The sequence below is a fragment of the Triticum dicoccoides genome, chromosome 7B (assembly GCF_002162155.2).
Source record: "Triticum dicoccoides isolate Atlit2015 ecotype Zavitan chromosome 7B, WEW_v2.0, whole genome shotgun sequence".
Classification (NCBI taxonomy): domain Eukaryota; kingdom Viridiplantae; phylum Streptophyta; class Magnoliopsida; order Poales; family Poaceae; genus Triticum; species Triticum dicoccoides.
Genome location: NC_041393.1, coordinates 184,909,523 through 184,981,611, shown reverse-complemented (window position 1 = coordinate 184,981,611; position 72,089 = coordinate 184,909,523).

The following is a 72,089-nucleotide window of genomic DNA, read 5'->3' as shown; positions in this document are numbered from 1 at the left end:
TGCGTGTGCGATGAGTGACAAACATTTAATCCAGAAGAACTATTTGCAATGATGAAGAACAATAGAAACAAGCAGATAGATGAGGGTGTGTGCGATATACGGCATACAGTTCACTAGGATGAACTGTGTGTGATTAGGCAACACAATGGAAACGGTTCAACTGAACAAGACGTGTGTGATACGCGGGAAACAGGACCGTACTCAGAAATGTGTGCGAAGACCAACAATAACACAAAATTTCTGCTAATAAGCCATGTGATTTGCTCTGTCTGCAGAAGAATAACATATATATATATATATATATATATATATATATATATATATATATATATATATAACTGAAATAAACATCCAATTACATAAGTGACTATACAGATCATTCGCACACACCTTAATAAACAATTGCATGCTCCCGCCACTGCTCTGTAGGAGAAACGATCGTCTAGTCATCTACTTCTCGTGACGCTCCCGCCACTGCTCTGTGGCTCGATCCCTCGGCTAGGGCATGAAGAAGACACTTCCTCATGTCAACGATCCGCTTGGACATCTCGTAGTTTGTGTACGTGTCCTTGGCCGCGTACTTGACGTGTTGTTCATCCAGTCTCTCATGCCACACACTGTGCCAGGCGTTCTTTTCCTTCTTGCTCTCATCCTTCATCTTCATGTAGTAGGGGTCGATGATGGCCGAGGCGAGGTCAACCAGGGAGTTTAGTTTGTTGTTGTCGCTGCCCCACACCTTGTAGTGGTCCAAGATACCGGCATTTCAAGCCCGAAACCTTGAGCGCTTTTAGATCGTTGGTGGTGTCCACCGTAGCAAAATTGTAGTCGGAGCTGTTGATAAACCTGGAGAAACGCTCGCAAGGCCTTGTGGCCAGGTGGTAGTGGTAGACAAGGACGTCATGTCACACACACATTTGGGCGACGACAACCTTCTGATCGTGCCCGACACGACCGATGGTGTACTAAAGGTCGAAGCCGAACACTTGGTACATGTCCTGTGCAAGGAACTGCTCCATAGTTTGGATCAAGCTCTCCACCGACATCGGATCGTTCGTGTACACCATCGAGAGGGCCTTCCCCCTCATGTGGGTGTCCACTACGTGATGCATGGTGAACTGCCCACCATTGTCGTCGCTGTCCGCTGGAAGCGCCATTGGAGCCACGGGGATCGCCATTGGAACCGCTGGATGTCCTCTCTGTATGTGCGTCGTGGGTGTGCTTATTGTGTCGTGTGACGCAAGAGATGAAGGTAAATGGCCGCATGAATAAATGGGGGCCGGGCGGCATAGATTCTCGGCGCGGCCGCATGGCTATTTTTGCAGCGGGTAACTGCATTGTCGTGCTGCGCCCGACGCAACCGCATGCACAAGAACGTGCCTGATCGTGAGCTATCCCCAAACACTAGCAACACGCGTGGAGTGACGAGGGTAGAGCACCTGTACGGACGCAAGAGCAGAGCGCGCACGGCGGGACACAAGCCGAGCGCACCGCGGACGCCTCAACCGCAAGCAACCACATGCATAGAGCAGTTGAACATGCAGGAAATGGTTGCCTACAAGCCGGCCGACACTCGCGTTGTTGTGTAGAGAGCGGCCGTGTGCTACAACCTCCATCTTGGTCTATAGTCCCCTTTATATTATGTGCCATACTTTGCCTTCAAATTTAACTAACAAAATGTTAATGCATGTTATAAAAATTATATAATTGGAAACTATGTTCAAATACGAACCCAACTATATAATCTTTGGCGACATGCATTTGTATTTTATTAGTTAAATCCTACTTATAAACTAGGACGGGGTATAGTAGGTAATTAAATCGCAAACATTTTTTTATTAACCGTATGTGTACATGGCCTTTCGTCCTCCTCTCGCACGTCTTGTCACCCCGCTGCCGCAGTAGGCTTACAACGCAAGCTTGCGTAGCACGCGGGGGCGTTCATTTAGCGAAATGGTGGCACCAATGAATCGTCGGTGAGCCCATTCCCGCACAACCTTGCAGGTTCTCGTGCAAGCTTCCCGCCCGACTCGGTGAAATTCCCCCAAATCCCAATGCTTACCCGCCTTCTATATAAACTCTCACGGCCGCGAGTCCTGCGTCACATTTTCCCCTCCCTGTAGCTTATCTCGTCTGCTTCTCCCACAATCGCCAATGGCACCGGTCCGTCGTCATCGCTCCGCCGTCATCAGAGGACAGCTCCAGCTGGGAGGCTACACCGCAGCAGCGGTGCAGTCCCCGACGTAGTGTAGTGCGCGTGGCGTCCCTATTGGGTGTGCGTGGAACACCCACCACACGCTCCGCCGCCGCTGCCCATCGGCAGCTGTTGCCGGTCGCCGTTGCCGCCACGCCACCGTCGAAAGACAGGGCCATCGCCTGCTCCGCCACTGCAGCCCGAAGGCGGGAGGTGGTCATCATGGCCGCCCCCATTGCCAGCCACTGTGGCCATCACTCGCTCCTCCACTGTGGCCCGAAGGTGGGAGGTGGTGGTCGTGGCCGCCAGCCCATCGTTGATAGCCGGGGTCATCACCCGCTCCGCCACCGCCGCCCGAAGGCGGGAGGCGGAGGTGGATGCCCACACGTGCGTCGGCGACCTTGTGCACTACACCGAGTTCCTACGGGAGGAGGAGGAGCGCCTCGTTGAGCACACAAAGAGCCTTACCGCCGCCATGGCCGCGGCACACGCCGCCTCAGAGGCGAGAAATCAGGAGATCTATGAGGAGAACCACCACTTCGAGAGGGGTCGTCTGGAGCAGCAGAGGGCGTTCGAGGTGAGCGTCGCTAAAGGTGCAGCAACGGCAGTCACCGTATTGCAGTTGTCCAGCTCGTCGGTAGGCCCCTCCTCCTCTAGCTCTTACTGAGCGCGCTCGGCATAGGAGAGGCTGCCGGAAGTAGTACAAAGCCCCTCCATAGTAGTAGTAGTAGTAGTATTTAGGGGATATTTTGTTCAGTTCATCTGACTATAGATGTGGTGGAACTGTACAACATACTTAAAATTAGCTAATATATAAAGTAGAACTTGCTATTTCAGTACGTGGTTGGCAACAATTGGGAAAAGTTTGGTTGGTTCAGCTGTTGAGTTGAACTGCTTGTATAAAGAAGACTGCTTAATCTATGAATGAAATCTATGCTTAATTACTGAATTTTAGTTGCTAAAATTAGATACTACTAGTGATTTTTAGCTGCATATTTTGACAAATCACAGTGTTACAAGGTTGACAAATGGCAATGTTACTAGATCAACAAATGTCAATCTTTCCAGTTTGACAAATGGCAACATACCCAATATGACAGATGCAAATCTTACCAAATTGTTTGTAAGTGGTTGCTCATGGGTCATCCAAAACAACCGTTTGCATTGAAGAAATGCACAAATCCTGCTCTCACTTTTCATATGGGTGTTCTATCTAAAACGTTTGCAATCAAGAGCTGCACAAATCCTGCTCGGCACATTTTCCCTTGGCTTCCTGGGGAATCTGTCGGTTTGCATACGAGTGTTCTAACGAAAACATTTGCGATGAGTGTTTTATATTTAAAAACCATTGACATTTTTTCAAAAGAAAATCATTTTATAAGTCTGTACATTAAGAGAGAAAAATGCAAGTTCGCTCAAACCATATATTTCATTCAGTCACACTGCAAATTTATATTCATATGATCGAGATACAATATTAAACCCAAGAAAAAAAACTATTTCTGGCGGCGGTAGAGGCGTGCCACGCCGTCCTTGTCCTTGTCGTCCTTCGGGACACCGTTGTTGAAGTCTTCAAGGCTCCACGGAATGTTCTTTAGCTGTAAATCAAACATCATGTCGTCGCGCGATTAACGGGCGGGGCACGGGAGGACGACAGCTGGTGGCACTGAGAGGTAGCGGTCGACGGCGGCGTCCCATGTCGCTGAGGGGGGCGCACGCACGGGCACAGGCGCGGCGGGTGCAGCCATATGCACGGGGACTAGCGCCGCGGTGGATGGAGGGGCACACACGGGCACGGGCACGGGCGCTGGCGCTGGCATGTACACGAGCTCGCGCGAGTCCGCAGAGACCTCGCTGACTCCCGCGGCTTCGAGCTCTGCAGTACTGCTCGACGACCAGCTCGCCAATGCTACGGGGATGGTCGCTGACACGGGCGTGGGGATGGGAGCTGGGACGGGAGCGGGGGCAGCAACCGCCGCGGCCAGCTTGTTCTGGGCCAGGCCCTATTCCTCCTTATTTTCTATCTCCTCCGGCTCGGAGTCGACTTCACCAAACTTGAAGACTAGTGGCGGATGATCCTTCTGCGCCATGGCATTGGTGGAGGTCTACGGGAGGGAGGGGAATGGGAGGCGAACAGTAAGGCCGCCCGTATTAAGCACCAGCTCGGGCACCATTAATGGAGAGGAAGGCAAGCGGCCATGGGAATCAAAGGGCTCGCTTCCCAGTGAGCCTACGCAATGTACAGCTCGCATGCTTTCCGGTGAGCCTGCGCATTGGAGGACAACTTGCACGCCTCCCGTCCAGTCAAGCAGCTGTCCGCACAACACCTCCTATAGCCATTAAAACCAAGACATGTGGCATCACATGAATGGTTAACATAACACACACGATTTGAATTATATAAACGTTTGCGATGTTAGAGTGGAACCTATTTTTTTCAAAATGCCTTTGTTGGCTGTTATTCGAGTGCGCCTTCTCTAACAATGGACACGAAAAATACCACCGCAGGTCGGGTGCAATTTCATGATAGCATGCCAAGTTTCATGAATTTCAGACGAGTTTTGGATTTGCTAGAATTTAAGAACAAAGTATCTCAACATTTTGCCGAAAATCAATAGTGCCCTGGTGTTTGAAATTCATTCTCATTTCTTGCATGGGACCTAAGCATCCACCCAAGGACAAATATTTGATTATTCAACCAATTTATATGTAGTGGAGCATGTTCATGTAGTTCAAATTTGGATTATGCACATAAAATGCCTAGAAAATCCAGTTAATGTATAAAAATGTCCAAACGAACCCCGAAAAACTCCAAAATTTAACCCAACACTCCTATTGTTCTATTTCTGACACTAGAATTTTTTTAAAGCAATAAGAGGCAGCGGATATTGTTTCGTCCCCAAAGGTGGCATGTTCCCCACCGAAACCATCAGGCTTGTTGTGAGAAGCTCTAGTTTATGAGAAGCTTATACCCAAACCTGCCCCAAATGGGATAAAAATTTACCACGACATGTTTATGCCGCTCCATGATAGCATGCCAAGTTTCATGAATTCTAGACGAGTTTTGGATTTACAAGAATTTAAAAACCAGGTATCTCAATGTTTGCGGCCGAGTGACGGTGGCAGGGTGTTTGACATTCATTCCCATTTCTTGCATGGGACCTAAGCATGCAACCAAGGACACATATTTGAATTTTCAACTAATTTATATGCATTAGAGCATGTGCATGTAGTTAAAATTTGAATTATGCACATAAATGCATTGAAAACTCAATTAATGCATAAAAATGTCCAAACGAACCCGGAAAAATCCCAAAAATTGACACAACACTCATGTTGTTCGATGTTGAGACGAGATTTTTTTTGAAAGCAATAAGAGGCAATGGATATCGTTTCGTCCCCAAAGGTGGGATATTCCCAACCGAAACCATCAGGCTTGTTGTGAGAAGCTCTGGTTTGTGAGAAGCATATCCCCAAACCTGCCCCAAATGGGACAAAAAAAATTTACCATGGCGTGTTGATGTCGCTCCATGATAGCATGCCAAGTTTCATGAATTTCAGACGAGCTTTGGATTCACTAGAATTTAAAAACCATGTATCTCAATGTTTGCACCCGAGTGACGGTGGCAGGGTGTTTGACATTTATTCCCATTTCTTGCATGGGACCTAAGCATGCAAACAAGGACATATATTTGATTTTTCGACCAATTTATATGCATTAGAGCATGTGCATGTAGTTCAAATTTGAATTATGCACATAAATGCATTGAAAACTCAGTTAATGCATAAAAATGTCCAAACGAACCCCGAAAAATCCCAAAAATTGACACAACACTCATGTTGTTCTATGTTGAGACGAGAAATTTTTTGAAAGCAATAAGAGGCAATGGATATTGTTTCGTCCCCAAAGGTGGGACATTCCCTACCGAAACCATCATGCTTGTCGTGAGAAGCGCTGGTTTGTGAGAAGCATATCCCCAAACCTGCCCCAAATGGGACAAAAAATATACCACGGCATGTTGATGCCGCTCCATGATAGCATGCCAAGTTTAATGAATTTCAAATGAGTTTTGGATTTACAAGAATTTAAAAACCAGGTATCTCAATGTTTGCGACTGAGTGACGGTGGTAGAGTGTTTGACATTCATTCCCATTTCTTGCATGGGACCTCAGCATAGGACACATATTTCAATTTTCAACAAATTTATATGCATTAGACCATGTGCCTGTAGTTCAAATTTAAATTATGCACATAAATGCATTGAAAACTCAGTTAATGCATAAAAATGTCCAAATGAACCCCCAAAAATCCCAAAAATTGACACAACACTCCTGTTGTTCTATGTTGACACGAGAATTTTTTTGAAAGCAATAAGAGGCAACGAATATCGTTTCGTCCCCAAAGGTGGGATGTTCCCTATCAAAACCATCAGGCTTGTTGTGAGAAGCTCTGGTTTGTGAGAACCATATCCCCAAACCTGCCCCAAATGGGACAAAAATTTACCACGACATGTTGATGCCGCTCCATGATAGCATGCCAAGTTTCATGAATTTTAGACGAGTTTTGGATCTACTAGAATTTAAAAACCAGGTATCTCAATGTTTGCAGCCGAGCGACGGTGTCAAGGTGTTTGACATTCATTCTCATTTCTTGCATGTGACCTAAGCTTGCAACCAAGGACAAACATTTGATTTTGCAACCCGTTTTTATTTACTTGAGCATGTGCATGTAGTTAAATTTTGAATTATGCACATAAATGCCTAGAAAACTCAATTAAAGTATAAAAATGTCCAAACGATCCCCGAAAAAATCCAAAATTTAACAAGACACTCATGTTGTTCTATGTTGACACCAGGAAAGAATTGAAAGGAAGAAGAGACGACGAATATCATTTTGTCCACAAAGGTGACACATTTCCCTAACGAAACCATGAGGCTTCTTGCGAGAAGCTCTCGTTTGTGAGAAACTTATACCATAACATGCCCCAAATGGGACAATATTTTTTACCCCAGCATGTTGATGCCATTCCATGGTAGCATGCCAAGGTTCATGAATATCAGACGGGTTTTGGATTTACTAGAATTACAAAAGCAAGTACCTCAACATTTGCCGGAGAGCCACGGTGCCATTGTGTTCAAAATTCATCCCCATTTCTTGCATGGGACATAAGCATAAACCCATGGACACATATATGATTTTACAACCCATGTTGGTGCACCGTAGCATGTGCATGTGCTTTAATTTTGAATTGTGCACCTGAAATGGCTAGAAAACCAATTTAATGTATAAAATTTCCAAACGAACCCTGAATAATGCCAATTTTTTTACGGCACACATATAGTTGCATGTTCACTGCAGATAAAAGGTCTAGCAATTCAAACACCGTCCATTGCCGTTGTGACCCCATTAAGTAATTCAAATCAAGATGAAAAATCAAGTAGATCCCACACAGTTTATTATCGCCAACCATGTGAGATGCAGTACAAAATATCCTGGAGCATCATTGATGTATAGTATGCCTATGGCTTACGCGAGAAGGTGCGTCGGCTATAGCCCACAGCTGGTGTGTCAAGCACACTAGCTCGCTCCCCAAATATCATTTCACTATTCAATCGTTGTCGGTGAAAGATGGGGATGTGGACCCGTGTCGTGAGGGAAACTTCGGCGGCCCATTCCGGCGAGAGTGCGGCTGCAGCCGCCATGCGCGTGCTAACAAGGTGCATGAGCGCGGCCGCAATCTGCGACTGTGTGGCCAAGGAAGCCCAAACGTCCGCTGTTGCTTCTTAGGTGGCAGCAGCAACATCTGCCTCTGGGATAGCAACTGGCGAGAGCGGCACAGTAGATGTCCGTACCGCAGCGGCGGCCTTAGCCCTGATGGAGGCCGTCCATGACCATGTCAAGGCCGCCCACGCCCAGCTCATGGCGGTCACCGCACAAATCAAACGAAGCTTCTCCGACGATGGTCGGCAACCCACGGCTGAAGAGTTGGCAAGTGCCGAGAGCGTTCGAGCAGTCGTCTGTTCCTCAGCCGCATATCTTGCAACGACGGAGCCCGTGCAAGCCCAGATCATGGCCGCCCATGCCCAGCTCGTGGAGGCCTTTCCCAAAGAGATGGCAGACGCAGATGGCGAGATGCTTGCCGAGTATGGTGCGATGGATGCCATGGAGCCCCTTCACCAAGAGACCGTCGGGCGCGAGCTGGACATGGAGGAGGCGGCGGAGATCGATGAGCACCAGCCGTAGTAGTACTCATTATTCTGTTTAATTAAGAGCACCGGTCTTTAATTTGTTAGAGTAATGTTTAGGCCAACTAGCTCTATTTAATTGCTGAACTTGCTCGATTAAGAAGTGTGGGTGTGCTGTAGTCTCCTTTGTGTACCCAAATTACGCAATGACGTGGATGGCCAGTGTAACCAGGGAAATTGGAACCAAATTTTTTGTTGTTCAAACTCATCACACACGGGTTAAGCTTTCTGAATCGTTTGTGCTGTTCACATATCGTACATAGTTCTGAATAAGGGACCGTGTCTGATGACACTTTGCGCGCCAGTTTTTTCGCTGAATCGATTCAAAATTTTCGGCTTCCGCGGAAATATCTACCTCCCCACCCCTCCCCCTTACCAAAAGCCACATTCCCCTCTTTCCGCCTTCCTTTCCAAGTTCATACCTTCACTCCTTGCTTACAGCGCCGCCTCCTCGCCAGCGTCCCTCCTTCATGTTGCTCGGCCTCGTCTATCCAGGCAGGTAATCCACACCCGACCCCCATCCTCCTCCTCCTTCCACATCCCACATGCACCGACTGCCGGCACGACATCTTCCACCCAAATCACCGACCCCTCCACAAAACAAGTGCCACCCTAAGCCATGGTGCATGCAGTATAGCCATGAGCTCAAGGAGCATTTTGGCAGCGGAGAAGCAAATCGCGGCCGCACGCACGGGTGAGGTCACGATGGCTGCCATTCATGCCAACCCCCAGATCTTGGAGGAGCACCTTTCCATTTGCTAGCTATGCTGGCTAAGCATGCTCGATTTACCCATTGTGTGTGCTGCTCCTGCCTTTCCTTAACAAATCTAGTGAATTGTGCTATCTAATTTTACCATGCAATCTGTTGCTCCTATGTATATGTTCTATATGTCGTGCAGTGGGGTGCTCACTTATTAACTGTTTGGTTAATTAGTTGTCATCTTTAGTTAACTATTTGGTTCAATTCTGCAATGTGATGGTCCATTCTTCAGGCTGCAATTTTGTATTGTCTTCCATGTGAGAAATAAATCGAATTTATCTTCACAAAATACATGAGAAACGAATACAGTTGCTATATTTCCAAGTTGTCAAGCATGTTTGGTTTGGTTATACATTGTGCAATGTGGTGCTCAATCAACATTTGGTTCATTTGTGTTGTGATGTTTAGTTAACTGTTTGGTTCAATTTTGCAATGCGATGTTCAATAGTTGTGGGTGCATTCTGTTATTGTATACCATGTGAGAAGTAAATCAAATTTGGCTGTACTAAATACATGAGAAACAAATACAATTTCTATATTTCCAAATTGTTAAGCATGCTTGGTTTGGTTAACTGTCTAATCTTCTACTAGGAGTATGTTATATTATGCAATGTGGTGCTCAGTTAATGTTGTGCATGTGAGGAATAAATCAAATTTGGCTGCACTTAATACAAGTGCTATATTTTCTAGTTATTTATCATGCTTGGTTTGGATAAATGGGTTTTTCATGTGGCTTTAATTAATCTGATGAATCTGCAATGTGCTTATTTTTCATCAACATATTTTACTGATAGCATGCGAACCCTTACTTAACCTGTTGAGTAACTACCTTATATGTGTTGCAGGGAAACAATGGGAATCACTGAGGTTTACAATCAAGGTTAGCACGTGCATGGTCTGTTGTCTAATAGCACATTATTGTGCAATTGCAGGAACCATTCTAATATTTAGGTTTTTAACAATTTGGTCTTGCACATGTAGGTCCTGCTGTCAGAGGTTTTGACCCACTATTCGACCCTTTTTGCATATGGAGAAATGAGTTGTCCATGAATACAATCAAGTCAAAAAACCCAGAAAGATTGTTAGGATAAAGAAATTAGCAACAAAAAACAACAAGATCTTTGTCTGCACAATGAAGAAGACATCAGTTCACTACAAGATGGTACTAACTATTATACCTTTCCTTTTTTATTCCTTTTCCCCATGTCCAATATAGAGAAGATATTTATGCACATCCTTGTTTTTAGGCCTTTCCAAAGCAGTTCACTGATTATTACCTCTCAAACCATCTCTATGGTCAGCAGGCGAGGAAGGTTTTCATACAACATCCACGGTTCAATATTGAAGATTTCCTGAAGAGGACGAAGGATGGACGGTCAATCATCCACAGGCACTGGCCTAAAGTTGCAAAGACCTTCAACATGAATGAAGGCTCAATATTCGCCTTCCGCTTCAGCAGTTTTCCAGATGAGATGCATTTGTCTATGTACCATCTATGATGCTAATTTCGAAAGGTTCTAGATGTTGCATCTGGAACTTGGTGCTGGTGCAGTTGTGCAATGGGGTAGCTGAGTGCTGAACCTATATCATGTTGTACTCTAATGTATTTCAATTATGAAATCCTGCTTCCTTAATATGGAAATGAAATATATTATGTGCTTAATATGGATGTCAATTAGATTAATAAATGGATTATTAATAATAGGTCAATTAGCCTGCTAATTTGGTTTTGCTATTGTACGGTTATTGAGAAAATACCATGAGCGATGGCCTCAAGCAACGCACACAGTTTCTAGGAATAAACCGTGTTGGATCAGTGAACAATCACACACGACATTCTCTTCAAAACTGTATGCGTTAGGCCACCTTGCGCAAATGTTTACCACATAAAAAATGCGTGTGATGGACAACCTTTACCACACAGTTTCTTCTATGCACCGTGTGTGATGCATTCAATAACGCAAATGATAAATTTTTTAATATCGTGTGCGATGCAACGCTATCACAAACGATTTAACAAGTAAAATTGTGTGTGATGTACCTACGAATGGAAACTTTTTCCTTGGAGCGACTGTATGAGATGAAAATACGAACGAAAACGTTTATCGGGGACTGACTGTGTGGGATGTACTTACGACCGGAAACGATTTCGCCTATATAATTGTATTTTTTTAGCACTACTGTACGTATAACCATATTTTCTCGCTCGTCGGTCGCACACGACCTCATTTTGCCGAGCATGTGTGCTAGGAGGGTGATATGTCTCCAACGTATCTATAATTTATGAAGTATTAATGCTGTTATTTTATCATTCTTGGGTGTTTTACAATCATTTTATTGCAACTTTATATCATTTTTTGGGACTAACCTATTGACCCAGTGCCCAGTGCCAGTTGCTATTTTTTTGCTTGTTTTTTACATCACAGGAAATAAATATAAAATGGAGTCCAAACACCGCGTAACTTTTTGGAGATTTTTCTGGACCAGAAGGAACCCAATGGGCCTGAGCTGCACCTGGGGGGTGCCCTGAGGGGGGTACAACCCACCAGGGCGCTAGGGCCCCCTGGCGCGACCAGGTGGCTTGTGCCCACCTCGGTGGCCTCCGGCACCCTGTCTTTGCACTATAAATTCCCAAATATTCTGAAACCCTTCGGGTTAACCTAGATCAGAAGTTCCGCCGCCACAAGGTCTCTGTATCCGTGAAAACCAATCTAGACCCCGTTTCGGCACCCTGCCGGAGGGGGGAATCATCTCCGGTGGCCATCTTCATCATCCTGGCGGCCACCATGATGAGGAGGGAGTAGTCCACCCTCGGGGCTGAGGCTTTGTACCATTAGCTATGTGTTTGATCTCTCTCTTTCTCGTGATCTATATCATGGGCTTTGTTAATATAGTTGGATCATATGATGTTTCTCCCCTCTATACTCTTGTTATGATGAATTGAATCTTTACCCTTCAAAGTTTTGTCTTGTCGGATTGAATATTCAGAGATGAGAACACATGATATATGTCTTGCAATATGAATACTTGAGGTGACAATGGGGTATCTTATTGATTCACTTGATATGTGTTATGGCATTCAACTCGCGGATTCCTGCGGTGATATTGGGGTAATCTATGCATAGGGGTTGATGCACCTTTTTCTCCGATGGAAACTTTGGGGTCTGTTTATAGTTCTTTGTGTGGATTGAGTATTATGAATATGAATTTGCTTTGGTTTTATTCTAGTACGAACTCTAGGATAGATCAAACGGAAAAAATAGCTTTGTGTTATTTTAGTACGAACTCTTGAATAGATCGAACGGAAATAATAGCTTTGAGTTGGTTTCGTGCCCTACAAACAATTCCTATCTTTTGTTCTCCGCTAATAGGAACTTGGGAGTGATTCTTTATTGCACTTTGAGGGATTATCATATGATCCAACTATGTTAGCATTATTGAGAGGTTGCACTAGCGAAAGTATGGACCCTGGGCCTCATTTTTAAGCATTGCAATATCGTTTTTGTGCCCATTTACTATTTGCTACCTTGCTGCTTTTATTTATTCAGATTATAAAAATATATTTCTACCATCCATATTACACTTCTATCACCATCTCTTTGCCGAACTAGTGCACCTATACAATTTGCAATTGTATTGGGTGTGTTGGGGACACAAGAGATTTCTTATATTTGGTTGCATGGTCTTTGAGACAGACCATCTTCATCCTACACCTCTCACGGATTGATAAACCTTATGTCATCCACTTGAGAGAAAATTGCTACTGTCCTACAAAACTCTGCGCTTGGAGGCCCAACACGTGTCTACAAGAATAAAGTTGCGTAGTACACATCAAGCTCTTTTCTGGCGCTGTTGCCGGGGAGGTGAGGAAACCAGCACTCACACTTCGGCAACGAAGCTCTTTTCTGGCACCGTTGCCGGGGAGGAGAGTGCTTGAAGGTATATCTTTTGATATTGCAATTGAATCTTTTAGTTTCTTGTTTTATCACTAGTTTGGTTTATAAAAGAAAACTACAAAAAATAGAATTAAGGTTGCATCATATTATTGATCATCTTTATAATATCTTTCTTGAAAATGATGGTTCGGTAAATTGTGCTCAATTGATAGGAGAAGAATTTAATAAAATGATTGGCATGAATGGTGAGCATGAATGCAATGTTGTTGGTATGAACTCTTTGAATATCCATGATTCTAATTATATGCAAAACCATAAGCTTGGGGATGCTATGTTTGATGAAGATGATATTTTTAGTCCCCCAAGTTTTGGTGAGAAAATTTACTATGATGAAAGCATGCCTCCTATTTATGATGATTATGGTGATGACATGTATGCTATAAAGAATAATGATAACCATGAAACTTGTCATTATGATTTTAATTTTCAATCACATGATAGTTATTTTGTTGAATTTGCTCCCACTACTATTCATGAGAATAAATTGGCTTATGTGGAGAGTAATAAAATTTCTATGCTCATGCATCATGAAAAGAGTTCTTTATGTCATAGTTATATTGTTTAATTCATTCATGATGCTACTGAAAATTACTATGGGAGAGGAACATGTGCTTCTACATGTTGCAATAATATCAAGTTTCCTCTTTATGTGTTGAAAGTTTTGAAGTTATGCATGTTTTGCCTTCCTATGCTAGTTGATTCCTGTTCCCATGAATTATTTTCTCACAAAATCCCTATGCATAGGAAGTGGGTTAGGCTTAAATTTTCTTGCCATGTCATTCATGATGCTCTTTTTCATATTTCAATTCTTATCTTGTATGCGAGCATCATTAAAATCATCATGCCTAGCTAAAAGGCATTACAGAAAAGCGCTTGTTGGGAGACAACCCAACACTTCTACCTACTGTTTTTGTATGTTCACATGATTAGGCTACTGTAGTAATCATGTTTTATTGTGTTTGTTTCAATAAAGTGCCAAGTAAAGCCTTTGGGATCATGTTGGGTGATAGTTGATTTGATCTTGCTGAAAAACAGAAAGTCTTGCGCTCATGAAAATAGCTCTCATTTTTAGCAGAAGAGTGATTTTGAGTTGATTCTTTTTGCATAAGATTAATATACAAATTTATCACGTGGTCCAATTTTTTAGTAATTTTTGGAGTAGCAGAAGTATGGTTTGAGTACAGATTAGTACAGACTGTTCTGTTTCTGATAGATTCTGTTTTCAATGCATAGTTTGTTTGTTTCCTTGTTTCTATGGCTTATATTGCTCAATATAAATTGTGGAAATGATATGCTACCATAGGCATCGTGTGGAAACAATTATGAATCTTGTATTTGACAGTACCAAAATGGTTTGCTCTTTATCATACTAACCTATCTCACAAAGTTCGGTTAAGTTTTGTGTGATTGAAGTTTTCAAGTTTTGGGTGAGATGTCGATATGAGGAGAATACGGAGTGACAAGACCCTAAGATTGGGGATTCCCAAGGCACCCCCAAGTTAATATTCAAGGAAGATCAAAGAAACTAAGCTTGGGGATTCCCCGTATGGCATCCCCTCTTTCGTCTCCAACATTATCAGTAACCTCACTTGGAGCTATGTTTTCATTCGTCACATGATATGTGTTTTGCTTGGAGCATCAATTTATTTTTCTAGGATTTGCTTGCTGTTATTTAGAATAATTTTTTGCATCTTTTATTTCAATAAAAGCGGCAATGATAGCCTTTGCAAGTATACTTGTTTCTGTTTGAAAATAGAAAGTTTATCGATGTTGCAAAAATTCCCTAGAAAATTAAAAATATGATAAATTGTTGAAACTTTTTGCAAAATAAACTCTGATAAATTTCTATAGTGTAGTATGTTTCTCATAATTTTTCGATATAGGGAAGTATGATGAATCTTGCATTCTTTACAGACTGTACTATTTTGGCAGATTGTTGTTATGTTTGCATTGTTTGCATATGTTTGCTTGTTTAATGATACTATTTGAGGATAGGAGTATTAATATGCAGAGGCATTTAGTATGCAATGTTGAATAATAATTTTAGTGATTTTCTATAGTAGAGATTGATAAAGTTTTTGCATTGGTTTATACTAACTTATCTCACGAGTTCTTGTTGAGTTTTCTGTGGATGAAGCTTTTGAGATTTCGGAAAACCGTGATATGAGAAGAATGAAGGAGACACAAAAGATCAAGCTTGGGGATGCCCAAGGCAACCCAATATAATATTCCAAGAACTCTCAAGCATCTAAGCATGGGGATGTCCCGGTAGGCATCCCACCTTTTTCTTCAACAATTATCGGTTAGTATCGGTAGAGCCTAAGTTTTTGCTTCTTCACATGATGTGTGCTATTCTTGGAATGTCATTTTGTTTTGTTTTGCTTGCTGTTTTAATAAAATAATTAGACCTGAAATTTTTAATAAAATAGAGTCCTCAAATAGTTGCCAGGGAGGCTAAGTAAGCGACATTCACATCCCGTCAACGATGCTCTTTTCTATGGAATTTCTCTAGTGCTTCACTTATATCTTTTTGAGAACGGTGTGCTTTAGTATTTTTGAAGAAATTCTCTATTGCTTCATGTCGGTGTACTAGAGTAGGGGTACCCTAGTATCCCGAACTTGTGCACGGGTAGTTGCAGCACCCCGCGGCAAGGTTTGCCGGGCGACCGCCAAGGTCCTCCGTGGTTCCTTTGGAGCCATTCAAGAACAAAGTATTCAAGCCAAGGAGACAAGGCCCCGGCAAGAGGAGCTTGCCGGGAAGGCCAACCAAGGCATTTCGAGGAACTTGCCGCGACGCGCCACGCGTCCCGGCAAGACCCGGTGAGCGACAAGCTTCCGGACGCGACAAGACAACGGCCGCGGCAAGGCGCTTGCCGCGACAGGTTATCACTCTGCACCCGCGCTCCAGCGCATCCACCAACGTGTTGCCCTGGGGCCTTCCCAGGCGCGCGTGGCAGGAGGCTGAGCAGCCAGCGGTGCGAGGTGGCAAGCGACGCTGACAAGATTACCATCGTGGCGAACGGTGGCATCCCTGACGGTCCTTTTCTGCACTATTTGGACAACACAGACGGGCATTTAATGCCTTTGTCCCCTGCCATCAGGGTTAGGTAGGATGCACTGTGCAGGTAGCTGTACCAACCGCAACTCCTTTTCCGTTTTTGCCCTTCTCTGCGTTGCCACCTGTCGGTGACCCCTTGAGCATATAAAAGGAGGCCCATGCGCAACGTAGAGAAGGGTTCGGGAGGTTCGAAGCCAGAAACCACTGACGCTTGGTCTCGTGTGTACTGTAGCACTCAGCGCGCTCGAGCAAGAACTCAATACGATCAGACAAGCAGCAGTAGGAGTGTTATCTCTCTGGAGAGCTCCGAAGCTGGGTAAACTGCTTGTGTGCTTCGCCTCGATCTGCTCTTCGTGTGACCTCCGCCCCCCGCCGAACCGAAAGGGGCTCGGTCCGCCGGCCCCATAGGTGTTCGTGGATAAGTTTCCCCGACATCTTTGGCGCACCAGGTAGGGGGCGTCGAGGTTGTGTGAACCTGATCTGGCGATTCACACGAGCTAGATCTTCATCTTCTTCATCGACATGCCACCGAAGAAGAAAACTTCAGCGGCAGCTGCCCCGTCCACGTCACTTCCACCACCACCGGAGCAAACGGGTGGGGGAGTAGACGCCGGCGGAAGAACGGACGTCGACGAGGAAACTCACGATGCTGCCAAGTCCAAGGACAAGGCTGCATAGACCTCGGCGTCCGTACATGTACCGCACCCATCTCAGGAGGTGCAGGACCGACAACGTCATGGTATTCGCAGTACCATACGTTCGTTGGGACAAGATCGAGCTGGTGGATCTCGGGGTGCTCAAGACCAGCATGCACGCCAACGTGCTGGCACGAGCGAGGCACGGTCGCCTGGACGGGATACTGCTCCTTCTAACATAGTTAGAAGTCTGAGCATATCCCGCTGCTCGCACCGTTCGCCACTGCCGCCCACCACTCGGCAGAAGCTTTGGCGCGAGCTCAACTACTCCTGGATTACCCTCCGGCAGAAGACAAGATCGACCAATGGAGGGCCTCCATTCAGAGTCTCATTGGCTTTGCCAACGGCGACACTCCGCGGCAGCCAAGTGCATCGCGGCCGCGACAGGACTGCCAGGCACGAGCCGGTGGCGATGAAACCGGTGGGGGTGCAACCACCATGCACTCTCCACCCCGAAGGCCAAGATCGCTAACCCGTCGGATCCACCTCGACAGCGACTCCACCGCATCATCAGATCCACGAGCTTGTCGCGATCAGTGCCAAGTTCTTCATGAACGACAGCAAGAAGACGCTCGTACTCGCATTGAGCACCGAAGAGAAGCGCGACGTCAATCCGACAAGCGCGCTGGGCCCTCTGTTGACATGCATGCGCCAGGGGAACCAGGCAACTTGCCGTACGCGGTAGGTTGCCGTGCATTCACTCGTGAGCTGCGGCAAGTCCAGTGGCCCAGCACGAAGAATTTCAAGCCAGATGTACCAGAGAAGTACGACGGCAAGTCGCATCCGTCGGAGTTCCTCAGCATCTACACCATCACGGTGCAAGCTGCTGGGTGGCGGGACGACAAGATCCTCGCCAACTACTTCCCGCTGGTGCTCAAGCCCAATGTCAGATCCTGGCTCATGCACTTGCCGGACAACTCCATATCCTCCTGGGCTGACCTGTGCCATCAGTTTGTCGGCGCCTTTACAGGTGGCCACAAGCCTCATGGCCAAGAGAGCGACCTTCATCTGCTCGCCCAGAAGGAAGGAGAGCCCCTGCGCAAGTACATTCAGAGATTCAGCCGTGTACAGCACAACATCCCAGATGTCCACCCTGCCGCGGTAATCAGCGCGTTCCATCAGAACGTGCGGAACCGCAGGATGCGGGAGGAGATGGCGATGTGCAAGATCAGAGACGTCAGTGAGCTATATGCCCTGGCCGACAAGTGTGCACGTGCTGAGGAAGGGAGGAGACTCCCCGGACAGAATATAGGAGCAGGAGGATCTGGTAGCGAGGAGACTGCCCCGGCAAGGAAAAACCAGCGGCGGAACAACAGAAAGAAGAAAGGCAAAGAGGTGCTAGTCGTTGAGCAGTCCGGCAAGAAAGCCAAAGCTGGCAGCTCCGGCAAGGAGATTGCCGCGGGCACCAACCACCAGGCTGTGGCGGTCGCTGACAAGCAGGACGACACCAACAAGCAGTACTGCAAGATCCACCGCACCAAGGGCCATGACCTCCAGAGCTGCAAGAAGGTCGAGCAGCTTGTTGAGCAGCAAAAGGCTGAATACGAGCGACGCGACAAGGAGAAAGCCCAGGAAGGTGCTGGAGGAGCCAGCAAGAAACGTCCCGGCCAAGGAGGACGCCGCGGCAAAGCCAAGCAGTGGCAAGGAGACAGACCTCCCCGCGGCCGCGACAAGGATGAAGATGACGACGACGATGAAGATATGGATGAAGATGAGACCGATGAGCAGGAGTTCCAAAAAGCCACAGAGGTCCTGTGCGTTGACGGTGGTGCTTCTCTGCATACTTCACACCGCCAGCTCAAGCAGTGGGTGCGGGAAGTCAATGCAGCAGAACCACCCATCGAGTCACGCAAGCCTCTGAAATGGTCCAGCACGCCTATCATCTTTGATATTGAGGACCACCCTGATCGCATAACTACGGTCGGGTGCTTGCCGATGTTGGTTTCACCAACTATCCGCAACCTCAAGGTCACTAAGATGCTAGTTAACGGCGGGGCCGGCTTGAACCTGATCTCCTCCGCGGTACTCCAGAAGCTTCAGATCCCTGATGGCGAGCTCGAAGAGACCGGCACATTTCAAGGAATCAATCCAGGAAGGAGCAAGCCGAAGGGAAAGATCACGTTGCCAGTGACATTTGGCAGCGAGTTAAATTTCAGAAGTGAGAGGGTCACTTTTGATGTTGCTGACTTTCCATTGCCTTATAATGGAATACTCGGCCGTCCAGCACTTGCCAATTTCATGGCAGCCTCTCACTATGCATACAACATACTAAAGATGCCAGGCCCGATAAGTGTCATCTCTGTCCCTGGCGACAAGAAGGATGCTCTTATCTGCGCCGACAAGATCTACCGGGAGGCAGCAGCCGCAACAGATCGCAAGACACTTGCCGCTGAAGCTCCCAGGGCGAAGAAGAAGACCAAGTCCGGCAAGAGTTCTGATGCCCACTCCGGCAAGCGCACCTCTTCGGAGTGCTGCGCTACCGTCGAGGACGCACCATCGAGCTCCACCGACAAGTGTAAGAAGACAATGGCAGCCCCACCAGAGACCAAGAAAGTGTCCGCCAAGGAGGATGGCACTGGTGGTACCTTCACCATCAGTGCCACTCTCGACCCTAAATAGGAAAGCGCGCTTGTTGCTTTCCTGCGGGCAAACGTCGACGTGTTTGCGTGGCAACCGTCTGACATCCCCGGTGTTCCCAGGAAAGTAATCGAGCACCATCTTGCCGTCTGTCCTCATGCGCGGCCAGTCAAGCAGAAAGTCAGGAAACAGGCATTGGAGCGCCAAGAATTCGTTGCAGAAGATATCAAGAAATTGGAAGCAGCAGGCCTTGTCAGAGGAGTGCTCCATCCTACGTGGTTGGCCAATCCTGTAGTCGTGCGCAAGGCAAACGGGAAATGGAGGCTTTGTATCGACTTTACCAATGTTAATAAAGCTTGCCCCAAAGACCCATTTCCCTTGCCGCGCATCGACCAGATTGTTGACTCCACGGCTGGGTGTGACTTGCTTTCATTTCTTGATGCATATTCAGGATACCATCAGATCTTCATGGCAGAAGAGGATGAGGAGAAGACCGCATTCATCACCCCGTGTGGCACATACTGTTTCGTACGGATGCCTTTCGGTTTGAAGAATGCTGGTTCAACATTTGCAAGGGTAGTCCATGACGCTTTTGAACCGCAAATGCACAGAAATGTGGAAGCCTACATGGATGACATAGTGGTCAAGAGCAAGGACAAGGCGACTCTGATTCAAGATTTAGACAAAACCTTTGCAAATCTGCGCAAGATCAACCTCAAGCTTAACCCCGAGAAGTGCGTGTTTGGAGTCCCCTCCGGCAAGCTTCTCGGGTTCTTTGTGTCTCAACGCGGAATTGAGGCCAATCCCGACAAGATCAAGGCCATTGAGCAGATTGAAGCACCGAAGCGCGTAAAGGATGTACGAAGACTTGCCGGTTGCGTAGCTGCTCTCAACAGGTTTATCTCTAGGTCTGCCGAGCGCGCCCTGCCATTTTTCAAAATATTGAAAAAGGCGGGTCCAATGAAATGGACTCCGGAAGCGGAGGCTGCACTGCAGGACTTAAAGAGATACCTGTCCTCCACTCCAACACTTGTCGCACCTAAACCACAAGAGAAGTTGCTGCTGTATATAGCGGCAACCAATCAAGTGGTTAGTGCTGCGTTAGTAGAGGAGAGGGAGGCGGATGATGAGACAGCAACCACGGCAGATGCATCCAGCGACAAGCAAGGGACTTCATCGGCAAGCTCTGGTCCCGACAAAGATGGATCTGCGCAGGAGCATGACAAGATGCAGAAAAGAATGGTGCAGCGCCCAGTTTACTTTGTCAGTTCCCTTCCGCAGGGAGCTAGATCAAGGTACTCTGGTGTGCAGAAGTTGCTTTTTGGCCTTCTCATGGCCTCGAGAAAGCTGCGCCATTACTTCCAAGCACATGAGATCACAGTCGTCACTCGTTTTCCGCTGAAGAGGATACTGCAAAATCCCGAAGCAACAGGCAGGATCGTCGAGTGGGCACTGGAACTGTCAAGCTTTGGCCTCAAGTTTGAGAGCACTTCAACTATCCAAAGCAGAGCATTGGCAGAGTTCATAGCAGAATGGACGCCAACGCAAGATGAAGAAATTCCAGAGACGAGCATCCCCGTCAAGGAAGCAAACAAAGAGTGGCTGATGTACTTTGATGGTGCCTTCTCGCTGCAAGGCGCCAGTGCGGGCGTGCTACTTGTTGCACCCACCGGAGAGCACCTCAAGTACGTAGTCCAGATGCACTTTCCCAAGGAGCAAGCAACGAACAATACTGCAGAGTATGAAGGTTTGCTTGCCGGTCTCAGGATCGCAGCAGACCTTGGGATCAAGAAGCTCATTGTCAGGGGTGACTCACAGCTTGTCGTCCGCCAAGTGAACAAGAATTATCAGAGTCCGTTGATGGAAGCTTACGTTGATGAGGTGAGAAAGCTAGAAGAACACTTTGACGGCCTGTAGATGGAACATGTTCCAAGAGCTCAGAATGACATTGCTGATGGCCTGTCGAAGTGCGCCGCACTTAAGTTACCTGTGGAACCAGGAATCTTTGTGCTCAAGCTGACTCAACCATCTGTAACGCCATCAACTGGACAGAGCAAGAAGAGGAAGTTGATTTCTGGTGACTATTTCCCGGCAGAGCTCCCCGAAGCCGCCGCCAAGAGGGTCCCCAAAACCAACACCAAGGATGCTGAGGAACAGTCTGCTCCGACAAGCCTTAGGGTTTGTTCCGTTGAAGCAGACGCTCCCGACAAGTTTTGTTCCGGCAAGCTTGCCGGGGAACATCAAGCTCCGGCAGAGCCACAGGTTCTTGCCGTAGAAGCGGATGTTCCCACAGCAGCAGATGTGCCTTTAGTCCTTGTTGTCGAGCCGCAAGCTCCAGCATGGGCACAGCAGATTGTCCGTTTCCTTTAGATAGGAGAACTTCCCGAAGAGCAAGAAGAAGCGAAAAGAGTAGCCCGGCAGTCAAGTATGTACCAGTTTGTCGACAGCACACTGTACAGAAGAAGACTCAACGGTGTGAAATTGAAGTGTATTCACCGGGAAGATGGACAAAAGCTGTTGGCAGAGATACATGGAGGCATATGTGGTCACCACATTGGCGCAAGGGCACTTGCCGGCAAAGCGTTCCGGCAAGGATTCTTTTGGCCGACAGCCCTCCAGGATGCAACTGCACAAGTAACCAAGTGTGAAGCGTGCCAGTTCCATTCCAAGCAGATACACCAGCCAGCTCAAGCTCTCCAGACGATCCCTTTATCCTGGCCATTTTCGGTCTGGGGGCTCGACATCCTCGGCCCCTTTCCCCGAGCTGTCGGGGGCTTTGAGTACTTGTACGTTGCAATCGACAAGTTCACAAAGTGGCCGGAAGTGGAAGCGGTGAGGAAGGTGACAGCACAGTCAGCAGTCAAGTTCTTCAGGTCGATTGTTTGCCGCTTCGGGATCCCTAACAGGATCATCACCAACAATGGCACGCAATTCACGAGCCGCACCTTCATGCAGTACGTCCAAAATCTTGGCGCCAAGGTCTGCTTCGCTTCTGTTGCTCATCCGAGAAGCAACGGTCAAGCGGAGAGGGCAAATGCTGAAGTGCTGCACGGGCTCAAGATTAGAACTTTCGACAGGCTGCACAAGTGCGGAAAGAACTGGATCGAGGAGCTGCCGGTGGTTCTTTAGTCGATCAGGACGACGCCAAAGAGCCACTGGCCAGACACCTTTCGCTCTAGTCTTTGGAGCAGAGGCAGTTCTCCCCACGGAACTCGTATACGGGTCACCTCGAGTGCTCGCTTATGATGAGCTTGAGCAAGAGCAGCTGCGACAAGATGACGCGCTGCTCCTTGAGGAAGACCGTCTTCAGGCTGCTGTATGAGCTGCTCGATACCAGCAAGCTTTGTGCCGCTACCATAGCCGCAAAGTTAGTGCCAGAAGTCTCGAGGAAGGCGACCTTGTTCTTCGGCGCGTTCAGTCCGCCAAGAATTCCAACAAGTTAATGCCAAAGTGGGAAGGCCCTTATCGGGTGAAACGAGTCACTAGGCCTGGCGCTGTCCGCCTTGAGACCGAAGATGGCATTCCGATGAGCAACTCCTGGAACATTGAGCATCTTCGTAAGTTTTACCCATAGGGCGCGGTTGCCGGAACCTGTTCCGGCAACCACCTTTTGTGCAAGTCTTGCCGATGTTGCATGTAATCCTTTGTACAAAGCCGGGCGCAGACCCCGCGCATAAGTAAAGCTCATGTGCTCCGCACATCTTGTCAATTTCATGCTTTCTACTTTATATTTGCATGCATTATCTGACACTTTGTGCAGCACCACCCCCGGTAAGCAATAACGAGCTGTAAGGCTCCATATCTTTATTTTCTCTTCTTTCTTTTTCTCAAAGGAAAGGAAGGTTCCCTCGCACACAAGTTTGCCGGGGGGAATGAAGAAGATAATGGTGTGGACTAGGCATCATTCAAGGAAGTTTCGCCTTACCGGAAAGCAAACGACAGAAAAGCTAAGTTGCCAAAGTTTGAGCAATCAGTTTGAAATTTTTAAGTTATCTTCCTTTAACGACCGTGCTTTGTATGGAAAACCTGTGCACGGAGGAACCAACTCATAGCTAGTTGCGCCCTTACTTTGTTTCGAGTCCGCTCAACAACTTAAGTGAGCTGCGGCTAGTTGCGACAAGGTTTCTTGCCGGTAGCGGCACCACCAGCAGGCTGCTGACGTCCCGCACTCAGCGCTCGCGGCTCAGGTGCCTGCACTGACAAGTTCCCTAAAAGCGTAGGGCAAAAACATATAAAGGAAGGAATCAAGTAAAGGAAATAACACAGCAAATTTCCACCCAAAACAGAGTATATTACAAGATAGCTTGTCGCAGCTCTAATAGATTGTTTTCATAACATGACCAGCAGCGACAAGAAAAAGAGAAAACGGGCGGCTTAATCTACGCGATCGCCCTCAACCCTCTTGATCCCGCTCACCTTGTCCACAATGGGTGCGACAAGGGCCTTGAGCGCTTCCAGGTCAGCATCCGGCGGCAAGGACTTGAGGACGTTGGTGAAGTTGAGGCCTGGGTTGCGGAAGGCCACCTTCATCAGCACCTTCTGGAGAGCTCCTGCGCAGATCTTGCGCGACTCGTCGGCCAGCTGCTTTGGGATCTTCTCCCGGAGTCGCTGGAGGGCCGTCGCCATGCCTTTGAAGAACAAGCTGAGCTTGGCGCTGGGTTGGAGGTGCTCGTCGGAGGAGTACCCGAGATCCTCCATCCCCAGCTGCGCCAGCTCCCCGTCGATGGCGGCGGCAAGATCCACAAGACCCTCAGTCCAGTGCTCCACAGTCTCCCTGAAGGCGTCGTGGGAGGCAGCAGCATTCGCCAGCAGTGCCTCGTCGGCCTTGATCTTCTCCGACAAGGCCACCTCCCGCTCCCTGGCGTCGTCCAGCGTCTGAGTCAAAGTAGCCAACTTCAACTCGAGATCTGCATTGGAATCCTTGGCGGCGCTGAGCTCCTTGCTCCTCTCAGCGAGAAGACCTTGCAGCTCACCATGAGCGGCAGCATCCTTCTCGCGCTCATGCTTGAGCGCGGCAAGCTCCTCGCCGCTCGCCCTAAGATCGGCTTCTAGCTGCGCCACCTTCATCTCCAGCTCCTTCTTGGCGGCCTCGGCAGCTGCGGCAGCATCCTTTGCTTCCTTGAGAGCCCCGCCAATCGCTTGCTCCCGCGTGGCAAGCTCCTCCTCGTGGCTGTCAAGGTTGACCTTGCGCTGCGCCAGCTCTCCTTCCTGCGCACATAGACTTTCGGCGACAAGCTGTTGTTGCTCTTCAACCTCAGCCTTCACGAGGAGGAAGGCTTTCCGCTCCTCGAGAAGCTACTCCCGCTCCTCCGCCAGAGACCGGAGAGCTTCCTGCCTGAGACCCCGGAGCTCCTCCGCGCGCTTCTCGATATCCACTCCCGCCTTCACGACAAGTGCCTCTGAAGATGCCAGCTTGGCTTGTCGGGCGCGGTAGAGCGACAGCAGCTTCCGCAGCAGCCGCTCCTCCGCAGGCTCGTCGCTGCTACTGCTTGGCGCATCGACCAGCGCCAGCCCAGCGGAGGCGAGCACCTCTTCGTCAAAAGCTTCTCCTTCGACCGGCGCCCTGGAGCTCGACGCCCAGGGGAGCTTGATGAAGACGCCATCGCCGACCTTCAAATAGGCGCCGGGCTGGGGCTCTTTGGAGCCTGGCGCAGCGGCAGCGGTAGAGGGATCGGTGGTCGGTGCAGCGCCTGGCGCTCCTGCGGCCTCGGGGCCGTCAGTGCGATCGCCGGATTCCTCGCCAGCTTCTGCCGCAGCAGCCTTGGCGGCCTCTTCGCCGGCGGGATCATCAGCACCGGCCTCTTCTTCGGTGGCGGCGGCGGCGTCGTTGTTGCCGCGCGCGTTCTCCTCGCCGGCGGCCTCGGTTTCCATCGGCTCCGTGGCAGGTGGATCTGACGACCGAAGAGGGGAGAAAGGTCAAGCAAACACTCAAAAAGAAAATCAGAAGAAGAAGAACCCAAGGGAAGTTTTCAGGCAAAAGGGTTACCTGTGCTAGGATCTGCAGTCGTGGTCTCAACCATCGGAGGATCACTAGCGCTGTCCCTTGCCGGAGAACTACCCCTTGCAGAGAATTCTCCCTTGCCGGAGAACGCTCCCTTGTCGGGGAATCCTCCCTTGGCGGTGTAGTCGAAGCAGATGGCACTTCGGGAGCGGCCTCCGGGCCCTCCTGGTGAGGCTGCTCTGCTCCTACACAAACCAACAGACAGATATCAGCAAAAGAAGAGCGCCCATGCGCGCCTGACAGCATGAAGTAAACCATATAGTTACGTGGGGGGTTGCGCTGGGGGCTGCTTTGAGGAATGGTTGCCGGGTCCGACAAGGTGGTCTCGGACATGTCCTCTGCCGTCGTGGTGGGGTCGTCCTCGATGACAATCACCGGGGCCTTGGCTCTCTTCGCCGCTCTCTGGGCCAGGGTTCTGAAAAGGAACAGGTTCAGAGTAAAGCAAATCAGACACAAGACAAGACAACAAGAATTGAAGAACTACAAATACAGCAAGGAATCTTACTCTTCTTCTTCCTCGTCGGAGCTGAGCGCGGAGAGATCAAAGTCCGGCTCGCCTCCGGTGCAATGAGGCGGAGGAGTAGGCTCCCTTGTCCGCTTGGCAGGAGCAGTAGTGGTGGACCGGGAAGACCCAGCTCCGGTTGCCGCAGCGGCGTGAGGCGCTCCCGCGGCAACAGTGCTTGCCGCGGTAGAGCGTGTCGCGCGGCTCGGCGGCTGTTGACCCATCTGCCGCCCCGCTACGTCCGAGGCCTTGCGGAGACACCTTCTTGGTGGGGCTGGGGGCTCCGCCTGCGGCAAGCTGTCCGAAGGTTCGGGTCCGACAGGCTCTCCCTCGCCGGGCTCGCTCGGCTCAGCTTCAGGCCCGGCAAGCTCTTCCTCGCTGACGAACTCCTCTCGCTCGGCAAGGCTTGCCGCCTCTGCTGCCTCTGCCTCCTCCACGGTGAATCCAAACACGCCCGTGGCAGCGGCTGCTGCTGCCTCTTCCAGCCTGGTGGCGATGCGCTGCATCTCATCATCGGTGGTGTCGCGGGTGAGGCTCTTCTGCTCATCAGCACGGACCGGCACTTCTACCAGGCCGTCAAAGAAATCCCGCACGACGTCGTCTGCAGGCTCTTGCCAAGTCGGGACGATTCCGTGCGAGTCGCATAGCGGCGTCATTGCGCGGATGCGATCGAGCGAAGAATTGTTGCACAGCAGAACGACATCCCGCGGCAACATGAACGGATGCTGGGGATCGCGCTTGAACAGCTCCAGGAGCATCGCGTCCAGCTCCAGAATAGTGAAGTTGAAGTTGAGGCCCGGGCGCAGCCTCATGATATCCGCCGAGTTTTGGAACTCCCAGGCGGGTCTCCTCCTCTCCTGCAGGGGGGCGATGTGGCAGCGAAGAAAGTCTGCGCCAACGGCGCCTACGATGAGCCCGGCAAGCCTAAGGCGAAGGATCCGGGTGACGGCAATCTTCAGCCTATCGTCCTCCGGAGCCACGTTGCTCCAATCATTGCCGCGCACTATTGGGGCTTGGCATAGGGCAGTAAATGGCTGCGGGTTCTCCTCAACAATCCAGCACCACTCTGCTCTCCACTCCTCCCACTTGCTACGGAGCTCTCCCTCCAGATAGGCTTCCTTCTTGCCGACTCTCGAGATCCAAGCGATTCCGCCGGCAAGGGGCTCTCCTCTCTCAACCCGGGGCATAAAGAAGTGGCGGAAAAGGGCTACGTTTGGATGGACTCCGACAAAGTTTTCACATAGATGTGCGAAAACTGCCATAGTCAGAATGGCATTGGGGGTGAAGTCAAGGAGGCGGAACCCGTAGGTGTTCATGATGTCACAGAAGAATTCAGAGAAGGGCGGGCAGAGCCCGCAGTAGAAGAATAGCGGGAAGAAGGGATACCCGTTCGGAGCCAGTCTCGAAGCGGTGGCCGGGAGTACCTTCGTGCGCGGATGCGCTCGCGTCTCCGTCGACCAGAAGAGGTAGTAGTACTCCCTCAGCTCCTTTGCGTCAAGCTGAGGGGGGAAGATGGCCCGCTCCTTTCGCAGCGCCGCGAGCCGCTGCGCCTCGGCCGACTTCACGCCCTTCCCCTTGTCGGCTTTCGGAGCCATGGCAGAGGTGGTGGGGGAGATCGGCAGCGTTGGTGGAGCTGCTGGCAATGGGGGGCGGAGCGCTGCTCTTTTTCAGCTTCGGGAAGAAGGGGGGAGCGGCAGAGATTTCCGGGACTGGAGTAGCAACCGGAGAAGTGGGCAAAACTGCCCCTGTTTTCCCTGCTTATAAAGAGGGAGGGGGCGGACGTTTCGCCCTTCCGAATAAAGAAACCACCCACGATCTCTCCCACGATGCCGCATTCAACGTGTGCCGTTCGGGGAGGGCGCGGTGGATACGGAGTAAGATACGGTGTGACCCAGGCCGCGCGTGCCCGTGCCCTGCTTTGGGCCTGGCCCAACAGCGCTCGGCACCGTGTGTGGCCCAGGCCCGGGGGCTCCTGTCGGTGTACTAGAGTAGGGGTACCCTAGTATCCCGAACTTGTGCACGGGCAGTTGCAGCACCCCGCGGCAAGGCTTGCCGGGCGACCGCCAAGGTCCTCCGTGGTTCCTTTGGAGCCATTCAAGAACAAAGTATTCAAGCCAAGGAGACAAGGCCCCGGCAAGAGGAGCTTGCCGGGAAGGCCAACCAAGGCATTTCGAGGAACTTGCCGCGACGCGCCACGCGTCCCGGCAAGACCCGGTGAGCGACAAGCTTCCGGACGCGACAAGACAACGGCCGCGGCAAGGCGCTTGCCGCGGCAGGTTATCACTCTGCACCCGCGCTCCAGCGCATCCACCAACGTGTCGCCCTGGGGCCTTCCTAGGCGCGCGTGGCAGGAGGCTGAGCAGCCAGCGGTGCGAGGTGGCAAGCGACGCTGACAAGATTACCATCGTGGCGAACGGTGGCGTCCCTGACGGTCCTTTTCTGCACTGTTTGGACGACACAGACGGGCATTTAATGCCTTTGTCCCCTGCCGTCAGGGTTAGGTAGGATGCACTGTGCAGGTAGCTGTACCAACCGCAACTCCTTTTCCGTTTTTGCCCTTCTCTGCGTTGCCACCTGTCGGTGACCCCTTGAGCATATAAAGGAGGCCCATGCGCAACGTAGAGAAGGGTTCGGGAGGTTCGAAGCCAGAAACCACTGACGCTCGGTCTCGTGTGTACTGTAGCACTCAGCGCGCTCGAGCAAGAACTCAATACGACCAGACAAGCAGCAGTAGGAGTGTTATCTCTCCGGAGAGCTCCGAAGCTGGGTAAACTGCTCGTGTGCTTCGCCTCGATCTGCTCTTCATGCGACCTCCGCCCCCCGCCGAACCAAAAGGGGCTCGGTCCGCCGGCCCCATAGGTGTTCGTGGATCAGTTTCCCCGACACTTCACTTAAATTAATTTGAGAGAAAGAAATATTATGCTCATGATCTTCAATTATATATTTTTGGAGTAGCTTGTCATTTACTCTTATGCTTCACTTCTATCCTATGAGTAAATTGTTGAATAAATTGAATATCATGAAGTTAAAATCATATCATGCTTAGTGGTAGCTTCACATTGGGTTTAGAAACTGAAAGCTTTTGAAGCTTGATAATCACAATATTGGTCATACAAGAAATTTACGAATAATTAGTATAAGGAAGAGAACTTTCACATGCAAATACACTATCATGGAAATCTTTTGTGATTGTGAGCCCCCATCAAAATATTATATGCCAAATTGTTGATGTTGGACAAGGAAGACAACATAATGATTTATGTTTGCTCATATTCACATAGAAGTCATATTGTCATAGATCCTTCAACATGTGGTGCTTTCCCCCCATCTTTGCTAGCCAAAAATTCCGCACCAAGTAGAGATACTACTTGTGCATCCAAAAACCCTTAAACCCAAATCTTATTTTCAAGAGTCCACCATACCTACCTAAGGATTGAGCAAGATCCTTCAAGTAAGTTGTCATCGGTGCAATAATGCAATAAAAATTGCTTCTAAAAGTGTGAGATAATTTAGTGTAAGAGAAAATTGAGCGTTGTACGAACTTGGACGACAAAGAATAAAAGCGACAGACTACATAATAAAGGTTGCCATCTTATGGGGCAAGACAATGTGACATTCTTTTGCACTAAGGGATTTAGCATACAAACAAATAAGCGCATGGCAAACTCTGCTTCCCTCTGCGAAGGGCCTATCTTTTACTTTTCAGTATTTAATTTTATGCAAAGAGTCAAAGTTTTTTCTCTCTATTCCTTTTTATTTTTCTCCTTTGTCAAGCATCATGTGGTGAGGAAAGATCTAGGCACATATGTCCAGTTAAATATGGGTAGCATGAGTTATTATTGTTGACATCACCCAAAGGTGAATACGTTGGGAGGCGAAGTTATAAGCCTATCTTTCTATGTGTCTGATTTAAACGTTTTGCTCATGTGTATGTGGTTAGTGTTAGCAATCATAGAAGACTATATGATGGTTGAGTATGTGGAGCTCTTACTTAAACTTTGTTGAATAAGTTGAATTGCAATTGCTTGGTGACTAAGAACATATGTTGTTGGGTTTCAAGAGAGTTCACTATCTAAACCTTAACATGTGAATTGGTTGCCACTATAACATGAGAAGTTTTATAAGAAAGAATTGATGTTATGATGCTAGGAAAAGTGATTGAAATTATCATTGATAAAACTTATGCACTTTGCTAGCATTCACACTTCATAAATTATTTCTTTTATCATTTACCTACTCGAGGACGAGTAGGAATTAAGCTTGGGGATGCTGATACTTCTCCAATGTATTTATAATTTATGAAGTATTCATGCTGTTATTTTATCATTCTTGGGTGTTTTACAATCATTTTGTAGCAACTTTATATCATTTTTTGGGACTACCTATTGACCTAGTGCCCAGTGCCAGCTTCTGTTTTTTGCTTGTTTTTTACATCGCAGGAAATCAATATCAAATGGAGTCCAAACACCGTGTAACTTTTTGGAGATTTTTTTTGGACCAGAAGGAAACCCAATGGGCCTGAGCTGCACCTAGGGGTGCCCTGAGGGGGGCACAACCCACTAGAGCGTGCCAGGCCCCCCTGGCGCACCCAGGTGGGTTGTGCCCACCTTGGTGGCCTCCTGCACCCCCTCTTTGCACTATAAATTCTCAAATATTCTGAAACCCTTCGGGTTAACCTAGATCAGAAGTTCCACTGCCGCAAGGTCTCTGTATCCATGAAAACCAATCCAGACCTCGTTCCGGCACCCTAACAGAGGGGGGAATCATCTCTGGTGGCCATCTTCATCATCCCAGCGTCCACCACAATGAGGAGGGAGTAGTCCACCCTCAGGGCTGAGGGTTTGTACCAGTAGCTATGTGTTTGATCTCTCTCTCTCTCTCGTGATCTATATCATGGGCTTTGTTAATATAGTCGAATCATATGATGTTTCTCCCCTCTATACTCTTGTTATGATGAATTGAATCTTTACCCTTCAAAGTTTTGTCTTGTCAGATTGAATATTCAGATATTAGAACACATGATATATGTTTGCAATATGAATACTTGAGGTGACAATGAGGTATCTTATTGATTCACTTGATATGTGTTATGGCATTCAACTCACAGATTCCCATGGTGATATTGGGGTAATCTATGCATAGGGGTTGATGCATGTTTTGCTCTGACAGAAACTTTGGGGTCTGTTTATAGTTCTTTGCGTGGATTGAGTATTATGAATATGAATTTGCTTTGGTGTTATTCTAGTACGAACTCTAGGATAGATCGAATGGAAAAAAAGCTTTGCGTTATTTTAGTACGAACTCTTGAATAGATCAAACGGAAAGAATAGCTTTGAGTTGGTTTCGTGCCCTACAAACAATTTCTATCTTTTGTTCTCAGCTAATAGGAACTCGGGACTGATTCTTTATTGCACTTTGAGGGATAATCATATGATCCAACTATGTTAGCATTGTTGAGAGGTTGCACTAGCGAAAGTACGGAGCCTGGGCCTCATTTCTAAGCATTGCAATACCGTTTTCGTGCCTGTTTACTATTTGATGCCTTGTTGTTTTTATTTATTCAGATTATAAAAATATATTTCTACCATCCATATTAAATTTTTATCAACATCTATTGGCCAAACTAGTGCACCTATATAATTTGCCATTGTATTGGGTGTGTTGGGGACACAAGAGCTTTCTTGTATTTGGTTGCAGGGTCGTTTGACAGAGACCATCTTCATCCTACACCTCTCACAGATTGATAAACCTTAGGTCATCCACTTGATGGAAAATTGCTACTGTCCTACAAAACTCCGCGCTTGGAGGCCCAACACGTGTCTACAAGAATAAAGTTGCATAGTAGACATCAGAGGGCATATCCTCGACGGTTTATGGGTCGTGTGGGAAGGACCCGCCTATCACAGTCACTCACTAGGTGGCGGTTCAGAACACCGTCGCGGAAAGGGGTTAAAAACCATTTGTATAGCACCTTGCTGTACTAGTGTGCGAATACGCAGAAGCTATACTGTCAGGCATACGATATGGGTCTAGTAGATATGACATCTAGTGGGTCCCGCATAATACTCGAGAACTCTTTGGGAGCAATGCAGCCATTTATCCACCGAGCAAGCCACCACTCCACGCCGTTCGCACGCCCTACTCGTCCCCGTCTTTTACCTTACAGCAGTTCGCTCCCAGTCGTCCCGTCCTTTCACATTACACCAGTTCAACTTCTCCTAACCCACCTCCAAAATCCATGGCCTCCCAAATCTCCATGATCGCCGTTGAGTACCAGGTTAAACCATCACCGACGATGAGTTCATCATCATCTACACCCGTAGATCCGTGACAGTGGAAGCATGCCTTGCTAGCTTCCTACGTATGTTCAAAAGTTCAAAGGATGAATGGGTCGCTAGGCTTGATGTAGAGTACACCACAGTCCTAGAAAGCGAGAATCTTCTAAGGAGAAGAAGAAGCCCGCCATGATCCAGGTTTGCGTACATAACATGTGCTTGGATTACCACATATGCCATGCTGACGTTAGGTGCCAAGAATTCGAGTTCTTCCTGAAGGACAAAAGAGTGAAATTCGTTACTGTTGACTTTACGAATGACAAGAGAGTCCTGGGTCGGATAGGCCTCATTGTAGGCCAGCCCTTTGATCTCTAGAAGGCAAGCCTGGTGTCCTCTTCTTAGCCTTTAATGCTGACCCTAGCAGCAGCCATGATTGATCCTTTGTATGCTCAATTGAAGAAACCTCACCCGGAGTTTCATCGTGCATGGGAGTCAAAGACAATAGATGAAGATCACATCATGTGCGTAGCAACGGATGCCTACCTTTGTTTAAGTATCTACATGGGTTGGATGAAGAAGCAGAGCCTAGTGTCCGGTTCAAGCAAAGAAGTGTCAGCAAAGAAGAAGAGGAAGAGGGACGAGGACAAAGTCGAGGACGTGGACTCGGACTCCGAGTAAGGTGGCAGTGCCATTGCTCATGCTGGTTCTACTGCAGTGTCAAGAGGACTAGTTGCTTAGTTTTATTTTAGGGGTGTGTTGTGCTAATCCCCCAGCAGAACTATGTTTATGTTCTTTCTTGTTATTTGAACTCTTTAGTACGTACAGTAGTTCTAGTATGTCTTATTACTACTCTTCTTGTAGTTGGTACTACTACTCGTATCTTCGCGTTCCTACTATACTTAATATGCACTAGTAGTATAATTTGGGTCAGTCGATTTGTGAAAGAAGTTCGACGGAGCGAAGGAAGAAGACGATAGAGAAGCTACCCCAGTATCTATATTAGGGTGGTAGGGTGCCCATGATCTATCTTATGAGTGTTCGGTGTGGAATGCAGTTCGCCGGAAAAAAATGAATCGTGCTCGGGGTTAAACGGATGGCGGGGGTGGGGGGAGCATGGCGGTGGCAGGCAGTTTAGGGGAGGCCGGGGCGGCAGCGGCAGGCGGTTAGGCTTGTGGCGGGATGGCGGTTCGATGCCTAAGAGAGAAGATCAACAGTGTATCAATTTTGGAGGTTGAAGAAGCCCTTCTGGACGTCCATGTTGCATCCAATGGCTCACAAGAGTCACTGACACAAATTGTTCCTTCAAATTGCAGGATCCACGTGGTATTCAAGGTCTCGAAGGTAGATTCCACGTCTGCATCTGGTTTGTGGGCTCGGCACGGGCGCGACCGACTTCCGCCGCGACAGCCACCTTGCGCGCCCCCTCCGCGCTAGCAGAGACAACAATGACACGCTAGATCCTCCTAGCCGGCGTGCTGGAGGACGCACTCGTCCTCCTCTTCATACGTTGCGGGCATAGACACGGCTCCACCAGCTGCTCGCGTGTCTGGCAGCATGGCGACATCGCGAGGAGGGACTGCAGACGACGTGAGCGGGCGAGCCTTCAGCTTCATGGAAGAAGGATGGGGGGGACATGGCGGTGATGGGCGAGAAATGGTTGGCTGGAGCAGGTGGGCGCCGGCATGCGCAACGGCGGCAGCAGCATATTGATGAGTGCATGTATGGGAGCTTAGTTTAGTTTTATATAGGGTTGGTCAAACTTAAAATAACACTGTATTAGTACACGTAAACATTAGACTAAGGCAGCGCTTATACTACCCTATTAGTTAGCACATCATCGATACGGATCCTGTCCAAGCGCGTGCACCGCGACCGCACGGTCGATCAAATGACGCGTCATCGTGTCGCGCTCAAAGGACATCCACCGAACCTTTTTGTGTGTGTGAAAACAATCCCCGAATATTACTCTACTTTTTTTCCTGGAAAAGTTCTTCATGCTACAATATTTCCATATATTTGAATTTAGCTTCAGTTCGTGCTTATTTGGATTTGGACGTTTTAGGTGCGCCCTAGTTTTTTCAATATAGATTCTGTGTGTGTAACTGATAGAGAACGTGTGTATGTGTCCATATGTGTGTTGTGGTGGAAGGGTAATGTGGAGACGGTGTGTGTGTGATAGAGACATAGAGAGGTGTGAATGTGCAAATGATCATGCATGAGTGAGCGATAGAGAGATGCCAATACGTTGTGTATACATGAGAGAATGGTCTTCTATTTGTACTTGTGTGTGTGCGAGAGAGAGAGAGAGAGAGAGAGAGAGAGGAGCATCCGTAACACAACAACCATTTCTCTTGATTCGTCTGTCCCCTGCACGATTGCATGTAACACATGCATCAACACACACATTTTGACACCCTCACCCGGCCCCAGCGCACCTCAAGGCCCGCACATCCCTCTCTATCTCGCACACACAATCTCTTCGTGAAAACCCTATTTAGCATGTAGCTTTCCATCACACACACATTCTCTCCATAGGTTTGATTTCTCTCAATATCTCTCATGCACGCACACACACACACACACACACACACAGTCCCCCTCCCCGAGCACACAATTCACCCCCATCCAAGGTTATATGGCGACCACTCTCGCTTGTGCTTATCTGCACCCCAGCATGCACACCACCTCAATATTCAAAGAGGGCATCGAGGAGATCGAAGACGGCGACCACATTGCACTAGAGAATGCGGGGCCATTTGGAAGCAGGATCATATGACGACGACTGACTGACTCCTCCCCTCTCTCTCTCCTGCACAAAATTATCAATCCCTCAACCCACGAGATCCTTCCCCTCTCGTCCATGTTTTTCCAGCTCTCTCATCAACCCCGTTGTCTCTTCTCCTTCCACGTGTACAAAATCTGGATGCACACGCATATCACGTATATTACATGTCTTCATCTTTCTCACAGACCTAACTTCTCCCTCCCTCTCTCTCTCCCTCCCTCTCTCTCTCTCTCATTAGGTTTGTCTCCTACTCCCTCGCCCACATACATACAATCTTTCTCGCTCTATCTGCTCCATCTTCGCAAGCTCTCTCTACACATTCCATTCACACATTGGGATGTGTTCAAAATGTTGCTTTTATAATGGATCATGTAGAATTATGGTTGGTTTTGTTGCATCCTACAAAGTAATAACTATGAAATGCATTTAGATTTTCATTTGACTGGGATTATGTGAGTTTGAGCATATTGTGAAGTACTATAGACCTCGTATACATCTTGGAATTCAACAATGATTCTAACTATTGAATTGTATAAACCATTACATTCGAAGTCAGTAGCCTAATATATTTATTTCACGATTACAACAAATGATTAATTCCACTATGAATTAAGAAAACAAATGTGTACTCCCTCCATTTTTATTTAAGTCCGCGTATTAGCATTGGTCAAAGTCAAGTTTTGTAAACTCTCACAAAGTTTATAACAAAAAATTTTAACATATACAAGAACAAATAAATACCATTAGATTCATTATTGAATGTACTTTCACATCATACATATTTGTTATGGTAAATGTTTATATTTTTCTATAAACTTGGTCAAACTTTAGGAAGTTTGACTTCAGTCAAACCTAATATGCAGAGTTAATAAAAACGGAGGGAGTACTAGTAGTTACTAGTACTACTCGCTAGTTGCTTATCCCAATCACCCAACACACCAAACAGGGAGTTCAGTGTTACAAAATTTTGAGGTCAGCGGGAAAATCTCCTGTGACCCTGATTCGAGCAGTGCGAAGTTACCATCATACCCTTTGGAACAAGCCTACAGATGTTGGTTGGTAGGGGGCTATTTTGGTAACTTCAGGTTCACCATACCCAACCAACCCCACCCCGGCACCCAGAGTAGTACACCTGAATACTCGCCATTTTCTATCCCCACCGCAAAATAGACTTCTCCATGAAACTGCAGCCTTCGTGCTCCTCCCCTTATACATCAGTGCACTTGTCCACTGCAGCGCATCTGCCTCATCGACGATGTCGTACGCCGCACTGGAGCCGGTCCACCGTCATCGTCGTACACGGAGCCTCTTCCCCAAAACCGTCTTCCACGGTCTCGGATCTGCTTCCCGGAAGCCGACGCCAAGCGCAGAAGCACCACCGTTGTGGACAATGAATTGACTCTCGTCACCGACCATGCTGCATAGAGGCCTCCGTGACCACCGTACTCCTCCTCGATTGGTAATGCGTGTATTGAATCTCTTAGCAATACATGTGCAGCTCCAATTTTGTTCATACCTAATCTTCAAATTTCCTGGTTGCTATTGTTCCCGTAAAAGTAATTGGTTATAGCTTGCATTGTCCATTAGAATATCACCTTGTAATTTTGAGTCGCTCCTATATTGTGATGTGCTTGGGTAGGTTCTTCATCTGCAACCAGTAGTGTGGCAAATGATGGAAAGTTTTTTAGAACTAGAAATATGCCCATGCGTTGCACAGAACATCAAGATGCATTCATATGAGTAGTTTATCTTGTGGGAGAAAAGGATGAACGAGGGAAGGCCTTATTTGCAAATGTGGAGAGGGGTGTGGGTATATTTTTTGCAAAATTGCTATAGTTTCCTTACTATCCGTCAGATATAAATTAGACGGCCTATATTGCAGGATGGCAGGCACACCATCATCACCAACTCTATTTTTTTTATAAGAGTAGTAGATATATATAAAATAGATATATAAGATATAAGAAGTAGTGATAAATAGAAATATAAAATAAACATATAAAATAAAATAATATAATATAATATAATATAATATAATATAATATAATATAATATAATATAATATAATATAATATATAATAAAGTAGAGATAGTAGGGACGTCGGCAAGTTAAAGAGGATCTGCACCGAACCTGTAAAACGAGCTTTGGTAAGTAACACCCTTTCAATTACTTTTGTTTAGCCTCGTGTTCTTTGATGTGTATATGTTGTAGTTTCTGTTTCTCTTAGCCTCGTGTTCTTCGATGTGTAATAAGAAGAGTCTTAATCGTCCTAATGCTTTCACTTTTAGCTTGATGAGGAAGTGGGTGTTCTCACCTTGGAGTTTGTTTTTTATATTTCTCCTTTTGAATTCACTTCACCGACTCTTGTTTATCTGGCTTCTACTAAATGGATTTGGGTTGCTCTGAGTATTGATCTAATTAAGAAGTAACTTCATGCCAGGATATAGTTCCTACGAGGAGGGAAGTATGGTCAACCTCAAGATCATGTTTCCAAAATGAGGCTGGATTACACACAAGGTGCCCGTTCCCTAATGATGCTGGATTAGACACAAGGTACAAATTCCCAGATGATGCTGGATTACATACAAGCCAGGTGGAGTCGTCAACTATTTGTGTCCTCGTGGCTCTAGTAAAGGCTGAAAGAAAGTGTGCAGCAGCCCTTGAGAATGTAGATGAGTTCCTAAAGAAGCGAAAAGAGCAATCAGATGCTCTCTTCACCCAATCTAAAGAAGAGATGGAAGAAGCCAGGAAGAAGCTAGCAGAGGCAGAGCAGGCTAGGTGTCTCTAGCTATCTAAAACTGTTGTCAATACAAATTTTCCTTCATTAGGTTCAAATGTTTATCCAGTCAGCATGCCTGTTGTGATGTCCGTGCATCTGCTGATGTGTCACAAAATAAAAAAAATTCAGGTCATGTAATAACAACAATTGCTTTCCAAACAATAACAGATGAAGTATTGGGCATGGTATAGTTCACACGCAAGCCCAACATTCCAAGTTCAACTTCCACATCAAACTCATGTTCACAGATATCTGCACATTCATAGATATTGTCCACAACCACGATTCACTTCAAAGCCAAAAAAATGTGGGGAGAGTTATAAATAAAGAAAAAAATCTCTAGTTCCTACTACCAGTGCGAGTACAACAAGTCAAGACCATACATAATTAATTATATTTTGGATAGTTTTGACTAAACATGAATAACTTCTAGAGGCAGGTATAATATTTCTAATGTCGGCCACAGCTGGGGTCCATGATGTTTTGAGCCAAACCGGGCAACACACCGGGCGTCTGCCGGCGACGCGGTGGTCGTAGCATTCATGGGTTCCGAGCGGCAACGGCTCCCGTGGTCTACTATTCCTCGATGTCGGCCGTGGCCGCAGTCGTGTTGGCCACCTCCGCCAGCATGTCGCGGTTCCGCCAACGTTTGTGTTCGATGGAGCGGCCAACCACGATGCACTGGACACCATGGTCCCACGTGTACCGGCATGCAGCAACTGATGACTCTTCTGCGAGCAGGCTTGGAGCGTCGAGTTGATGCACCAGGGGCCAGCTTGGAGCGGAGGCTTGCTCCTCCGCTTGCCCGCCTGCAGCCTCGCCCATGGTACTGACAGCCTAGGGTGGGGAGGAAGGTGGGGTAGCGAGTTGCCTGGCTCGTCGGGGCACCCAGCCGGCTTTAATGCCGGAGAACTCGTCTTCCTACTCACCGGATGCTATGGAGAGTTTGGAGAAAGTGGTGCAAGGAGGATATGGGGAGCGGTGGTGTGATGTGGTTCTGCTAGGCTTCTTGCCTTGTTTAAATAGCGGGCGGACGAGAGGAGCCAACCGACGTCATGTTCTAAAATGTCGGCCGGCTCGTGAAAGGACGTGTTGCCGGCACATGTGTGGATTCAATAGAGGCAGGCGGGACAGTCTGAAGCCGGTTGCATGCGGCGAGGAGGCATGTTCAGCCTGACGTGCAGCAAGTGGGGCCCTCTTGGCCGGCGCACCGGTTCAATGCCTGCGCTATGAGAGGTCACGTCCGTGTTAGAGCAATCACTCCCTCCAGTCCTTTTTTGTTTGGGTATAATAAAATCTTGTTTTCCATTCACATTTTACAAGTAAAATTCATGGTCAAACTTTGACCCAAAATACAATGTGGACTAGTAAACCAGGATAGAGGTAGTAGTTATGAATTCCATTTTTGCTCCATACCAATCGTTCTAAAAACTAGTACTTGTAACGCGCCATTGAAAATCGGAACTCTTACCCCACTAAAAAAATGATATTTTAAACGTGGCTACTCGATCAGTGGCGACTGGCGAGCCACCGCCTCCAGGTCGTTCACCTGTGGTCCTGACCATCAACTCCTAGAGATCAAATTATCACGCGAGCTGACTATTCCTACAAAGGTGCGCTCCATCACATACCCGGTACCTGCGCATGCAGCAATTGTGCACCTAGGGTTTTAGGGTTTATTTGTTTACTATGCCTTTACGTAACTCTCATGTGTGCGAGACAGCGAGACCGACTGCGTGCTTGCGCCTCTTCACTTCGTATATGCACTCCACCGTTTGTCCGGTGTCCAAAAAATTATACAATAGTAATAACTAGAAATGTGCCAATGTGTTGCCACACGATCAAACTAGATTAATACATATTCACCGATTTGATAGAAAAGAGTCTAGTTTTGAAATACGTATATCACTAAAAATATGTTATTTTTCACTCAAAGTATATTCCTTCGGCAGTTTTGATGTGATAAGGGAGGAATGTGGTTGGTTTCAAGATTCGAGAAGTGGTATATCTCCACTCTTATAAAAAACAAAGTTGGTGATGATGGTGTGCCTGCCATCCTGCAATATAGGTCGTCTGATTTATATTTGACGGATAGGAAGGAAACTATCGCAATTTTGTAAAAAGATACCCACACCCCTCTCCACATTTGCAAATAAGGCCTTCCATCATTCATCCTTTTCTCCCACAAGATAAACTAGTCATACAAATGCATCTTGATGTTCCGTGCAACGCATGGGCATCTTGCTAGTTGTTGCAAAAAGCCCATGTGTGTGTGTGTGGTGTTTGTGAGAGAGGGAGAGAGAGGAGGAGGATGGAGTGCATGTGTGAAAAAGACACAAAGAGTGTGTGTGCGAGAGGTATCACCATAAAATGAGGCGATAGTGTGTGTGTGCATAATCCAGAGGGCATGTCGGAAGAAGGGACGAAAAATCTACATAGATACAAGGAGCATGAGAGAGACATGTACGAGATAGTGGAAGCAAGAGTGTGTGGGTGTATAAACCTATCTGGAGGCTAGTCGATCAATGTATGTGAGACAAATACGAGTCGTGGTGCAAAAGAGAGAGTTTTGTGTGTGTGTGTGAGAGAGAGAGACGGTAGTCGGGAAGGGGAGTGGAAGCAGGAGTTATGTGCCTGACAGAGAGAGAGAGAGAGAGAGAGAGAGAGAGAGAGGGAGGGAGAGTTTGTGTGATCGATAAACAAACTAATAATGTCAGTTTTATAACTAAGATGAAGATGGAAAGGAGACTGCAACAAACGTTGTGTGTGCGGGAGAGAGTAATTTTAGTGGTAGGGGTCATATATAGAGAGATATAGGGTGCGTGAGAGAACCCTAGAGAGAAAGACAAAGTGAAAGACGAGTGAGAATGTGTGTGTGGAGGTGAAAAAGAAAGCTTAGGTACCTAGTGATACTATAGAATGATAGAGACATGAGAGATAATGAAAACCATGTAATGTATAATGATAGGGAGAGTGTGACACTTCTCAAGGGAGATGTCAAGAGACCATGTTTGCAAAAATAGGAGAAACATGAAGTGAGCGTGCGGGTGAGCTGGAGAAAAGAGAGTGATAGCTACATGAAGGAGCCTGCGAGAGAGATGGGCATGAAAGGAGATTCAAATATTTAGTTGCGTGTATAGAAAATGTCAACATAGAAGGAATTCAAATATTTGAATTCAAGATGATGATACATGTAATTCATACTCGAACCAAAATTGATCTATCAAACATGCATACTCATATGAATTCGCATGCATCTATGTTATTTAATATGTAGATATTACTGAGCCATACATTTTAGTAGAACATAATTTGGTTTAAATTTTTTGAATTCAACCTTATGATTTACGAAAGCACGTGACTTGAATGCAGACATTCCTTTATATTCAGTACCATCATCGTAGCTGCTTAGCACTACTCCTCAACCCATCAAGCTAAACAACGTGCCACTCATAATTCCAAACTTGTTGCTCAAATACGAATCTGATATGATGCTGATATTACTAAAATAGATAATGTTTAATTGGTCAGCTAATGTTCCTACTTTACTTTCGAAAAGCACGTGCACTTCAAATAGAGAGACAACAGGGAGTTGCATTCTTAATGCGCACTGGTTCATCATATGTGGGCACTGCACAACAAACATTTTATTATCCAAAATCTGCTTGCTCTTCTTTAGCATCTTCCTCTTCTGGTCTTCTTTAATAAGTACTCTTCCATTCCTAAATACAATTCTTTGTATAGATTCCACCATGGACTACATATGCAGCAAAATGAGTGAATATACACTCTATAATCTATCTGTATACATATGTATGTGATCCTTAGTGGAAATCTCTACAAAGACTTATATTTTGGAACGGAGGGAGTATGATAGTAGTATAGTATGCTCCTTGTAGTGAAGAGGAGCAGGGACATTTGTAGTGTAGAGGTCTATTAGGTCGGTTGTGATGGACACTTTCAACTCTTCGGGCCTCTTTGATTCGTAGGATTTTGTAAACATGGGAATAGGAATTGTAGTGGCCTGCCCACTTGAATCCTATAAGATTAGCAAGGAAATGCGGGGAGCTGTGTCGCCTTTGAGAGTTACACTAATATTAATAGTAACACACACTAAGTTGAAGAGAGCTGGTATCCGAAGCCTTTCTAGACGTACCAGAAATAGTAGCCCATATTTTCAAGCAAGTTCCACTTTCCTGATTTTACTTGTGATGCTTACGGTTTTCCCGTTATATCTACACTATGACCCGTGTAGCTGCTTTGTGTCGCACTAGCAATAGTCCCCTCTTGAAGCTAAACAACACACCAATCATAAGTCCAAAGCTTACTTCTTCAAACATGAATTGTGAAATGATACTGATATTAGTTAATAGACACACATTTAATTGGTCAGCTAATGCTCCCACTTGATTTTTTAAATGCATGTGGCCACATATAGAGAGACATCATGGAATTGCATTTCTTTGGGCATTGTGATTCATCATGAGTGGGCAACCAACATTATATGCAAAGAAGCGGAACCTCAAGAATATGCTTCCTCTTCTGTTCTTTAACATGTTCCTCTTTTGTTATTCTATATTAAGTATGTACAGTATGTTCCTTGTTAGGAAGGGGAGCAGGGACATCTGCAGTCAACAGCTGATAGAGCTGGCCTGTACGTGATCAATAGGCTTTCAATTAGTAGCGGCAATACAACACCGTATTTTCCAGCCAGTTCCACTTTCCCGATTTGTATATGCTGGTTATGGTGTACCCCTTTTATGTACACTACGATCTGCCTAGTTGCTGTGTGCTCTTGTTATCATGGTTTGGCAACAAACTCTCTATACAGTATATTATGAACCTATCATCTGCCAACTATCCTTACTTCTGGAGCCTATTTTTTGTGTACTTGTGCCAGATTATATTAATGCACGCAGCATATTACAGCACACATGGGCTCTCTCATCAGAATCCAGTGATAGCACACAAGGGTTTACAGGGAGCCCCTATATTAGAATATCCTCTGTATTACAAAGATAATCTCACTACTATTTATGTTTTCATGCTTATCAGATATTGTACATAATCACAATGAATATTAGAATGCGTGCATCAGAAGAATATTGTGGAACACTACAATGACTAACAAAATTGGCACCAAGGCATTGAGTGCCATTCTGGATGCAATGAAACTCATATGCTCCCCACCTGCAGATTCTTGTTCAGAATATGATCCTAATGACTATTCCAACCTCGAGGAGTCAAGGGCAGATGGCCTATCCTGTTCACCCATCAAGGTGCATGTTCTAATTTGGCAAGGTTTTATTGATTGTGCGTATCTTGCATAAGTTGTCTTGCATTTCTTCTACTTTGTTGCACCACCATCTTCTTAGTTTACTCATCATATATGTCAAGATGTCATGCCCATCCATTATCAATACATATTCCATCTATCATCATACCATGTTTTTCCACTCAAATGTAGTTCTTGTCCATCAGACATCAAAAAGGAAGAAGGTGATTGCCAAACCTGAAGGAGCACCAGCAAAGTCCTTGAAAACGTGGTGGTGAAATCAGACAACACCCCACTTATATTGGCTCTACAACCAGTGACACAAAACATAGGACCGACTCAAGCAGACTGTACCCATACTTCTCTTGCCACACCACTAGCCCCACCACACAGGACCTGCACTCCAGCAAAAGGTATGCCGATTTCAGTTTCCATAGCACCAGCCGTACCATAGAAAAATCCCACTCCAGCAAAAAGTACAACAAGTCCACCGGCCGAAGACCTATCCCAGCTACAGAGACGACCAATTCCTGCATATTGGAAACCCATTCCAGTTATTCCCAGTTTAAAAGACAATCCTTTCAATGTTGTTAGGGACTACATGCATATATTCCCATCATGGGAAGATTATAGTGAAGACAAACACCATTTTCACATCTTCCTATCCCACTTACGTGTAAGTGCTATTATTCATGGTGATTATTTTCCTGTTTTCTGCTGATTGAACACATCAATGATTTACATTACATTGTTGTAAGTAGGCGAGGGTCAATCTGGATAGTCATGGCAAGCAAAGCTTGCTTGCGCTTTTCAAGTAAGCATTGCAGCAGTATCGGTGTTACCTAAGGAAATCACACTTTGATGGCAAGTCTATAAACGAATTTCCGGTGAAGTCTCAAATGCTAAATTTAGAAGACATTGAATGGAAAAACGTTGTTATGCACTAGTCTCGTTCCCAGGATGAGGTACTATCTATGATATCACATGACAATTTGAACTTCTACTTTTCTGCATGTGCCTTACAGATCTCTTTTGCAGGAAATCTGCTCGAAGAAGAATTCCGGTTTTAAAAGGATGACAGGATATCGCAAATATGTTGCCCGCTGCTTTGCTCTTGTTAGTACCTGTTGTCCTGTATCACTGTACTTGCATTCATACCTGGTTCATTATGTGACAACAGTATGCATGATAGCTTGCTTATCAATTATTCACTCCAAATTATTTGATCTGTATTAGTGGTTACATTAGTGTTGAATATGTCCAATACCAATGAAAAGTTTAGCTCTGCATTGTTCTTATAAGTACATGTTGTCCTTTATTAGTGTACTTATATTGACAGCTAGTTGTTCATGTACCATCACTCTGCAACTTATTTTCCTTTGCCCTCCATTTTCTACACATCAGATCTATATTTACTCTTACCATAAGGTTGGATAACACCGATGGTACTGAAGAAGTTTAGCTCTGCATTGCTCTTGGATGTACCTTTTGCCTATATTGTTGTACTTAAATTTATAAATACTTGGCTATGTAGCATCATTCTTCATCTTATCTTAAATATTCTCCATTTTTTATATTATCACATCTATATTTACTCTTAACAAAATGTAGAATAAAGGCAATGCTTATGAAGAAGATTCTGTGGTAAACTTCTTGAGTTGCCCCCCCCCCATCAGCACGGACAAGGGCTTTATAGAGCCGGTCTTCACCACTAATGTAAGTTTGTCCTTCTCAAGCCTTCAAACTTTGTTGTGTATATTTGGTTAGGCATGACTGCAACAGTTGTTTTATTTTTGGTGTTTGCATCAAATTGCATGTTTAAAGTTTATTATGTATTTCATAAACAAAGGTTTGTCCTTCTCAATTTAAGTTTTCAGTTGTACAACCAAGTTCCTTCTTCATACCATGTAAATTAAACTATACAGAGCAAGTGATCTTCTTTTGCACTGCATGCATGCTTCTATTCTTGATCCGTAATCCAGTGGTGTGGTAAACCTACCCACTATAGCACAATGTCATATTCTGCAATGTCTTAACTATGAACAATGTCATATCATTCTACTATTATTTAAACCGTCTCTTTATTTTCCAATCTGAAATGGGATAAATTGACAGCACACTAACCATTGATACTTATGAGTTCTTGATATGTAATCCAGTGGTGTCGTGAAGCTGCCAACTTCTTCACAATGTCATTTCCTGCCATGTCTTAACCTGAACAATACCATATTGTGTTAATCCTATTTTAAACTGTTTCACTTTATCCATCAATAAGAAATGTGATGAATTGTCAGCACTGATACTTATATGTGAAAAACCTGTCATCTGTCAGCTTGTTTCTCTTTCAGAGTGAGGAGGATATAAGCATCAAACAAGCGCAGTCTCATTAGCTTGCTCAGCTGCTTGCGCTGCAGCTCCCGAGCAGGGCTAACCTTTCTTGAACTCTATTGAAGTGATGTCGGTTTTGTATATTATTTTGTCGGCATGTTTATTTGCACTGGTGGCGATCTTTGATGCCCAGTGTATGTAATCTACTGTCCGCTTGTGCTTTATTATCATAGTGGCAAACTTTAATGCCCAGTAGATGTAATATGCCGTAATTTCTTTATTGTATAGTCTAGATTTTTTCTTATTCACGATGCTGCAATTATTTTACTGTATATATATATATATATATATATATATATATATATATATATATATATATATATATCCTATCTTTGCTCCATGAAAAGTAAACCCGCCAAACCTTAAAATTACAGTACATAATCGGGCCATCATGCAAATCACTATGTATGGGCCGCATCATGGGCACAGTCATCTTGGTCTACTAACAGGCCTAAATGTAAACTAGCCCACTAGTAGTTTTGGGCCTTTAATAGGCCAAGTAAACCGCCGGCCCTATTTTCGCAAGAAAATTCAATGGGCTTTTAGTAGGCTAAAAAGTAGGGTGGGCCTAAAACGTGTCGAACAACTCACGGGCCGACAACAGGCCAAAATAGACCCCGGCCCATGATTGTGCCAATCACATCACGAGCCGTTAACAGGTCAAAATTGTCTCGGTCCTGGAAGTGGACACTTCCGTGATGATAATTTTGGCATTGTCATGGAACACTTCTACAGCAGCACATGTATGACTATCTTAATTCTGTCATAAAATCGTCATGGATGTACATGCATGACAGAAAAGGTGACGTACCATGACAAACACGTATCATCACGGAAGTGTATTTTTTTCAGTGCATCCACCCGGCAGCTGTGATAGTTGCCTTCCAATCCAACATGCGCAACCGCAGGATACATTCCAAGATGAACGTTCGGTTGCCCAAGACTGTGAAGGAGTTGTATACCTTGGTGGACAAGTGTGCTCGGGCGGAGGAGGGGATGAAACTCCATGGAGAGGAAGATTCCATTGACCTTGACTCAAAGGATGACGACGATGCCACCAGTCATAAGAAGAAGAACAAGAAGCGCAAGGATAATGCAGTGACGACCATTGAGAGATTGGGCACGCCTAGTACCAGCAAGAAGGCTAAGGCCGAAGCCCCCGGCAAGGAAGCTGCTGCGTGCGCTCACTTTCGGGAGGTTGTGGCTGCCGAGAAAGCTGGGAAAGGTGATTGATCGTACTGCAAGATTCATCGGACCAAGGGCCACGATCTCTAGGAGTGTCATCAAGTTGAGCAGCTCGTCAAGAAGCAGAGAGCTGAGTATGAGAAGCATGATAAGAAAACATGTCAGAATGGTACTGGCGGAAGGGATTGGGGCAGTGAAGCAAATCGCACCGGCAAGGCTCCTCAGAACCAAGGGAAACCCGCTAGGGGCCGAGAGAAGAGGATTGCAATGATGAAAGTGAAAGAGGAAACCAGTGAGCAGGAAATCCAGAAGGCTACTGACGCCCTATGTATTGATGGGGGTGCATCTTTGCACTCCTCTCACCGCCAACTTAAACAGTGGGAGCATGAGGTCAATCCCATGGAGCCAGCGGTAGGTTCTCGGAAGCCGCTCAAGTGGTCATGCACGCCCATCATCTTTGATAAAGAGGATCACCCCGACCGCATCACTGCGGTAGGGTGCTTGCCGTTGTTGGTCTCACCCATGATCCGCAACCTCAAGGTCACAAAGATGTTGGTTGATGGCGGGGCCATGTTGAATCTAATTTCCCCACAAGTTATCAGCAAACTCCAGATAGCAGAGGAAGAGCTTAAGGCCACGGGCACATTCAAGGAGTCAATCCTGGCAGGAGTCGTCCTAAGGGAAAGATCACATTGCCAATGACATTTGGGGGAGAGTTAAACTACTGGACTGAGAAGACTGTGTTTGATGTGGTCGACCACCCCCTGCCGTACAACGGAATCCTTGGGCGCTCGGCCCTAGCCAAGTTCATGGAGGCATCCCACTATGTCTACAACACCTTGAAGATGCCAGGGCCGATGGGCGTCATTTCCGTTCCCTCGGACAAGAAAGATGCAATGATTTGCATGGATAATACGTACCGGGACGCAGTCACGGCAGAGACCGCTGAAGCCGCAGTACCCACCAAGGAAAGCAAAGGAAAGAAGAAGAATAGTAGGGACGCGGGCAAGGAATCCGGGAAGCGTACTTCTACGGAGTGTGCCACACCTATTGATGACATGCCAGAGAGTTCCAACAGCAAGATGACCAAGGCTGTTGCACCCCATGTGAAAAAGGTTCCGACAGGGCTGGCTGGCGCTGATGGTACCTTCACTATCAATGCTACCCTCGATGACAAATAGGAAAGTGTGCTCGTTGCCTTCCTGAGGGCGAATGTCGATGTGTTTCCTTGGCAACCATCTGATATCCCCAGTGTTCCCAGGGAGGTAATCAAGCACCACCTTGCTGTCTGCTCACATGCCCGACCCGTCAAGCAGAAGGTTCGGAAGCATGCCTTGGAGCGGTAGCAGTTCATTGCTGAGGAGATCAAGAAACTTGAGGTAGCTGGTTTGGTCAGAGGAGTACTACATCCAACATGGTTAGCAAACCTAGTGGTTGTGCGCAAGGCTAATAGGAAATGGAGGCTTTGCATAGATTTCACGGATCTGATCAAGGCATGCCCGAAGGACCCATTCCCCTTGCCGCGCATTGATCAGATTGTGGATTCCACTTCTGGGTGTGATTTGGTCTCCTTTCTGGATGCATACTCTAGGTACCATCAGATATCCATGGCCAAGGAACATGAAGAAAAGACCTCATTCATCACCCCATGTGGCACATACTGCTTTGTGTGCATGCCTTTCGGGTTGAAGAGTGTCGACTCCACTTTTGCAAGAGCAGTCCAAATTGGTTTTGAACCACAGTTGCACAGGAACATTGAAGCTTATATGGATGATATTGTGGTCAAGACCAAGGACAGATCAACCCTCATCCAGGATTTGGAAGAGAAATTTGCTAATCTGCACAAGATCAAGTTGAAGCTGAACCCGGAGAAGTGTGTGTTTGGCATTCCCTCTGGCAAGTTGATTGGTTTCTTTTTGTCTCACCACGGGATCGAGGCCAACCCAGATAAGATCAAGGCCATCGAGCAGATTCTGGCACCCAAGACAGTTAAGGATGTGAGGCGTCTAACAGGATGCATTGCCGCGATTAGCAGATTCATCTCCAAGTCTGCCGAGCGCGCCTTGCCATTCTTCAAAATTTTCAAGAAGGCAGGACCTATGAAGTGGACCTCGGAAGCAGATGCATCATTGCAACATTTGAAGGCCTACTTGTCTTCTGTGCCCACTTTGGTTGCACCCAAACCACAGGAGCTATTGCTGCTATATCTAGCAGCGACTAATCAAGTTGTTAGTGCAGCATTAGTGGCACAATGAGAAGTAGAGAAGATAGTAGCCTCAGTAGGTGTCCCACAAAGGGAAGAAAGAGAGAATATCCTAGCAAGGTCAGATATGGATCAGGACAAAGAGATGCACGGCAGCGGAGGCAACCCCAAGGATGCAGCAAGGAAGAAAGTGGTGCAGCGCCCAGTATACTTCGTCAACTCCCTATTGCAGGGGGCTAGATCCAGGTATTCTGGCATGCAAAATTTGATTTTTGGCCTTTTCATGGTCTCAAGGAAACTTCGCCACTACTTCCAAGCCCATGAGATCACGGTTGTCACACGCTTCCCGTTGCAAAGGATACTCCAAAACCCAGAGGCTACCGGCGGAATAGTGGAATGAGCATTGGAGTTATCTAGCTTTGGCCCGAAGTTTGAAAGCACATCAACGATTCAGAGCAGGGTATTGTTAGAGTTTATTGCTGAATGGACGCCAAGCCGTGATGAAGAAGTGTTGGAAACAGTTATCCCTAGCAAGGAATCTCCCCAAGAATGGATCTTGTATTGCAATGGTGGCTTCTCCCTACAAGGTGCAGGGGCTGGTGTCCTTCTCGTTGCTCCCGCTGGAGAGTACCTGAAGTACGTCGTCCAGATGCATTTTCCCTGTGAGGAGGAGACCAACAATACAACAGAGTATGAAGGGCTCCTTGCCGGGCTCGGGATTGCCACAGAATTGGGAATCAAGAAGCTGATCATTAGAGGAGATTCACAACTTTTGGTGAGACAAGTCAACAAGGATTACCAAAGTCCATTGATGGAGGCATACGTCGAGGAAGTGAGACGATTGGAGGAGCGCTTTGACAGATTACAAATGGAGCATGTACCCCGTGCGGAAAACAACATTGCTGATCATCTGTCAAGGTGTGCTGCGTAGAAGCTTCCTCTGGAACCAGGAACTTTTGTTCTCCATCTTACTCAGCCCTCCATATCCCCGACAACAATGGCCCAAAAGAGGAGGAGATTGGACTCCGGTAAGCCTCTCCCGATAGAGCCTCTCGGGGCTCCTGGCAGGGACCCTACCGGAAACAAGTCCCCTTCGATTGCTGGGCTGGACCCTCCTACCGGGCCACTGGTCCCCGCGGTCGAGGGATGCGCTCCCACGAATGAGGAGGTGCTGCTAGTCCTTGTTGCTGAGCCCCAGGCTCCAACTTTGGCAAGGCACATAGTCAATTTCCTCCAAACTGGAGAACTTCTCAAAGAGCAAGAAGAAGCGGAAAGAGTAGCCCGGAGGGCCAGTATGTATCACTTTGTCGATGACACACTATGCAGAAGAAGGACCAACGACGTGAAATTGAAGTGCATTTGCTAGGAAGAAGGAAAGGAACTATTGGCAGAAATACACAAAGGCATGTGCGGCTCCCACATTGGATCAAGGGCTTTAGTTGGGAAAGCATTCTAGCAAGGATTCTATTGGCCCACAGCCCCCCAAGATGCGGTCGAGCTAGTCACAAAGTGAGAAGCCTGTTAGTTCCACTCCAAGAATATCCATCTGCCTGCCCAAGCACTTTAGACAATCCCTTTGTCATGGCCGTTTTTGGTCTGGGGTGTTCGTTGCAATCGACAAGTTTACAAATTGGCCGGAAGTAGCTGTTGTGAGAAAGGTGACTGCTTAGTCAGCTATCAAGTTCTAGAAAGATTTGGTGTGCTACTTCGGGGTCCCCGCCCGGATCATCATTGATAGCAGCACCCAGTTCACGAGCCACGCCTTCATGCAATATGTTTGTGCCCTCGGAAGAAAGATCTCATTTGCCTCTGTTGCACATCCCAGAAGGAATGGACAAGCTGAGAGGGTGAACGTTGAAGTGCTGCGGGGCCTCAAAATGAGAACATTTGATAAGCTGCTGAAGTGTGGCAAGCGATGGATCGATGAGCTGCCGGTGGTTCTTTTGTCCCTCATAATGACAGCAAATCGAGCTACGGGAAGACTCCCTTCTCCCTAGTCTATGGGGCAGAAGCAGTTATCCCCACGGGACTCATTTATAGGTCGCCTCAAGTACTTGCCTAAGATGAAGTAGCGCAGGAACAACACCGGCGTAACGACACTGTGCTTCTCGAGGAGAACCATCTCCGGGCTGCTACGCGTGCTGCACGCTACCAGCAAGCCTTGCGTCGCTATCATAGCCACAGGGTTCATGCCCGGTGTTTTGAGGAAGGCGACCTTGTCCTTAGGCGCATTCAGTCCGCCAAGCGGACAAATAAGTTGTCGCCAAAGTGGGAAGGACCTTACTGGGTAGTACGAGTCACTAGACCTGGCGCAGTCCATCTTGAGACCGGAGATGGCATTCAATTGCAAAACTCATGGAATATTGAGCATCTCTGCAAGTTCTACCCGTAAGGCGCGGCTGTCGGGCCCTTCCCGACAGCCACCCTTTTGTACAGGCCTTGCCTCCATTGCATGTAACCCCTTGTACAAAGCCAGGCATAGACCCTGAGCAACAGAGAAATAAATGAAGCGTTGGGGGGGCCCGACAAGTTGCATGCATTCATAAGCATATCATGAGCATCGCATGTTCATGTAGATAAGATCACATCTGGCATCGTTTTCATCTGCATAAGCTGTAGGCTCCTACACTGGACTCCATCCCCAACAGGAGATAAGAAGACGAGCCAGCACTACGGTCTCCGGCAAACCAAACAGATAAGTTCTTTCTCTTATCCATACGTGTTTTGTAAGTAAGGAATTGTGCATGAGAAAACCCCGCTACCCTTTGAAACTTAGGTGCTCCCACCCTTCGACTCGAACGATCCTTCGGTCAGGGTGGTTGTAGTGACCTTCGATGGAGGACTAGCAGGGGATGGTCCCTTTGTATGGTTTGTGCCCGGTAGGTGTACTCCTTGGCAACGAACATAGGGTATTGGCAAGATAGCCTGCCGAGGGAAACTCGTTTACTTAAAAATACAGAGGCATCCCACCTCTGCATGGACATATACATGCATGAGTCCCCGACAAGGTTTATCTTTTTCATTGATATGCTGATCAGACAAGTACAGACCTTACAGGACACAAACATGGCTTCAAGAGATTACATTATTTGAACTAAAATTTGGCAAGTGCCTACAGATTTAAGGTTAAAAAAAGATAAAATGCCCGTGATGCCTTCACCTTTTCCTCTCCTTCTTCGAAACTACAGGAAAAAGTGAAGAAGGCGGAGGGAAGACCTGGCTGGGATCTGGCACCTCCCCATAATCAGGATGACGCCATTCCCAAGCTAGGAGGGAAAAAACGGAGGGCATGCGCGAATGGTGGCACTGCCGGTAGGCCAGACGGAGGCGCCGGAGTCACCGGCAAACACGACTTGATGCGTCATGGGTTGCCATCACTTTCCTATTGGGGAACGCAGTAATTTCAAGAAAAATTCATATGATCATGCAAGATCTATCTAGGTGATGCATAGCAATGAGAGGGGAGAGTGTTGTCTATGTACCTTCGTAGACCAAAAGCGGAAGCGTTATGACAACGCGGTTGATGTAGTCGTACATCTTCAAGATCCGACCGATCCTAGCACTGAAGGTACGGCACCTCTGCAATCTGTACATGTTCAGATCAGTGACGTCCCACGAACTCTAGATCCAGCTGAGGTCAAGGGAGAGTTTCTCAGCACGACGGCGTGATGACGGTGATGATGAAGTTATCGACGGAGGGCTTCTCCTAAGCACTACAATGATATAACCAAGGTGGAAACCTATGGAGGGGGCACCGCACACGGCTAAACAATCAACTTGTGTGTCTATGGGGTGCCCCCTCCCCCGTATATAAAGGAGTGGAGGAGGGGAGGGTCGGCCCTCTCTATGGCGCACCCAAGGGGGGGAGTCCTACTCCCAGTAGGAGTAGGTTTCCCATCTTCCCTAGTTGGAGTAGGAGAAGGAGGAAGAGGGAGAGGGAGAGAAGGAAAGGGGGACCGGCCCCCCTCCCAATTTGGATTGGGCTTGGGGGGGCACCTTGGCAGCCGCCTCCTCTATTCCACCCTGGCCCATTAACTCCTCGGGGGGTTCCCGTAACCTCCCGGTACTCCGGAAAAATGTCCGAACCACTCGAAACCTTTCTGGTGTCCAAACATAGCCTTCCAATATATCAATCTTTATCTCTCGACCATTCCGAGACTCCTCGTCATGTCCATGATCACATCCGGGACTCCGAACAACCTTCGGTACATCAAAACACATAAACTCATAATACTGATCGTCATCGAACTTTAAGCGTGCGGATCCTACAGGTTCGTGAACTATGTAGACATGACCGAGACTCACTTCCGGTCAATAACCAATAGCGGCACCTGGATGCTCATATTGGTTCCTACATATTCTACGAAGATCTTTATCGGTCAAACCGCATAACAACATACGTTATTCCCTTTGTCATCGGTATGTTACTTGCCCGAGATTCAATAGTCGGTATCATCATACCTAGTTCAATCTAGTTACTGGCAAGTCTCTTTACTCATTCTGTAATACTTCATCCCGCAACTAAATCATTAGTTACAATGCTTGCAAGGCTTATAGTGATGAGTATTACCGAGAGGGACCAGAGATCCCTCTCTGAAACACAGAGTTACAAATCCTAATCTCGATCTATGCCAACCCAACAAACACCTCCCGAGACACCTGTAGAGCACCTTTATAATCACCCATTTACGTTGTGACGTTTGGTAGCACACAAAGTGTTCCTCCGTTATTCGGGAGTTGCATAATCTCATAGTCTGAGGAACTAGTATAAGTCATGAAGAAAGCAGTAGCAATGAAACTGACACGATCGTAATGCTAAGCTAACGGATGGGTCATGTCCATCACATCATTCTCCTCATGATGTGATCTCGTTCATCAAATGACAACACATGTCTATGGTTAGGAAACATAACCATCTTTGATTAACGAGCTAGTCAAGTAGAGGCATACTAGGGACTATAAGTTTTGTCTATGTATTCACACATGCACTAAGTTTCTGATTAATACAATTCTAGCTTGAATAATAAACATTTGTCGTGAATTAAGGAAATAAATAATAACCTTATTATTGCCTCTAGGGCATATTTCCTTCAGTCTCCCATTCGCACTAGAGTCAATAATCTAGATTACATAGTAATGATTCTAACACCCTTGGAGCTTTGGTGGTGATCATGTTTTGCTCGTGGAAGAGGCTTAGTCAACGAGTCCGCAACATTCAAATCCCTTGCGTGTGTATCTTCCAAATCTCTATGTCCCCTTCTAACACTTGATGACTGATGGAATTGAAGCGTCTCTTGATGTGCTTGGTTCTCTTGTGAAATCTGGATTCCTTTGCCAAGGCAATTGCACCAGTATTGTCACAAAATATTTTCATTGGACTCGATGCACTAGGTATGACACCTAGATCGGATATGAACTCCTTCATCCAAACTCCTTCATTTGCTACTTCTGAAGCAGCAATGTACTCCGCTTCACACGTAGATCCCGCTACGACGCTCTGTTTGGAACTGCACCAACTGACAGCTCCTCCATTCCATAAAATACGTATCCAGTTTGCGACTTAGAGTCATCCGGATCAGTGTCAAAGCTTGCATAGACGTAACCATTTATGACGAGCTCTTTTTCACCTCCATAAATGAGAAACTTATCCTTAGTCCTTTTCAGGTATTTCAGGATGTTCTTGACCACTGTCTAGTGCTCCACTCCGGGATTACTTTGGTACCTCCCTGCTATGCTTATAGCAAGAAATACATCAGGTCTGGTACATAGCATTGCATACATGATAGAACCTATGGCTGAAGCATAGGGAATGACTTCCATTTTCTCTCTATCTTCTGTAGTGGTCGGGCATTGAGTCTGACTCAACTTCACACCTTGTAACACAGGCAAGAATCCTTTCTTTGACTTATCCATTTTGAACTTCTTCAAAACTTTATCAAGGTATGTGCTTTGTGAAAGTCCAATTAAGTGTCTTGATCTATCTCTATAGATCTTGATGCCTAATATGTAAGCAGCTTCTCCAAGGTCTTTCATAGAAAAACTCTTATTCAGGTATCCCTTTATGTTATCCTGAAATTCTATATTATTTCCAATAAACAATATGTCATCCACATATAATATCAGAAATGCTACAGAGCTCCCACTCACTTTCTTGTAAATACAGGCTTCTCCAAAAGTCTGTATAAAACCATATGCTTTGATCACACTATCAAAGCGTTTATTCCAACTCCGAGAGGCTTGCACCAGTCCATAAATGGATCGCTGGAGCTTGCACACTTTGTTAGCACCCTTTGGATCGACAAAACCTTCTGGTTGCATCATATACAACTCTTTTTTCAGAAATCCATTCAGGAATGCAGTTTTGACATCCATTTTCCAAATTTCATAATCATAAAATGCAGCAATTGCTAACATGATTCGGACAGACTTAAGCATCGCTACGGGTGAGGAAGTCTCATCGTAGTCAACTCCTTCAATTTGTCGAAAGCCTTTCGCAACAAGTTGAGCTTTGTAAACAGTAACATTACCATCTGTGTCGGTCTTCTTCTTAAAGATCCATTTATTTTCTATGGCTTGCCGATCATCGGGCAAGTCCACCAAAGTCCACACTTTCTTTTCATACATGGATCCCATCTCAGATTTCATGGCCTCAAGCCATTTCGCGGACTGGGCTCATCATTGCTTCCTCACAGTTTGTAGGTTCATCATGGTCTAGTAACATGACTTCCAGAACAGGATTACCGTACCACTCTGGTGCGGATCTTACTCTAGAAGACCTACGAAATTTGGTAGTAATTTGATGTGAAGTTTCATGATCATCATCATTAACTTCCTCACTAATTGGTGTAGGAATCACCAGAACTGATTTATGTGATGAACTACTTTCCAATAAGGGAGAAGGTACAATTACCTCATCAAGTTATACTTTCCTCCCACTCACTTCTTTCGAGAGAAACTCCTTCTCTAGAAAGGATCCATTCTTAGCAACAAAGATTTTGCCTTCGGATCTGTGATAGAAGGTGTACCCAACAGTTTCCTTTGGGTATCCTATGAAAACACACTTCTCCGATTTGGGTTCGAGCTTATCAGGTTGAAGCTTTTTCACATAAGCATCGCAGCCCCAAACTTTAAGAAACGACAACTTTGGTTTCTTGCCAAACCATAGTTCATAAGGCGTCGTCTCAACGGATTTTGATGGTGCCCTATTTAAAGTGAATGCATCCGTCTCTAAAGCATAACCCCAAAACGATAGCGGTAAATCAGTAAGAGACATCATAGATCACACCATATCCAATAGAGTACGGTTACGACGTTCAGACACACCATTTCACTGTGGTGTTCCAGGTGGCGTTATTGTGAAACTATCCCATGTTGTTGCAAATGAAGACCAAACTCGTAACTCAAATATTCTCCTCCACGATATATCATAGAAACTTTATTTTCTTGTTACGATGATTTTCCGCTTCACTCTGAAATTCTTTGAACTTTTCAAATGTTTCAGACTTATGCTTCATTAAGTAGATATAACCATATCTGCTCAAATCATCTGTGAAGGTAAGAAAATAACGGTACCCACCACGAGCTTCAATACTCATTGGACCACATACATCGGAATGTATTATTTCCAACAAGTCAGTAGCTCGTTCCATTGTTCTGGAGAACGGAGTTTCAGTCATCTTGCCCATGAGGCATGGTTCGCAAGCACCAAGTGATTCATAATCAAGTGATTCCAAAAGTCCATCAGCATGGAGTTTCTTCATGCGCTTTACACCAATATGACCCAAAAGGCAGTGCCACAAATAAGTTGCACTATCATTATTAACTTTGCATCTTTTGGCTTCAATATTATGAATATGTGTATCATCACTATCGAGATTCAACAAAAAATAGACCACTCAGCAAGGGTGCATGACCATAATAGATATTACTCATATAAATAGAACAACCATTATTCTCTGATTTTAATGAATAACTATCTCGCATTAAACAAGATCCAGATATAATGTTCATGCTCAACGCTGGCACCAAATAGCAATTATTCAGGTCTAAAACTAATCCTGATGGTAGATGTAGAGGTAGCGTGTCGATGACGATCACATCGACCTTGAAACCATTTCCCACGCGCATCATCACCTCGTCCTTAGCCAATCTTCGCTTAATCCGTAGCCCCTGTTTCAAGTTGCAAATATGAGCAACAGAACCAATATTAAATACCCAGGCGCTACTGCGAGCATTAGTTAAGTACACATCAATAACATGTATATCAAATATACCTTTCACTTTGCCATCCTTCTTATCTGCCAAATACATGGGGCAGTTCTGCTTCCAGTGACTAGTCCCTTTGTAGTAGAAGCACTTAGTTTCAGGCTTAGGTCCAGACTTGGGTTTCTTCTCTTGAGCAGCAACCTCTTTGCCGTTCTTCTTGAAGTTCCCCTTCTTCCCTTTGCCCTTTTTCTTGAAACTAGTGGTCTTATTGACCATCAACACTTGATGCTCCTTTTTGATTTCTACTCCGCAGCCTTTAGCATCGCGAAGAGCTCGGGAATTGTCTTGTTCATCCCTTGCATATTATAGTTCATCATGAGGCCTTTATAGCTTGGTGGCAGTGATTGAAGAACTCTGTCAATGACACTATCAATTGGAAGATCAACTCCCAGCTGAGTCTAGTGGTTATGGTACCCAGACATTCTAATTATGTGTTCACTGACAAAACTATTCTCCTTCATTTTGCCACTGTAGAACTTGCTAAAGACTTCATATCTCTCAACTCGGGCATTTGCTTGAAATATTAACTTCAACTCTTGGACCATCTCATATGCTCCATGACATTCAAAACATCTTTGAAGTCCCGATTCTAAGCCGTAGAGCATGGCACACTGAACTATCGAGTAGTCATCAACACGCGTCTGCCAAGCATTCACAATGTCTGTAGTTGCGGGTGCGGGTGGTACACCTAATGGTGCCTCCAGGACGTAATTCTTCTGTGCAGCAATGAGGATAATCCTCAAGTTACGGACCCAGTCCGTGTAGTTGCTGCCATCATCTTTCAACTTAGCTTTCTCTAGGAACGCATTAAAATTCAAAGGAACGGTAGCACGGGCCATTGATCTACAACAACATAGACATGCAAAATACTATCAGGTACTAAGTTCATGATAAATTAAAGTTCAATTAATCATATTACTTAAGAACTCCCACTTAGATGGACATCCCTTTAATCATCTAAGTGATCACGTGATCCAAATCAACTAAACCATGTACGATCATCATGTGAGATGGAGTAGTTTTCAATGGTGAACATCACTATGTTGATCATATCTACTATATGATTCACGCTCGACCTTTCAGTCTTAGTGTTCTGAGGCCATATCTGCATATGCCAGGATCGTCAAGTTTAACCCGAGTATTCTGCGTGTCCAAAACTGGCTTGCACCTGTTGTATGTGAACAAAGAGCTTATCACACCCGATCATCATGTGGTGTCTCGGCACGACGAACTGTAGCAACACTGCATACTAAGGGAGAACACTTGTACCTTGAAATTTAGTAAGGGATCATCTTATAATGCTATCGCCATACTAAGCAAAATAAGATGCATAAAAGATAAACATCACATGCAATCAAAATATGTGACATGATATGGCCATCATCATCTTGTGCTCATGATCTCCATCACCGAAGCATCGTCATGATTTCCATTATCATCGGCGCGACACCTTGATCTCCATCGTAGCATCATTGTCGTCTCGCCAACTATTGTACTACAACTATCGCTACCGCTTAGTGATAAAGTGAAACAATTACATGGCGATTGCATTGCATATAATAAAGCAACAGCCATATGGCTCCTGCCAGTTGTCAATAAGTTTGTTACAAAAAATGATCTTCTCATACAACAATTTATATCACATCATGCCTTGACCATATCACATCACAGCAAGCCCTGCAAAAACAAGTTAGACATCCTCTACTTTGTTGTTGCAAGTTTTACGTGGCTGCTACGGGCTTAGCAAGAACCGTTCTTACCTACGCATCAAAACAACAACAATTTTTCGTCAAGTGTGTTGTTTTAACCTTCAACAAGGACCGGGCGTAGCCACACTTGATTCGACTAAAGTTGGAGCAACAGACACTCACTAGCCACCTGTGTGCGAAGCACGTCGGTAGAATTAGTCTCACGTAAGCGTATGCGTAATGTCGGTCTAAGCCGCTTCATCCAACAATACTGCCGAATCAAAGTATGACATGCTGGTAAGCAATATGACTATTATAGCCCACAACTCTTAGTGTTCTACTCATGCATATAACATCTACGCGTAGACCTGGCTCGGGTGCCACTGTAGGGGAATGCAGTAATTTCAAAAATAATTCCTACGATCATGCAAGATCTATCTAGGTAATGCATAACAACAAGAGGGGAGACTGTTGTCTACGTACCCTCGTAGACCGAAAGCGAAAGCGTTATGACAACGCGATTGATGTAGTCGTACGTCTTCACGACCTGACTGATCCTAGCACCAAAGGTATGACACCTCGGCGATCTGCACACGTTCAGCTCGGTGACGTCCCACGAACTCTAGATCTAGCTTAGGTGGAGGGAGAGTTTCGTCAGCACGACAGCGTGATGACGGTGATGATGAAGTTATCGATGAAGGGCTTCTCCTAAGCACTACAATGATATGACATAGGTGGAAATCTGGGGAGGGGGCACTGCACACGGCTAAACAATCAACTTGTGTATCTATGGGGTGCCCCCCTCCCCCGTATATAAAGGAGTGGAGGAGGGGAGGGCCGACCCTCTCTATGGCCCGCCCAAGGGGGGGGGTCCTACTCCCAGTAGGAGTAGGTTTCCCCCCTTCCCTAGTTGGAGTAGGAGAAGAAGGAAGAGGGAGAGGGAAGGAAGGAAAGGGGGGCCGGCCCCCCTCCCATTTCGGATTGGGCTTGGGGGGCCACCTTGGCCGCCGCCTCCTCTCTTCCACCATGGCCCATTAAGGCCCATTAACTCCTCGGGGGGGTTTCGGTAACCTCCCGGTACTCCGGAAAAATGCCCGAACCACTTGGAACCTTTCTGGTGTCCAAACATAGCCTTCCAATATATCAATCTTTATGTCTCGACCATTTAGAGACTCCTCGTCATATCCGCGATCACATCTGGGACTCCAAACAACCTTCGGTACATAAAAACACATAAACTCATAATACCGATCATCATCGAACGTTAAGCGTGCAGACCCTACGGGTTTGAGAACTATGTAGACATGACCAAGACTCACTTTCGGTCAATAACCAATAGCAGAACCTGGATGCTCATATTGGTTCCTACATATTCTACAAAGATCTTTATCGGTCAAACCGCATAACAACATATGTTGTTCCCTTTGTCATCGGTATGTTACTTGCCCGAGATTCGATCGTTGGTATCATCATACCTAGTTCAACCTCATTACCAGCAAGTCTCTTTACTCGTTCCGTAATACTTCACCCTGCAACTAACTCATTAGTTACAATGCCTGCGAGGCTTATAGTGATGAGTATTACCGAGAGGGCCCAGAGATACCTCTCCGAAACACGGAGTGACCCTGATCTTGATCTATTCCAACCCAACAAACACCTTCGAAGACACCTGTAGAGCACCTTTGTAATCACACATTTACATTGTGACGTTTGGTAGCACACAAAGTGTTCCTCCGGTATTCGGTAGTTGCATAATCTCATAGTCTGAGGAACTTGTATTAGTCATGAAGAAAGCAGTAGCAATGAAACTGACACAATCATAATGCTAAGCTAACGAATGGGTCATGTCCATCACATCATTCTCCTAATGATGTGATCCCGTTCACCAAATGACAACACATGTCTATGGTTAGGAAACATGACCATATTTGATTAAGCAGCTAGTCAAGTAGAGGCATACTAGGGACTATAAGTTGTGTCTATGTATTCACACATGCACTAAGTTTCCGGTTAATACAAATCTAGCATGAATAATAAACATTTATCATGAATTAAGGAAATAAATATTATACCCTCTGTTCCTTTATGTAAGGTGTATTATTTTCGGCACGATGACCAAGATGTATAATTATAGAGGTGTTAGGACAAAATTACCCTTGGAAATTTGTTAGTTACTGGCAAGTAAATCAATGAGTCAAGGAAAGTAAGAGATACATGCAATCGAGAGAGAGATAGTTTCCTTCTTTTGATACAAGAAGAGATATAGGAAATTAGGAGAGAGATACTTTCCACTTTCTGGAGGGATAAAAAGGGAATTATGAGGATTTAGAAGAAATGCACCTTACATTGTGGAATTTTATCAAAAAATAAATACACCTTATATAAAGGAATGGAGGGAGTAACTTTATTATTGCCTCTAGGGCATATTTCCTTCACTTCCACACTACCGTCGCCTGAAGCTCCCGGCACGCCCGCTGATGCAAACGCCATGCACTCTAGATAACCCCATAGAGAGCACGGTCATCCCCGAGGGCCCAGCGATATGAAGCCACTGCCTATTGAGGGAACATGCATGGAGCCTAGGGGCTCTACCATGCGTCAGACATGCGATTCTCTAGGAGGTAGGGTCCGCCCTCACCAATGGTGAACCACCTTTGCGACTCCCTCTGACACCACGGGAAGAGGGGGGATAGGCCACGATCCACTACCACACCCTCTACCCATTATGGGCATCAGTGTGATGTCGTTTGCGTCACCACTCACTAAAATTGAAGCCACGGGCGACCCGGTGATGAGCACACTAGAGTCGCCACCTCCAGTGCTACCGCCGCGCTCGAGCGCCCCCCTGAGGTCCATGCGAAGGTGAGAAAGGGATCTCGCCCCGGTGAAGGCGTGACCATTCCTTTCTCTCACTCCCTAGGCATCATCTCGAGCACTTGGCATCATCAGCTCTAAGCTAGGGACTGGGGCCCGGCCCCGGGCTCTCCCTTTCAGCATAATCAAGAGAAGGCAGAGGATGGAGGAAGAGAGGAATATGGATGAATGCCTCCGCTCCTCCACCACTCCTCCTTTTATAGGTGAGTTGGGGCTGGGGGGCCGATTCCCCGGTGGGTAACCGCTGTCCTCCTTCTCCAATCCAAAAAGACCGGGCCCCTACCTTGACGCTCTCCCACACCATGCGCCTCCATTACCTATCCCCACTCAAAGCATGCAGCATACGTGGCTAAGGATAAGGGTGTGGTGGGAAGAGTGAATTGGTAGTTACCCGCCCATGCGTTAAAATCATTCACAGGCCATTACAAGAATGGCCCCACCACAATTGGCGTTGCATGGCGCGTGAGGGAAACGGAAACTGACCCAAGCTCGGGTTAAGGAAGAAGCAAAGAAGATCTCAAAGGGCGGAACCACCCTTACGCTCCTGCCTATGCACTGGTTAGGGCCTACCCCGACGACGCCCAGCGACGCGTTCATGCTAGGCCCCGGGGCTCCTGTCGGTGCAACAAACCCTGGGTCCGTTGCCCAGACTATGCACAGGCCCAAGGATAAGATTACAGCGCCAAGATCAGACCAAGTAAGAGGGATTAATTCTTTGAAGGATCCAAGTGCAGATCAAGAAAACCAAGATGAGCCAGAGAAAGAACCTCCCTTGTCGGGCAGGCGAGCCTGGCAAGGTTGGGTTTGCCCCGGAAGCAAGATTCTAGATCACCTGGCAGGCCTGCCGGAGCTTGCAGAGGCAAGCCACTCCACCGCTCCACCTCACAAGCGACGCAAGTCATAGATCAGTGTGGTGTCAAGCCCCAAGGTGACTAAGTGGCTGCTTTTCGCCACATGGCAGCCACTTCCTACATCAAACACCTCCATACGACACCCGTCCTAAGACGTGTCAACCAAGTAGGCGCGAAGCTGGCAAAACTTGCCGGGCACGCTATGATGTGACACTCGATGGCGCATTTAATGCGCCCAGTCAGCCTACAAAGTTAGGTATGATAGCATTGTTTGCTATCTAATCAGTACATAAAGACTGATTTGCCACTGTCGTGACCCCTTAATCTATAAAAGGAGGCCAATGGAAACTGTAGAAAGGGTTCGGTTCGGAAGTTCTGATTCTAGAGGCTCGGAGATCCAGCGGTTCGAACCTCACACATTTATACGCGCATAGCCACTTTCGCCCGGAGGCAACCCTGTCGGGCAAGTGCGTTGCATCCACCAACATTTTTCACCATCAATCCACCAAAGCAAAAGTAGGGTTTTACGCCTCACAGCGGCCCAAACCTGGGTAAAAATTGCCTGTGTGATCTCTACTGCGCTGTGTTATGCTTCTCTGGTCTTTGTGCAATGTGCCCATCCCCACGCCAGAACAAAATGGGCTCATGACACATAGGTGGTTGTGGTTTCCCACGATAGCCGCCGAGTTGTTCATGGCCGCCACCGCCCAGACCTGCTTGTCCCCAGCCCTTCTCAGCACCTCGATGTTCCTCTCGCTTTGCCGGAGTGCGTGCTATGGTCGTGGATCAGTTCGCCGCTTCGCATTTTCTTAAGCCTCTGCATCACCTGCAGCTAGGAGATGCCACGGCCCGTGGCTGCCTCCTCACCTGGGATTTTTTCCTGCAACATCACCTATGTTGCAAAAATGTTTCTGCGACAAGACCTCGGTTGCAAAAAATTATGCAACAAGTCCTCTGTTGCAAAAATAAAATCTTGTTGCAAAAAATTCTGTAACCAGACCTCTGTTGGAAAAAAAACTGCAACAAGACCTTTGTTGCAGTAATGGAGATATGAGTCGGCCTCACGATTTGCCAAATCTAACGGCTCGCAACCAGGACGATCTTTTAAAAAGATCAGCCGGCAGACGCGTAGCACGCCGTTTTTTTGTTTGGTTTTCTTTTTTGTTCTTCATTTTTGTTTTTTGTTTTTCTTATGTTTGTTTTCGTTTTCACTCTACATTTTTGTATTTGTCAAAAACATATTTTTAATGTGATCAACATTTTTTGTATACATGTTCAATATTTTCCGAGCGCTTATTCAACATTTTTCAAATAATTGTTCAACATTTTAATGCTTATTCAATATATTTTAAATATTTGTTCAACATTTTTCAAATACACGTTCAACATTTTTTAATAATTTTTTAGAATTCTTGAAATAATTGTTCAACATTTTTATTACCTATTAAACATTTTCAAATACTTGTTCAACATTTTTTCAATACTCGTCCAACAATTTTAATACTTATTCAACATTTGTCAAATACTTGTTCATCATTTTAATACTTATTCAAGATGTTCAAATACTTGTTCAACATTTCAATACTTATTCAAAAAAATTTAAATACTTGTTCAACATTTTTCAAATACTCGTTCAACATTTTTTTAACACTTACTAGTACATATGCCCATACGTTGCAACGGGCAAAACAAATTGTAATGCCACTGCCTAATACTTCTTATATCCAACTCTAAAAATTCAAAAAGATGGTTACCCGCATCTCTACTAACATTGTGAATGTAGTATTAATTTTCACCATGTGTACTAGAGTTTCACTAAAATGAAAAATACAAATAGCTAGATTCAGCAATGGAGGGAAAACTTGTGAAACTTGTGTTACTTTTGCTTGCTTTTAGCAACTCAATGTTACTTGTTTGAGGGGTAGATGATTTAGAAAATTATAGCTCTGAATATAAAGGAAAAGTTTGATTGAAGTATAAAGGAAACTTTTGTCAAACTTGGAAAACATGTATATTTTAATTCCTTTCAGCAAACGAGAATAGACATGAGCACCGATCTAACGAGGACCAATCTGCCTGACGAATCCATCAAGTGGGCCTTCGAGGTGGGTATCCGACGAAATGCCTTGTCTAGGAGTGGCTTTAGCACGACCTTGGGGATCCTCTTCTGGAAGGAGAGGGGAAGCCCAAGGTATTTGGCCGGGAAACTCGCGACCTGGCATGGGAAGATGGTCGCTGTAGCCGACAAGTGCATGTCCAGACAACTGATAGGGGTGATTGTGCACTTGTCAATGTTGGTGGGAAGGCCAGATGCACCACCGAAGCAATCCAGGACGGCACGCACCACCGACAGGTCCCTCGAAGTCGGTGCCAAGAAGAGTACTACATCATTAGCATGGAGGGCAGCACGGTGCTTGATGTTGTGGCAGGGAAGGGGGAAAGCATGTTTGCTTCGTGTGCCTTCTAGAGCATGGCGTTGAGCACTTCCATGACCAGGAGGAAGAGCATTGGGGAGAGGGTGTCCCCCTGGCACAACCCATGGTGATTGCAGGGAAATTCTTGGTGCTGGGCACCCCGCTGAGTAGAATCCACGATGAATACATGAAGAGCAATTTGCATACAGTTCTATCCAAGGTTCCCCGAACCCCGAACATTGGCGCAGCTCGATGAGGAAGGCCCAGAACACTGTGTCAAAGGCCTTGGCGACATCCATCTTGAGAAAGAGCATCGGTGCGCGGCGGGCATGGAGGGCATGAGTGATGAGCTGCACCATCTTGATGCTATTGTGGATAGGTCGACCTTTGATGAATGCCGTTTGGTTCTCCGAAATGAGGGCAGGGAGCTACACCATAGAAATTTTAGGGAGAATTATATCCATTCAGGTTCTTGTTTAATAACAACTATAGGTGTAAGAGAACCGAGAAAAAAGGCAATATCAGGATGTTCTTCGTCACTCTCTGGATAAATAGCTATGGGGCGGGAGTGTGGCGCTAGCTTGAAGTGGAACTTTGATGAATGGTGAATTAGCTTGCAGATTGTATTGCAAGGTGAAGAACGTCGTACCAGGATTCCATCAAGCAATTTTTTTTGAAACTGATACTGTAGAAAAATAGTTCTACGGTATTTTCATTAACTAATAATTAAAATATTTACAAGAGTAGGATAAAAAATTGAATTTCAGCCTACTCCAGTTTTAGGTAAAGAATACATTGATAGATTAGAGGTGTTGTTCAGTCCAAGTACTCAATTTCTTGGCTTTCCTCTGTTTTGCTCTGAGTTGAGTTGCACAAAGTCCTTCTTTAAGGTAGTGCTTCCACGTATTGATGTGGGGAGCTGCTGATCTAAAAATCTTATCATTTCTCACTGACCATATACCCCAGCAACTCATCATCACTATTTCTAAGGCAATTTCCTCTGGCAGGTGGCTGATGGTCAAAAGAATTTCATCATAGGTAGAAATACCTCTGTGTCGGTTGGGAGTCAGGTAATCCCAGCAAAGAAGAGCAAAAGGACAGTTCCAAAAGAGGTTTACAAGTGTTTCCTCTATCCCCTTAGAGCATAGGGTACAGGTATAGTCTTGGACAATCATGTTTTTCCTGTGAAGAAGGTTCCTGGTGTTGAGCCTATCATACAGAAGCACCCAATAGAAAATATTGTGTCTTAATCTACATGTGGTGCTCCAAAGGTCCTTGAAAATTATGTGAGCTGAATTGGCACCCATAAGCAGCTTGTACATCTTCCTGGAAGAGTATTGTGGTGAAGACCAAGTATAGTGCCATTGATCTTTACTTTCTATAGAAACTCTGCTGTTGATCATGTCTTGTACCTGATTAAATTGAGAATAGGCATGGACAGTCAGTGGTCTATGAAACAAGAGGCTGATATCATCATGAGTCCGCATATTCTCTAAAGTAATGGATTTGTCTAGATCAAAAGAGTACATCTCTAGAAATCTATTATGCATTGTCTGTCCTGACCAATTATCTGACCAGAAGAGGGTAGTGTCACCTCTATAGGCTTTGCATTTAGCATGAGTTTTGAAATGGGTAGAAGCTTCAGAATAGTCCTCCACCAAAATGAGCCAATCATCCTATCTTCTAGTATAGATTCTTGATAATAGGATTCCCATATGACATTAACCCATGTAATATCCTCTTTATTCATGAACTTATGCAAGAATTTCATGAGGAGGGACTGATTATGTGTGGAGACGTCTAGGACTCCAAGTCCACCCATTCCTTTGGGCTTACATACTTTCTCCCATAATATAAGAGCATGACCACAATCTTGGGTTCCATACCTTCTCTAAAAACATTGCTTCAGGTAAATATTGATCTGTTTAACCACTGATTTAGGCAGCATGAGAGAGCACATGAAAAAAGTTGGCATACTAGTGAAAACTGATTTAAGTAGAGTGAGCTTATCACCAGTAGAGAGCAAGGTAGAGTAGCTGAGAAGTCTATTTTCAATCCTTTTCAACATGGGAGCAAAGTCTTCAACTTTTGGTTTTGAATTGCACACATGAAGCCCGAAATATGTGTGTGGCAATGAACCAATATTACAACCCAATAACTGTGACAACATGTGTGTTTTGTCTACAAGTGTGTTGATACTAATCATGATGGACTTGGCATAGTTCACTCTAAGTCCAGTGTAGGTTTCATAGTGCAAGAGTAGGCTTTGAATATGTCTCCGCTGTCTGGCATCAGCCTTAGCCACAAGAATAGTGTCATCAGCATACTGAAGGATGGGGAAATCCATACATGAATGATGCAGTAGAGGTGATTCCAGAAGGGATTGATTGATGGCTTCATTGAAAATAAATTGCAGGAGGTCAGCAGCCAGCACAAATATTAATGGAGATAGAGGGTCACCCTTCCTAACACCTTTCTTGCATAGGAATTGTTTATCAGGAACCCCATTGAGGAGGACAGAAGAATAGCGTGTGCCATAGATCATTTTAATCCAATTAATCCATCTAGTACCAAACCCTTTGTCTTGAAGAATGTCAATGATAGTGTCATGATTAATCATATCAAAAGCCTTCTCAAAGTCAAGTTTCAAAAGGACAATCTCTTCTTTTGATTGGTGGCATTGATAGATATATTCATAAGACCAGGCCAAGCAGTCATGAATGCACTTGTTATTGAGGAAACCATATTGGTTTTTATGGACCATATTCAAAATCACTTTCTGGAGTCTGTTGGCAAGAAGTTTGGTGATGATCTTGAGAGTCCAATTGAGGAGTGAGATAGGTCTGAATTCAGCTTGAGAGGAAGCATAGTCTTTCTTTGGGATCAGAGTGATGAAAGAATAGTTAATACTCTGCAAATTAAATGTACCATTGTAAAAATCCTCAATCAGTTTATAGAAATCCTCTTTAATGATTCCCCAACAGGCTTTAAAGAATGCAGAGTTAAAGCCATCAGGGACAGGTGCCTTCTCAGCTGGCATGCTTTGAATAACCTCATCAATCTCCTTTTTACTAAATGGAGCTTCCAGCTCCTCAAGATGTTGTTGCTGCACAAGCAAATGCTGGAGTTGTAGTGGATTTTGAGAAGCAACCTTGGTACCCAGCCTATCCTTAAAAGCTCTATACAAAATAGCAGCTTTAGCTTGGTGTGAGTGGTGTTCTTCTCCATTTTCATCCCTGAGCATGGAAATACAGTTGTTTCTGAATTTAATTGTTTCCTTGGCTTGGAAGTACTTAGTGTTTGCCTCTCCAACTTTAATTTGTATGATAGTTGCTCTTTGTTTCTAGTACAGTCTTTGATGCTTCAGTAGCTTTTCTAAGTGAATTTTGAGGATCTCCCTGCTATTGGATTCTACCAAAGTAAGATCTCTAACTTCTTCAAATGTCACTATTGTAGGATGCTGCTAATGCGATACTATGATCAGAGACCCTTCGAGAAACCGTGTGCGATGCAATAATTGCAAACGGTGGTGTCAGAGAACCATCAATAATGTGCAAAATGTTTGCGATGACGGATGCATCAAACACGGTTCAGATTTTCGTTGTGTGTGTGATGCACGACATATGGTTCAGTTCAATGAACTGTTTGCGATGAGGAGGAACAAAAGAAACAGGCAGCCAGATGAAGGCGTGTGCGATACAAAGCATACGGTTCACTCGGATTAACTGTTTGTGATGAGGCGAAACAACAGAAACGGACAACTAGATAAAGGTGTGTGCGATTGAGGGTATACACTTCAGAAGGATTAACTGTTTGCGATTAGGCAACATAACAGAAACGGTCAGCCAGATCAAAGGGTGTGTGCGATTGGTGGTATACACTTCACACAGATGAACTGTTTGCGATTAGCCACAACAAACAGAAATAGTTAGACAAATCAACGTGTGTGCACTAGACGGGCACACATTCTAATTAAAAGAAGCATGCGCGATGGTAATAACGAGCTCGCACGGTTCTTGGAACAAGACGTGTGCCGACATTGCCTATTGCGGTGCACCAAATGCCACGTACGCGGCCGAGAAAGCATGCCCATGTTACGTTGTCCGGGAATAGTGCCGCACTTAGAAATTATAGAGCCGTCAATAAATTTGAGCCTGCGTCCCGTGACCTTCCAAATTGCAAACATGTTCACACCGATCAAAACCTAAATGGTTTCCCACTTAGGAGCGTATTAGTACTCGGTTATAAATACTATACTATGACAAGATGAATGCACATTCCTTCCTCAACTCCTCATCCACAAAAGCAAACAAGTCATTCAGCATCGTTCTCTTGCGTCTCCCATGGCCAGATTGAGTTCTCGGTTGAGATATTACCACCACGGAGAGGCTACCATGGAAGCGGAAGCACGAGAGATGTCCTGCTTAGCCACGAAAGAAGCTGACAAGTCCCGCCGTGCCGCCGAAGCAGCACGGAGGTCTCGCCGCACCGCCGAAGCAGCATGGAGGTCCCGCTGCACCATCGATGTAGCAGACTGGTCCGGTCGCGCCGCGGAAGCATCAGAGATGTCCTGCCGTGCTGCGAATGCAGCAAAGATGTCCTCCCGCTCCGCGGCGGCCTGGGAAAATCTCTCGCGGGCAGGCGAGGACTCTTACAGGCGCATGCATGCGATCGTCCATAGCCAGATGGATCAGATCTCAGGCTGGATGAAGTTGCAGGATGAGTTGAATGCCTCGTTTGAATAACTCCGGGTGAACCGCGACCTGCTAAGGGCGAAGATCGCCGGAAGGGCGGAGCAGGCGGAGGAGACCGCTGCCTTGTTGAAGAGGATGGGCGTCATCATCAAGAAACTTATGGACGAGAATGCCATGCTCCGCATCGAGCACGAAAGGCAGGTGGAGGAATCCGCGGTTTCTTCCGAGCAGCGTATTAAGGACATGAAACTGATGAAAGAGATCATCGCCGCTCACGGCGAGAACTAGTCTCCGTGACCTGCAGCGCATCAAGAAAGTAGAGATCAGCAAGCCAGATCGTTGTATGTGTCTTCCTTCTTGTTTTGCCCTTGTGTATTTCTGGCGTAGCCGCATGTGGGTTTTTAGTTATCTTCCTTGATATGTAAGACAATTATTATCCACTGTCATCGTCCTTATATTCATCATGCCTGCTATAAGTCACAATCGATGCTATATAGGTCCGTCGGATCTTAAATCAAGATCCATGCAAAACTTCCTTTCAGATTTTCACTTTTCTCTCTTAATCTCAGTCCAGTGAGAGATAGCCACGACGTGAAATAGGGGCTCGGGCGCCCTTAATGGAGACGTTGGGTGGGAGGTGCGCGGCGGATAGAGGTCAAAGGGCTCTCCTCCCTATGAGCATGCGCAGGGTTCTGATCAAACGCCTCCCATACTCAAATAGCGACCCCGCACGGCACCTCCTAGCCAATAAAAAAAGGGACGCATGGCGGCACGTATTGGTAAGTAGAATGCCCATAGTTTCAATAATAGTTGTGTTTCCGATTCGTAACGTGACAACACTTGTTCCAAAATGACTTTGTTGATTCTTAATGTGTGCGCCTTCGCAAATAGGACAGAAAAATTACCACAGCATGTTGGTGCCATGTCATGACACCATGCCAAGTTTCATGATTTTCAGGCGTGTTTTGGATTTCCAGGAATTAAAAAAAGAAGTTTCTCAATCTTTCCGGCCGAGCCACGATGCCCAGATGTTTGAATTTCATTCTCATTTCTTGCATAGGACCTAGAAATTCACCCAAGGACACACATGTGATTTTTCAACCAACTTTGGTGCACTAGAGCATGTGCTCGTAGTTCAAATTTGAATTATGCACATTAAATGCTCAGAAATTCAATTAATGTATAAAAAGGCCAAACATACCTGGAATAATTCCAAAATTTAGCATGATACTTCTATTTGGTCTAATCTGCGTGTGTAAACAAATTAAGGCGGAAGAAGGCAGTGTACGTATGCCGTTTTGCACACGGAGGTGACACGTTCCCTCTCGGAACGATGAGCCTTCTTGAGAGAAGCTTCGGTTTGCAAGAAGCTTATACCAAAGCTTGTCCCAATTCGGCCAAAAAAATTATCGTAGCATGTTGGTGCCATGTCATGACACCATGTCAAGTTTCATGATTTTTAGGCGTGTTTTGGATTTACATGAATTAAAAAACCAAGTTTCTCAATCTTTCCAGCCGAGCCACGACGCCCAGATGTTTGAATTTCATTCCCATTTCTTGCATGGGACCTAGAAATTCACCCAAGGACACACATGTGATTTTTCAACCAACTTTGGTGCACTGGAGCATGTGCCTGTAGTTCAAATTTGAATTATGCACATTAAATGCCCAGAAATTCAATTAATGTATAAAAAAGGCCAAACGAACCCGGAATAATTCCAAAATTTAGCACGATAGTTTCTATTTGATCAAATCTGCCTATGTAAACAAATTAAGGTAGGAGAATGCAGTGTATGTATGTCGTTTCGCACACGGAGGTGACACGTTCCCTCTCGGAACCACAAGCCTTCTTGAGAGAAGGTCTGGTTTGCAAGCAGCTTATACCAAAGCTTGTCCCAATTCGGCCAAAAAATTTACCGCAGCATGTTAGTGCCATGTCATGCCATCATGCCAAGTTTCATGATTTTCAGGCGTGTTTTGGATTTACATGAATTAAAAAAACCAAGTTTCTCAATCTTTCCAGCCGAGCCAGGACGTCCAGATATTTGGATTTCATTCCCATTTCTTGCATGGGACAAGAACGGTCTGGAAAACCATCCTTGTGCCATTTAGTAAATTCTCATGCCTTTTACAAGGAATGGACAGATATTTCGAGGAAATTTGTGGCAGTAGTCAACCATAAACGCATCGTTTACTAGGTAACAACTATGCAAAAAAGAAATAAATGCTTGAGAAACATGATGCCTGGCGTAGTGCCATGGTATGGCCTCACCATGCCCTGGTAAAAATTTGAGAATGTTATCCTTATCTTGTCATGCACGCCTTTCATAAATCGAACCATCACAGAGGAAGTTTCATGGTTTCGAGAGGGAAATCACCAAGATTGAAGGGGGGGTCCAAATTTCCTTTGTCCTTTGTCCATGAGT